The sequence below is a fragment of the Onychostruthus taczanowskii genome, unplaced genomic scaffold (assembly GCF_017590055.1).
Source record: "Onychostruthus taczanowskii isolate IOZ18803 unplaced genomic scaffold, ASM1759005v1 scaffold110, whole genome shotgun sequence".
NCBI classification, from domain to species: domain Eukaryota; kingdom Metazoa; phylum Chordata; class Aves; order Passeriformes; family Passeridae; genus Onychostruthus; species Onychostruthus taczanowskii.
Genome location: NW_024497630.1, coordinates 80,387 through 148,932, shown reverse-complemented (window position 1 = coordinate 148,932; position 68,546 = coordinate 80,387). Strand labels below are relative to the sequence as shown.

Genomic DNA, 68,546 nt, shown 5'->3' with positions numbered 1-68,546 from the left:
TAAAGAACAGCAACAGCTGCCGGAGGGAGCCGGAGCAAAATAGCGCCCAATCACCGGGGCCCGAGCACCACAAAAGGCAGCTCAGCCCCGGCCCCGAGCGCAGGGGCTGCCCCGGGCACGGGCTGCGGCTCTCGGGGCACCTGAGAGGGGTTTGTCCCTCTGTGACACTCCCAGAGAGCACAGGGAGGGGACAGACCCCCTGCCCCGGGTGTCTGAGCCAGTGGGAGGGATGGATGGATGGATGGATGGATGGATGGATGGATGTGGGTGCTAGGGGTACAGAGGTGGAGCCAGGCACAGGTAAGGAGAGAAGATAAGAAATCCCTCTGGGGGCAGCAGTGCTCAGACAATCCCAGTGAAATCCCGTTTTGCCGTGTCTGGAGAGGTCCATTGCCCCCCCCCCCCCCCCCACCCCTCTGATGTCCCCGTTCCTGTCCCCAGGAGCCCTGTCACAGCCACAGGCACCTTCTGGGCAGGTGGGAGCAGGGATGTCCCATCCCACCCAGCCACGATACAGGGAGGAGATGAAGAATCCCATCTGGGGAGCAGCAAAAGACCCTGGGGCTCTGGCCCTGCCTGTGGGGGTTATCCCAAGCCCCCAGCTCAGCACGGGCAGGAACAGCCTCAGGCAGGAGCTCCTGTGCCAGGGATGTGGTGCAGCAGTGCCTGGGACCAGCCTGGCACATCCCACTTTGAGGACGTTGCTTTTATGGAGAGATTTCAGACTCAAAAACCCCCAAGTCCCTGAAATTGTAACATTTCCCACCTGCAGTATTTTTCTTTAGCAAGACCTGCAGACGTTTTTCTTTAGCAAGATCTAAAGGAGGAATACACCAGGCACTGCCTTGCCCAGGTGAGGCTGGATCCAGGTCCTGCTTTAGGGGCTCGGGAGCAGCCTCTGCTTCCCAGGGCAGGGATTTGCCCTCTCCGGCAGGGACAGGACTGAGCACACGGAGGGAAGAACCTTGAGCCGCGGCAGCCGGATGGATGGAGGAGGGATGGGGCTGCACACAGCCCCCACAGCGGTGGGCACACCCTCCGGAGAGTTTTCCCGGTTGTATTCCCATTCCTGCAGGGTCAGAGCTGTTCACTGCCATGGCATTTGCTTTATAGGGAGGTGATGAAAGAAGAAAATCATAAACGGGCCAAATAAAATCCCTTTTCCTCCCAGTTAATCACGTTTGCCAGGCTGCCCCCAGGTTTGTTCCTGCCGCCCGTGGGTGAGCTGGTCCTTCCAGGAAAGATGCCAGGGGCTGAACCGGCACCGTCTGCTCTCGCAGAGCTCCGGCAAAACACCCTCCCACTTCATCCCTACATGGAGCCAGAGGATAGAGAGCTCTCCTCAGCCTTCCCAGGACCTTTCAACACCCCGTTCCCGCAGCGGGGAGGGGCCGGCAGCGTTTTTGCCTCCACACGTGTAGCTCGGAGCAGTTCCCCGTGGAGCTGCAAAGCCTCCACCTCCATCGCACAATTTATCCCGGGCAGATGGAGGAAAGAGATTCCCGGAGGCAAATTCTTTCCTAATCTCTTGAACCCCCCCAAATCCCGGCTTCTTCCGCGCGCTGAGCCTGATAAAAGTGTCTCTGGGACGGGGTGAGCTCAGGGAGGGGGAAACCCGATCCGGCTGGGAGAGCAGGAGAGAGCCAGGTGGGGGAGCAGGGGAGGGCACTGGAGCAGCGTCCAGGCCAAAGAGTGACTTTGGATTCCGCTGGATGGCACAGCCCCTCTTCCCTGGCTTCCCGGGCTGTCCCCTAGCCTCTGTCCTCACGAATTGTGGTCCGGGCTGTGCTGCAGCATCCCCTCACTGCCATGGCAACGCTCGCTTCTCCTCCCACCAGGACATCATCTCCCTTCTCCCCGTTTTTAATAACTCACAGTTAAAAGGCAATCAGAAAGGTATAAAATTAGTCACTGAGTATTTTTGGCACAGGTTGGTTCTGGGGATGAATTTTCTCTCAATTTTCACAATTCCCTCTCTCCCCAGAGCTCCCAGCCCCTGCCTGACTCTGTCTCCTCCTGCCACAGGTACGAGGGATGGCAGATGCTTGAGCTGGCTGCTCAGGTGGCTTTCCCATTGCTCACCAGGCTGGCTGCAGGTTTTTTCCCCTTGGATTTCACCCCTGGCTCTATCAGAACCTGCCTGACCATGTTCCCAAGGCTTGAGACTCAAAAACACTTCCCACTTTGGAGCCTTTACCCTCTAATCTGGGCAGGGCTGAGCTCTTGGCCTGATTTTAGAGATGGGAATTTGGATGTTGTCTGCCAAGCCAAGTGCCCTGGGCACAGCACAGCTCTGCAGGTGATGCCCAGCTCCAGCTGTGTCACCCCCACGCTGGCAGTGTCCCTTGGGGGGCACTGGTCTGAGGCTGCACAGGGCAGGTCCCCCTTGGATGGCACCAAAGACCTGCTGGAGATGCATGTAGAGCTCACCCAGGTGCTGCATGGGCTTGTTGGAGGAGCTTGGTGTCTCCCAGCCCTCCACCCTTCCTCAGATGTGGTTGGGGATGCATTCAGAGTGGGGCTGGTGGAAGAGAGGATCACAGAAACCCCAAAATTCTCCAGGAAATGGGGTGAAAGAGCACCTTGATTCCCTGCACGACCCAAACTCCAAGGGCACAGGTGTCCCCATAACAACCTGGGCACATCCCAGTGCTGACAGCAATACTCCACTGACCCAAAATTCCTCTTTCAGCTGGATCCATCAGCTCCAGCTGGGGGGGCTGTGCAATGGCTGTGCTGATGCACAGCTGCTGCCTCCTTCCCCTGAGGAACCAAACATCCACCCAGGAGATGATTCCTGCAGGAACCACAGAGATTTCTGAGCACTGGCGTTATTGAGGAGCACTTGGGAGGTTTCAGGAAGAGAAGGAATGTCTCCTCTCTGCCAGCTGTGCTGCTCCTGTCAGATCCCATCTGTCAGCATGGAGATTTCAGATCTGCCAAGCTGAGCCATCTCCTTGCAGAGGTGTGGATAATGGAAGGCCTGGAGCAGTTTGGATGCTGGATGTTCCTGTGGCTCCACATCCCTAGGTGTTGCAGCAGGAGATGGAGCATCCCCTGCATGAGCTGATTCCCATAACTGATACCTGGACAGGCTCCACGTGCCCAGGAGGGCTGACTGCACATCATGGGCCTGCAAAGCTTCTGATGCTGGTTCTGATCAAGAGCTCAGACCTGGGCCCTTCCTCGTGGCTTCAGGGATTTGGTTAAGCTGGAAAACACAGCCAAGGGGATCTTCTGTCTCCTCTCCTGGGTTTGAGTGGTGTGGATCTGGTGAGGGAAGATGGGAGCTCTCTGGGCTGGCACCACCTTGGTTTAATGAACCACACCTTGGAACATCAATGGGACAAGAGGAAATGGACTCAAACTGCTCCAGGAGAGGTTCAGGTTGGACATCAGCAGGAATTTCTTCATGGAAAGGGTGGTCAGGCATTGGAAGGGGCTGCACAGATTGGACTCAATGGTTTTAGAGGTCTTTTCCAACATAAATGAGTCTGGGATTCTGGGATCTTGGAGGATCATCTTCCTTTTATCCTTTTAGCCTGGAGGGAATGCAAGCCAGAAAAATGATGGCTCTTTTATTTAAAGGGAAGGGGCCCAGGAAGGGAGGACATCCCACCACAAGGTTTTGGGAGCAGACGATGAAGCTTAACACATTCCTCCAGCTGAGCATGGAAAAAGGGATCACATCTCTTAGAAAAACTCTCCCATGTCACCTCTCGCTTTTCAGCCCCGAGCTCCATCCATCCATCCATCCATCCATCCATCCTTGGAGCAGTGCTGCTGGACACACACCCACCCCTGACAGTGTCCTGGTCACCTTCAGGGTCGGGGCTGTCTCACAATCACTCCCAGTGATGGAGGAATCCTGCTGGGGACAGGTTTGGCAGAGCTGAGCAGGACAAGGAGCAGAAAAGGTCCTGCTCTCTGCCCTGGTCCCTGCAGGTCACTGTGGTCCAGTTGCAGACCTCAGTCCCAGGACTGGCTGGAGTTCAGGCCACCCAGCATGGTGACAAGATCAGGCTGGCAGGGACACAAACAACACATGGAACACCTTTGTCATGGGTCAGGAGCTGTGGATGTGCTGTGGGGTGAAATGAGCTTGGCAGGGCTCTGTGAAGAGCAGAGAGGCAGCACAGAGGGACATCCTGCTGGGACATCTGTGTCTGAGCCTGAGCACAGCACAGGGTCCTGCCCTGGGGATGGCTCCAGGATCTCCTGCACCTTGTGGATGTCACTGGGACCACGCAGGGGTGAGGGACACCCCAGGCCACCAGCCAGGGCAGAACACACAGTGACAGTGGAGGGAGAGCCTTCCATGGGTTCATCCCATCACCACCTGGAATGACCCACAGCTATCTGGAGCAGCTCCACATTAAAGCCACTCTGCCCACCCTGGAATCCACGTGTGCCCTAAAAACTCCAATTCACAAATCTCAGAGGTTTTGCTCTTTTCCCTGGCAGCAGGAGCTCATTCAGGTCAGGGGGACAGAAGATCCAGATCCTGTTAATCCTACTTTTAGTCTCATCTCCTTTCCGTAATTGTTCCATGATCCCTTTTCTCACAGCTCAGCACCACTCAGGGCTGATCACTGTTCTCCTAAAAGATTTACAGCTGTTTGTCACTCCCCGGAGAACAGGAGGATGTGACTCCACTCCAAGGAATTACCCCTGGAAGTGCCATTTGGGATTGGGAAAGTGGCCACGATATTTGTCCCACCAAGGGCTGGGGCTGTGGCACACTCATGCCATGGAACTTAGGCAAAGGGAGATTTAGGGGAAGTGAAGCTTTGGGTGGAGCAGCCTGGCAATATTTAACATCCCAACAATCACAAATCCTCCCCTTTTTTGGTTTTCCTGATGGATAGTGTTGGTGCATTTACCCAGACAGGTTCTGGCACTGGGGGCTGCAGATCCCAACCTGCTTCTCCCTTCCCAAATCATTCCCATTGAAGGAGCTGCTTCCCTGGGCAGCAGGAATGAGAGGGCTCTGCCTCCTGGGGGAATAAGGAGCTGTTCCTCAGCTCCTCCCACAGAGCCACCAGGCTCTTTGGGATGATGGCACCCACTGGAGAGCAGGTCCTGGTGGATTTAACACCTTTCCCAGGGCTCCAGCTTGGCCCCACAGGACTGAGCAGCCAGTTCTGAAGCAACAAATCCATGTCCAGAGAAACATCCCTGTGCCATCGGGATGCTCCCAGACTTGGCATCTGGGACCTGCTGGGCTGTGGGACATGGGGAAGGAAGGAGATGTTCCAGGCAGGCTTCAGGTCTTAAAAGGGTCGTAAAAGTACAAAATCCACCACAAAGTACAGCAGAAAGTCCTGCAGGGACAGCAGAAATAGCAGGAACTTCCTACCCACCTCCAGACCTCAGCTGGGGTTTCCCAGTTTCTCTGTGCCTCCTGCCCTGTTCCCCATTTCTCTCTCTGTTATCAGACCAGAAATTCCCAAATTAAAACTTAGCAGCCTCCAGAAACCAAGGGCAGAGGTTTCACCCTGCCAGGCCCCTCTGCTCTCCCCTCCCTGCTCGCACCACAGATTTCTCAGTTCCTTTGGGACAGTCTAGGAAGGCTGGAGGGGTTCGGGTTCCTTCCTTATCCCCTTGCCAAGACCAGGACTGTGCTCTGGGGTTCTTTGTCCCTCTAAGGCACTTGCTGGGGTCCTCATGGAGGGGCTTTGTCATCTCTCTGAGGTCTGGAAACTTTGATGATGACTTTACCTCTCCAAAATTGCAGCTGGCATCCAAACTCCTCTGATATATAGCGGGACAGAAAGGGCTGGGACCTGGGGACGAGGTTTTTGAGTGAAGCCCCTTCTGCTCCAGCTTTCCTTCCTCCTACTTTCACACAGCAATGCCAAATGCAATATATTATGTAATGGGAACAAGCAAGAACCAAACCAGCAAGGACTCCAAACAGCAGGAAACTCCCTTTCCAAAGCCACACTCTTAATGAGTCAGTTCTCTCATTTTTGCTCACCACCCTTGACCCACCCTTGCAGACCAGGCTTTGTCCAGTGCAACAAGGAGATATCAAAGCTCAGGATCTTTAAGGTTTTCCAGTTCTTCCCCAATATATCCTTGCTGGACATCTGTTCCTAAGACACATCCTGCTCAAACAACAAGATTTGTGTTTAAAATAAAGCTTGAGGCTCCTCAAGGCATCACGAACCTGCAGGAAAGCCAGAGTGTGACTGGAAGGGAAGGGAGAGATGGACAGAGGTTCAGCCCTCCTTGCCATAACCCTGGATCCTGGATTGCCATCAGCCTGGCCCTGGAAGCCAGACCCAGCCCCACCACACCAGAGACAGCATGGTTTGGGCTGGAGCAGCAGCCAAGCAATGAAATGCCTCCTCCAGCCTGGAGCACAAACACAAAGACCTTGGGATTACTGGGCAGGGCCCATCCATGTGGCACTGAGGGCAGGGATGTGCCTGTGTCTGTTGTCATGGTCACCCCTCACACTCACAGCTGCAAGGCTGTGCTCTGGTGCTGGATACATCCAAGGTAGATCCACTGAGTCAGGGAATCAGAGTTTGGGTTGGGATGGACCGTAAAGCTCATCCCATTCCACCCCTGCCACAGCAGGGACACCTCCCACTGTCCCAGGCTGCTCCCAGCCCTGTCCAGCCCGGCCTTGGGCACTGCCAGGGATCCAGGGGCAGCCACAGCTGCTCTGGGCACCCTGTGCCAGGGCCTGCCCACCCTCACAGGGAACAATTCCTGCCCAAGATCCCATCCATGCCTGCCCTCTGGCAGTGGCAGCCATTCCCTGTGTCCTGTCCCTCCAGGCCTTGTCCCCAGTCCCTCTGCAGCTCTCCTGGAGCCCCTTCAGGCCCTGCAAGGGGCTCTGAGCTCTCCCTGGAGCCTTCTCCTCTCCAGGTGAGCACCTCCAGCTCTCCATGGGGTTACAGGAGATTTAGAAGGAAATTCCAGAGCTCATGGGCATCAAAAAGGCCCAGCCTTAGTACTGTTCCACCTCCTCAGCTCCCTGCCAGCACCAGGAGAGAGCAAATGTCCTACAAAAGCCAGGCTGCATCCACCAACTTGTGATTAATACAAAGTGAGGTGGAATCTTTCACTGAGCAACACAGAAGAGGTTTCAGGAATTAACCTGGAGTGGCTCTGCCCACCTGGCTGGGGGAAGATGATCCAAGGGATTTGGACAAGCACCTCCACCCAGGAGGCTCCTGAGTTCAGGAATAATCCAGCCTGGAGCACTGCCATGGTTTTTAGGCTGTGTTCTCACCAACACCACATGGAGATGTGAGGACTGAGCCTTCCCTTCTCCCTCCTGCCCAAACACCCTCACTCCCACACAGCCTGTGCTGCACTTTGGGCAGGGCTGTGATCACACCTTGGATCACAGAGTTCAACACAGACTGAAGTGGTTCCCATGATCAGATACGACACCAGTCTGGTATTTGTTGGCAAAAAGGCACAAAGGAATGAAATGTGCCCCGGGATGGGGCAGGAAGGTGCAGAGACATGCAGGGGAAGGGCAGCGTGCCCAGGAGCTGAGGCAGGAGCCTGCAGGCTCTGGTGGTAACAACCTTGAAAGTGATGATGGAATTATTAAAACATGGCAACATGGGTGTAGGAGTGGGCAGAAGAGCAGGAGAGGAGCTGCTGCTGCCCAGGCTTCTCCCAGCAGAAAGGTGCTCAGTGTCCCTGCCAGCCAGGACCTGTCCCTGAGAGTACCCTCACATCCCTAGGGAGCCAGGCTGGCAGAGCTGGGGGTGCTCACCTGGACAAGAGAAGGCTCCAGGGAGAGCTCAGAGCCCCTGCAGGGCCTAAAGGGGCTCCAGGAGAGCTGCAGAGGGACTGGGGACAAGGCCTGCAGGGACAGGACACAGGGAATGGCTGCCACTGCCAGAGGGCAGGGCTGGATGGGATCTTGGGCAGGAATTGTTCCCTGGCAGGGTGGGCAGGCCCTGGCACAGGGTGCCCAGAGCAGCTGTGGCTGCCCCTGGATCCCTGGCAGTGCCAAGGCCAGGCTGGACAGGGCTGGGAGCAGCCTGGGACAGTGGGAGGTGTCCCTGCCATGGCAGGGGTGGGACTGGATGGGATTTAAGGTCCCTTCCAGCCCAAACCATTTTGGTTTCTGTGATCTCTTGTCTTTGGACTCCTCAAATGACCAATGAAGACTCCATGACTTTGTAGATGCCAATGAGAGGAGCAAGGACCTGGATCCAGCTGTAGGCTCCATCCTGGGAAGGAAATGGAGGCAGAGCAACTGGAGGGGCTTTGGCAGGGCCGTGGCAGGAGCTCTGTGTCCTCTCCCAGCCCCACTTTGGCTCAGCTGACCTAAAGTGGTGCCTCTGGGCTCCAGTGAAGCTCTTTAAGGGACATTAAGGGACATTAAGTCTCCAACACAGCTCCAAGAGCAGTGTTTATGCACCACTACCCACAGTTCCCACAGTTCCCCAATTCCCTCCTCCTCTCCCCACCTGTGCCCTGCCTGCCTCAGCTGGGGGGAACCAAACCAAAACCAGTGGAATCCTTCTGTTTTCTTTGACTTTTCCAGCTGTTTTCTTTGAACGTTTCACTGAAATATCCACCACAGCCTGAAAGAATTCCCTCCTTGAGTCCCAAGGCAGGCCCCAAATGAGACACTGAAATCCATGAGGAGATTTTTTCCATAGGAAATGCTGGAGGAGTCTCAGGCATCATCATCCCCCAAATCCAAACACCACATCTGCCAGGCTCAGGGAGGAGCCAGGTCCTGCAGGACACATTCCCTGAGCCAGCCTTGGGTCCCTGCAGTGCAGCAGGTGCTTTCCAGGTCTAGATATCCAAGGATTTCAACAGCAAAAGTGAGGAGAGGAGAAGTAATCTCCCCTCCACACCCCTCTGCCCTGCAGAGAAGTGGGACATGAGACCTCTCCATCCCCACCAGCCCCTTGTGGTGTTGGTAGATACCAAACACCACCCATTACCAACAGCCTGCTGGTTATTCCCACCCTCCACAAGGCCAGGAAGGTGCTGCAGGAATTCTGGGGGAAAGGGGCTATTTGCCCTTTTTCATACTCACAGAAGCCATCCCCAGATGGCTGGGACAAAATCCAAATCCAGCTGGGGGACTAAACTCCTCCAGATTGGATCTGGTCTGCAGATTGCTGGGATCCTCACCATCAGGACCTTCTGTCCCACAGCAACCAGGACCAGAGAGCCATGGAGTCATTAAGGTGGGAGAAGAGTCCAACCATCAAGCCACCACCACAGCCACCACTGAGCCACGTCCCCAAATGCCACATCCACACATTTTTGGAGCACTCCCAGACAGACACAGTGCTGGCCCAGCAGGTGATGGGAAGATGTCTTAGGTTGGAAGATGTGGCTGGGGGTGTGTATTCTAACCCCCATCTGTCAGAGGTGGGGCAGTTCCCTTCTGTTCATTGGGCAGCTTTTTCTTTATCTCTTCCACAGCCAACCCTCCCTCCAGGAGATCTCTGCTGTCCATGGCCACTGAGTGTCCCTGCATGGCTGATCAAATTCCAGCATCCCATGGGAGATGCTCTGCCCAGGGCAGGAGCCAAGCATTCCTACCTGGATACAATCTGAGCCTGGAACACCCCAGCAGCCTTTGCCCGCTGCATTCCCAGAGGAGCAGCTTTCTCCTGCCCTGCATTCCCAGAGGGAGAGCAGGCCCATCTCCAGCAGCCCTGGAGCTCCAGAGGAAAACTCCAGCCTTGTGCAGGATCCCTGCTCCAGCAGAACCACAGCTGGCACTGCAGGAGGGCTGAGCCCCCATGGGATGGGACTGTGCCACCACCCTGACACACAGGGGGCAGGGCCTGTTCTGACTCTGGCAGTGGTTTGTTTTCTTTTTTGTACTATTCCATGTGTATTTTCAGTTTTCCTAATAAAGAACTGTTATTCCTATTCCCATATCTTTGCCTGAGAGCCCCTTAATTTCAAAATTACAATAATTCAGAGGGAGGGGATTTGCATTTTCCATTTCAAGGCAGGCTCCTGCCTTCCTTAGCAGACACCTGTCTCTTCAAACCAAGACAGAAGAGAATGAGGAAGAAACCCGGAGAATGAGGAAGAAACCTGGAGAAAGCAGAGCCAGAATCCCCCTGGGAGTGTTTTGCTCCTGCACTGGGAGGTGAATGATCTCACCAGAGAAGCATCAAAGCCTCTCTGCAGGTGAATGAGCAGCAGAGCCAGGCTGGGAACCTGGGACATGCTGGGACAGGCTGTGGCACAAGGAAGAACTGGCATTTTGGCTGTGGGGAGCTTGACACCCTGAGCTGCCCCGTGGGAATTCCTTTTAAACTCAGGCTGGGGAGGAGCCTGGGTGAGTAATTGCTCCGTGGCAGGTCCAAGAAGTGAATAATATTCCAAGAATAAAGGTTAAAAGCCTGGAGACTCCAATGAAAGATGCTCTATAAATAGGCTGAAGTAGGCAGAGCAGTGGGAATAACAGGAGAAAAAACTCAGTGTGGAAAAGGACTGGGAAGGATCTGACACCCACAATGGGATTGGACATGGGCTGGCTCTGCACAACAGATTCTATGCACGTGTCAGCATTTTGGGGTTTTATCAAACACAGCTTCTGGGCACCCCTCAGAGGACACCTTGTGCCTGTTGGGAGCTGCCTGGAGCCATCCTGCCCCAGCAATGTGGGATTTGTCCCTGGACACTGTGGCTGGGACAAGGCAGCAGCAGGACAGGAGGTGAAATTTGGGGTTTCCATCACATGGGACAACTTCTTCTGTGCCCAAGGGAACTGAAGGAATTTCCTTTCCCATTTTTGTCCCCCTTTCCCATGTCCCTGGGTGGGACAAGGGGATGCAGGGACAGCCTCGCTGCCAATGTGGCACAGGCCCTGCATCTGCCACTCCCATGGGAAAATCACCCCCCCAGGGATGTTTATCCTTCCTTCTAGTTTACCTGTTACAGTTATCAGAAGGAGGGGTGAAGTCACAGCACAATTTATAACCAAAACCACTCTGGTTCTTTAAAAAATAATAACTTTTCTGCAGAACTGAGCTGTAAAGGAGCCAAAGCTGCTCAGAGGCCTCAGAGGATGTCACTGTGCAAATGTCAGCTCAGGGCTTAAGGCAGCAAAAAGCCTTGCCAGGGAATTGCTGTGGTGCAGGGCTGATGCTTGGAAAGATCATGCTGTGTTTGCAGGAAGCCCCTGCACCCCCAATCTCTGCCAGCAGCTCTTGCTCACCTCAGAAAGGGACAGAAAAGCAAGAAAAAGAGATGGGTGTGGGAGCAAATGGTGTAAATGGCAAAGCTTCCCCAGGAGGAAAGGCTGAAGAGAGGGAAAAGTCAGCTTGGGAGAGAAACCACAACCCCAGGGAGCTCTGAAGAAGGAGCAGTTCCCCTCTAATCCACAAAGCACAGAAATTTGGAAAAGTCACAGGTTGAAATCCAGCAAAGGTCTCTTCATGGAATCCTGGAGATCCTGAGTGGGAAGAGATCATCAGCTCAGCCCCTGTCCCTGCCCAGCCACCCCAACAAGCCCACCCTGAGCACCCCTGGCAGCGCTGTCCAAACGCTCCTGCAGCTCTGGCAGCCTTGGGGCCGGGACCATTCCCTGGGCAGCCTGGGCAGTGCCAGCAGCCTCGGGGGCAAGAACCTTTCCCTGAGCTCCATGCCAAGCCCTGGCACAGCTCCAGCCCTTCCTGGCCTCCTGTCCCTGTCGCAGGGAGTTCAGTGCCTGCAGAAGGCACTCCTGGATCTCATTGCTGTGGAACGTGGCTGGAGCCAAGTGTTCCATACTGTGGGAAAGGGTTTAAAACCCACCTGAAGGAAGGATCTGTGAAATCAGACTCTGGAGCCCAAATTCATACTTGAGAGCCCAAATTCAGACTCCAGAACAAAGCTGGGCAAGCTGGTCACTCTTCTGCCCAGCCCAGCCTTACCCCCTGACACCCAGGTCCAGGGCAGATCCAGCTAAGGCAGATGATTTACAGGAGCTCTGGAATTGTGTGCAAGGCTAGAACTGGGGCCTAGATCTGCACATCAAAACAGATTTCCCATAAATTACTCTGTTAAGGCTTTTCATAAAAGTTTCACAGGGGAAGGATTCATGAGGAACCTGTAATGTTTAATTAAAGGGGAGAAACTGATCCTGCCATAAAAATCTTCCCGATCCCATGCCAAGCTCATCACTGACTTGATTTATGGGACATAAACAGGCCAGAAAATGGCATAAGTGGGAAAGTTGAGGAACTTCTGCCAATGTGGGATACCGAGATGTGCAAAGGGAGGGGGATTTACAAACTAAGTGAGGCAAAGGTAGATATGCAGCAAGAAAACAGGGAATAAACTCCTGGGCACAGGTTGGGAGGATCCAGCCTAGATCCAACCTCCAGCTGCTCTTGTTGCTCCTACCCTGAGTTCTGCCTCTTGGCATGAAGGACACTGCCATGAAATTCCTTATTGTGTAAATGACCTGTGTCCTTCAGACTGGGATCCCACATGGAAAAGTGTCAAAGCTGTGATGTCGGTGACACAGACACCGCTCTGACTCTGGTGGAACTGACAGAATGACTCTGGACTGACACACTTCCACCCCACCCAGTGCCAGGGGAACCTTTCTGCAGTTTTGCTGAGGTTTCCCTGCCCTGCTCATCCCGCTCAGTGTAACAGTGCCCATGGTGGAAGGCAACGTGTGCCCAGAAAGGGATTCTTGGTGTTATTCACATGGAAAAAATGCTGTGGGATTGCTTCAATCCCAAAACTAACTGGTCCCATGAGCTCAGCTCACAATTCTTGATCCCTGAGTGGAAGAATTGCCAAAAGTGAGGAGGGAGAGGCTGCTGGATTTGTGCAGAAGGAAGCAGGCAGGCTGCAGTGAGAGACTGCTGGGAAAAGAGATTGGCTTGGAGAGAGCTCAGCTGAGCCTGGCTCTGCACACCATAATTCCAGAGCAAACCAAGGAATTGGAACCCCAAGAGCCACAGAAACCTGCTGCTGGGGATGCCTCTGATGAGGAATTCACCAGCCACTTAATAGAACAGCTCCCCACTACCAGGGAAAAGAGGGAAGTGAGAAATTCAAAACCAGGAGGGAGAAGAGGTCACTGCAGAGCTCCTCCAGCTCAGCAGCAGTTTCACAAATGCTTTAAAGAACTTGAAATAAAACACTTTCAACTCCACTCTCTGCTGGCCTGACCAGGCCTGGACACTGCAGTGAAAGCTCAAAGCTCAAGGTTTTAGGAAAAAAAGGCAAACAAATGCAGAGGAATGTCAGGAGCAGCTCCCTGATTGTACAAGGAGATACTTCCAGCTCCTTGGATGATCCTTGTAGGTCTCTCCCAGCTCAGGACATTCCATGATTCTACAATTCCTCCTTCCTTTGGTCACTGTCAGAGTCAGGATTTTGCAACAAAGCTGAGTTTGAGTGAAGGGAACTGCCATGGCAGTCAGGTGGCTCCTGTCACATCCCTGGAGCATCCCACAGGCAGACCCAGCTGAGGACCTGGGATGTTCCACCTCCTTGGGAAGAGGTTCTCATCAAGTTTTGGAGGTACCAGGGGCACAAGAGGGATTTCAAAGCAGAAGAAAACAAATCAGAAAGGCAAAAATACAAGGAAAAAAAGCCCAACTCAAGTCCCCCAAGTACAAAAAGTGTTGCAGGAGTCAGGAACGACTGTGCATGATCCACTTTCACATTCTCACAACCAGGAATCATCCCTGTTCCAGTGTTTGCATTCCCACAACCAGGAATAATCCCTGATCTATCCAGCCTGTAACTCCATTCCTTTCCCTTCATCCCTTTCACAACACTCCAGTGAAGTGTCTGCCTTCCTCCTTTGCAAGTGCCTGGCCATGGCAGCAACTGCTCAGTCAAAACTTCAATATCTGATTTCCCCTCGTTTTTAGGGACTAAACCAGGTCCAGCACAGAGCCAGCTCCTGTTTCTTCCCTGAGCTTTCCCATCTCCATCCCTGCAGTGCAGCTGGGGTTGGGGTGTGTCCCACAGCACCAGAGATCCAGTTGGGAATGCAGTGGTGAGGGAAAGCATGGTTTAAAATGAATTTAAGAAAAGGGAGTTAAAAAGTCATCCCAGCCAACCTCAGTTCCTAAGGGAAACTTCTCAGCTGTGTAGGCCTGAGATTTTCCTTTTCTTACATCCCAGAAGGTTGTTGGCAGGACCACCAAGAAAATACAACGAGAGTGAGTGCGGGAGGAATGGAGAAAAGCTGGGCAGCACTGGGAGCAGAGGGAGGAGGGAATGCAAAAGGAAGAAGGAAAAAAATCGGGGACGTGGGCGAGCAAACGAGCCAGAAATTCGGGTTAAAAAAGCAGGGTCTGAAAAAGGCAATGAACGGGAAACAGAGCAGCCCAGCAAAAACCCCTGGGGAAGTGGCAGCCCGGGCAGCCCTGGAGGACAGGAGTCGGGGGAAGAGGGATGGACCCACAGGCTGCAGGACGGCGACTGGGAACGGGAGTGTGTCCCTGTCCCTGTCTATTCCTGCCCTCCCCTGCCCAGGGAAGTGTCCCCGAAGCCCCAGAGGAGCTCAGGGATGGAGCACAGCTCCCGTGGGAGTGGGACCAGCACACTCCGCCACGGGCACCTCTCCCATCTGCTTTTCCTTGTGCCAGATGGGCAGGGAGGGAGGGAGGGAGGGATGGGGGATGGAGCCGCATCGCTGGGATGGCGGGGATTCATTTCTTCCCATTCTTTTCCCAGTGCCATTTAAGCGGCTGGCCCCAAAACGCTTTCTGATTGCTTTGCTTGCCCCAGTGACACCAAGGCAGGAGCCTTTCAGAATTAATCATTTAGAGGCAGAGAGAGAAAAAAGCAGCAGCTCCGACCCCAAAGGCACAGACACCTCCCTCCTCTTCCCCCCCCTCCCCTCCCCGCATGTTTTGGAGCTGCTGGAGCAAAGGGGAGAGCGAACAGGAGTAATTTTCCACGGATGCAGGGAACAATCGAGCCCCGCATGGTTTTTCTGGTTCAAATGCTTCCCTGCAGCAGTTCGTGCTCATCCCCGGCACACAAAGGCGATGCACATGCAGGGACCGGTCGTGTCTTGCTCCAGCCGCCGGTGCCGAGGTGCGGGGGACGGGAGGAGCGGGGGAGATGCTGCAGCTCCGCTCCCTGGGCAGGGGATGGCTGCAGCCGGCTCTGAGTCAGCCTCGGGCACTGCCCCTGCCCTGCCCAGGGATGGCACAGGGAGAAGCACCCGTGGGTTTAGGGTTTGGGCTTCAGGGGTATCTTCGGTTTTAATGCAGAGAGAGTCTAGGGGAGGAAAGAGGCCACTGTGACTGCACAGCGGTTTTTGCTTCAGCCTTGTTCCCGATTTTTTTCTGGGATCCAGCCCCTCCACTCACACGGAGACCCCCTGCTCCATCCAAGGGTTGCTCCCTGGAGAGAGGGTGTGCTGGTGCTGAGGATGGATCCTGGCACCACCTGAGGAGAGGTTTTAGAGGGGAGCAAGGAGCCCTGAGCACCCTCAGCACCATCCTCGACAGCCCAAGGGGGCTGGACAGTGGAGGGGTGGGGGCAGGACCTGGGAGTGGGATCAAGTCCTGCAGCACAGTGAGGTGAACTCCAAGTCAAGCAAAGCCATGCCAGGATCGTTTTTCCCTTCAGTCCCTAATTCCCTCCCATCCCAACTCCTTTCAAAGAATCTGGGGATCAAGTCCTGCAGCACAGTGAGGTGAACTCCAAGTCAAGCAAAGCCATGCCAGGATCCTTTCTCCCCTTGGTCCCTGATTCCCTTCCCATCCCGACTCCTTTCAAAGAATTCCAGAATGGTCTGTGTTGGAAGGGACCCCAAAGCCCATCCAGTGCCACCCCTGCCACGGCAGGGACACCTCCCACTGTCCCAGATCACTCCAAGCCCTGTCCAGCCTGGCCTTGGGCACTGCCAGGGATCCAGGGGCAGCCACAGCTGCTCTGGGCACCCTGTGCCAGGGCCTGCCCACCCTCACCCATCCAATATCGCATCCAGCCCTGCTTCTGGCAGTGAAAGCCATTCCCCCTTGCCCTGTCCCTCCAGCTCTTGTCAAGAGATTCAGAGGGAGAAATTCCCCTCACCCATCCAATATCGCATCCAGCCCTGCTTCTGGCAGTGAAAGCCATTCCCCCTTGCCCTGTCCCTCCAACTCTTGTCAAGAGTCTCTCTTCAGAGGGAGAAATTTTATCCCTAGCTCCAAGCATCACCCTCCACAGGGTGGAGGGTGATCCCAAGCTCCAGCCTCCACTCTTGTCAAGAGTCTCTCTTCAGAGGGAGAAATTTTATCCCTAGCTCCAAGCATCACCCTCAACCTCCTCAGGAGGAAGGGGATGAGGTCTTGGTCCTCAGAAATCACCTCCCCACGTGTCAAACCTGTGAAAAGATCAACTTTTATAGCCCAGACCTGCCCCAAGTAAGAGCTTCAGACTTCTGAATCAAAAAGAACTTTGAAATGTCCATCTCTGGGACATTTCATTTGCAGGACAGCAGGAGGCATGGTTTGGTCTGGCAGCTTTGCTGCTCTTACACATCAAGTCATGGCACCATTTCTGAGCCCCTTTTGGCTCTTCTTCCCTGGGGTGTGCCAGTTAAACCCTCTGGGAGCCCTCAGGGCTGAAGGGACAACACCTCTGGTCTTGTGGGAATCCTGTCAAGAGACCCTTAGCTCTGGCTGTGAAGAAATATGAAAATCACCCAGTTTCCACCAAAAAACCCCACAAGACTTCTTAGCTCCTTACCAAAGATCAGCACACAGGAGCTAAGCACATCCAGACTCCTGCTGGGAGATCTCTAAGCAACATTTTTGTGGTGCAGAGTGAGGTTTTCCTTCCACCAAACTCCTGCCACCTCCATCCTCCCGAGGCAGGGGCTCAGCCAGGGCTGGTTTGGATCCCTTTGCCAGAGCACTGGAGGCAGCTTCCAACAGAACATCAAAGCAGAGACCCACAGGGATCACAGGATCAGGTGTGAGGATCCAACAGCAACATTTAGATGGGATATTGGGCAGGAATTGTTCCCTGGCAGGATGGGCAGGCCCTGGCACAGGGTGCCCAGAGCAGCTGTGGCTGCCCCTGGATCCCTGGCAGTGCCCAAGGCCAGGCTGGACAGGGCTGGAAGCAGCCTGGGACAGTGGGAGGTGTCCTTGCCATGGCAGGGGTGGCACTGGATGGGATTTAAGGTCCCTCCAATCCAAAGCATTCCAGGATTCTGCGATCCTTGTCAAATCCTAACCCTGCCATGTAGATGTGCCAAACTCTTCCCTCCTTGTTCTGCTTGGGTGTTTGTGCTTTTTTAGCTCAGTTTCCAACATCCAGCAAATGAATTTAGAAACACTTGGTTTTTACCTAAGAGGTGATGGCACTTAGGTGGTCGTGGAGAGATGCTTTCTGTAAATAACTTGTGTGGGAATGATTCTGGATGTCTGAGAGGCTTCCTTGACAAGAAACAGGGAAAGCAGAAAGGAAGATTTACAGAGGAAAGTCTCAGTTTGCTTTGCCTACCAAAACAAAGGGGTTGGATTGCTACACACAAAAGCACCAAGAGAGAGCCAAAATGCCAATTTAAGCATAAAGACAATGTTGGCTTGAAACCAACTGGGGAAAAAATTGGCTAAAATAAATAAAACTGGAATTAAAAAGAAGCTCTGTAACTGAGAGCTCCCAGCTTGTGCAAGGGACACACTGGGGGCTGAAGGGGGAGCTCTGTGCCTTTATGAATCCTTGGACCACTCGTGGACAGCAAAACGGGGCTCAGAAGGTCCCTCCCTCCCCTACCCCTCCAACAGCAAACACTTTCCACATCCAGGACTCCAAACTGAGAAGCCAAACCTGGCAGGTGGAGAATGCTCAATGTCCCCACAAAGCTGCACCAAGAGCTCCTGAAACCTTCCCAGATGAAAAGTCAATCCAAGGATTGGGAACGCCTTGGGAATGGGAGGTTTTCCAAACATTCTGTCAAGCAGGGATCTGGGAGAGCTGCAACAATAGCTGACTTCCAAGGAAAATGAAGGACAGCTTGTTTTCCCAAATCCCAGTTTCCTCCCAATGCGTCAGAGCTGTTATACCTGGAGGTCAGGGGGAAAAAAAAGTCATGGAAAAAAGGCCTCATTGGAACTAATAAGTATTTTGGATGAAAGAAAAGACTTTGGATGTGTCCTGGCTGAATCCAGTGAGGACAGACTGGAGAGAAACAGTTCCTGCCTGTGGGAACTGAGGGATGAACAGCAGCCACGGATTTAAGGGGGAAAACCCCAAATACTTTGTGGTAGTAAACACAGCAAAGTGTTGGAAGGGATTGTGTAGGGAGAGGTTGGCCTCCCTCTCTCTGAAGGGTTTTCTGAACAGCTTGGTCAGGAAGGCTTCCTGAAAAGCCCTTCCTCTTTTAGGGCAGGGATCTGGGTTATTTGTCCTACAATGGCAACTAGCACCACCTGTGACCCAAAATGGGCCCCTCTGACCCCCTCTGTCCAAAGCTGGACACACAACTGCTGCTGGCTGCCAGCAGGCACCCCAAGGACCTGCACATCCCACAGGGACCTGGAAACACCATTCCTGAAGCAGCTGAACACCCTGGTCCCAGTTGGGATCACAGTTTGGGCCAGAATGATAAAGGCTTAATTATATTAATTAACTTTATTTGCATTGCTGTGCATGGAAGCCTCAGGAAAGGCTTGTTGTTAAAAATCAGTTTTCTAAGTCCCAGGGGCACTGAGAGCAATGATACAAATAACCAGAGTTTTGGTGCCATTGTGTCAGGTGGCAGGGACAGGGGTGGCTCCTGTCCATCACCACCACCCTGAGAATGATCAAATAAATCCAGTTTTCTAGAAACTGATATCCTGCAGCCACATCCATAACATGGGGAAAAGCATCCAGTTGCCCCCAGCAGCAATATTCTTGATCACAGTTAAAACCTTAAAATTGCAGAACATACACCTGACAATGCCAAACAGCATAGAAACCATAGGAAAATAAGCCAAATATGATATAAAAGAGAATTAAACATGATTATCACTGCCAGAATGATCTCCCATACTTTTAAAGGCAACAAGTTCAATAAAATTAAAAAAAAAAAGGGGAGCTGAGGTAGGATTAGGACAGATAATTTAGGTTAAAAGGAACATTTGCTTTGGAACATTATTTACAGAGGAGACTTTTCAAAGTGACCTGAACTCCCCCCAGTCCATCTTCCCCAGAGAAGGGAGGGAGCAGCAGAGCAAGATCAGCTCCCACCTCAGCTCTGGCTTCTCCCACCCTCAGCTTCCCAATCCCCAGGGACACGGGGAGGTTCCTGCTGGAATGGCAGCTCCAAAGGGACGGCACGGGGCCACAGGGGGAGCCTGAACACACAAACCTGGACTCCCTGTCTCAGGTTGGACTCAATGATCTTTAAAGTCTCTTCCAACCTCCAAAAAACCCTAAAAACCCCAAAACCACCACAACCACCAACAACAACCAAACAAAACCCCTTCCAAAACCAAAACAAACCAAAAAAACAACAACAACAACAACAAAAATCTGAACCCCCCCCCAAACAAAACAACAACCAAAAAACAAACAAAAAGAAAAAAAACCAACCCAAAAAACAAACAAACAAACAAACAAACCCCAAAACCAAACCATAACAAAAAAATACTCAGGGCCCCAGGGATGCTGTGGGATCAGGTTTAACATTAAGCCCAAGCCTGGGTTTAGCAGAGCTGCAGAGTGGTGGCTCTGTGCACATTGCTAAGGCCTGAGCTGCAGACTCCCATTGCTTCCTGTCACATCCCACTCCTTCAAGGATTCTTGGTGACATTTTCTTCCCTAAAGAGCCCAAGGAGGCTGAAGATGGGCTGAGAGTGCCCAATCCATGATCCTAGAGCTGGGATGAGGCTGTGTGCAGAGCCAAACAAACACAGGAACGCTGAGAGGAACAAGGAACTGCGAGGTGAGAAATGGAAGTGCTGTAGGACAAAAGAGCAGGGAAGCAGCAGGAAGGCAGAGCACCAGCAGAATCTGGAAGGATTTACTCACTGGACAACCCAACAGGGAAACTCTGACCCAAAACCAGAAAAACATTTATAGGGGAATCAGAAAGGGGCTAAATACCCCAGAAAAACAGATTTCACAACGAAATCTCAGCTCCTGTCCAGTTTATTTCCAGTACTCACAGCCATTCCCAGTCTTCCACACACCTCTGAGGAGGGAGATTTTCAGCTCAGCACCTGATGTAGCTGGCAAAAGTCACCGTGAGCAGGAAATAAGACTAAGTAGGTCACAGCTCCAAGCCTGAGCAGTAATTTCAAGGGTCTTTACCTTCCTTATGCCACCTCTTTATCTTCCAGCACCTTAGGAAATCTGCTGGTCTCATTAAGAGCTCGGGGCACGTGCTCAGCTCTGCTGGAAGTGGGGGGTTTTGCTCTCCCAAAGAAGAGTCAGGGTGTCTGTGTGTGTCACACACAGCAGGACACCTGGGAATAACCAGCTCCCTAAAGTCTGGTTTCTCTGGAAACACCAGGACAGGCACCACGGGAGCGTGGCTGTGAAACACTGCACTGCTCACCCCTCTCCTGGAGAATGAGCCCTTCAAACCTCAGCTTCTCCCAGAGTTAATGACCAACAGGAGGCAGGGGAAGTTAATCTGTATCCAGAACAGCTTCATAAATAAAACTGGAAATTCTGGCACTGAACTAGAGCTGCTTTCATTTTAAAGCCTCCACTCCTGAGTGTGGTGGCAGCCCGGGGCCTCCTTTGATTGCTGCCAGTCCCTTAGGGAGCACCAAGTCTTTGGACTTTGGTTTGTCACTTCCAGAGCAGGTTTGTCACTCCCTAGGAAGATGCCAAGTCCTGCCCAGGCTGGGGTCTGCTGCCCACCCCCTTCCAGAGGGGATTTTGGCTGCAGAGGCTCTGGCGTGGGCAGGTTGCTGCAGGGAGGGCTCGTGCTCACCAGAGATGTCACGCTGCCACCTCTCCCCAGCCTGGAAGTCAGGTGTATTTTTAAAAAAGGTGTAAACAAGGGAAGCTGCTCAGCTGGGCAGGCTCCAGCCCTGCTCTCACTGCAGGGATTGCTGACAATCCCAGTGAACAGAGCCCTGAGTAAATATTGGTTCAGACACGGATGCAGAGAGCACGAGGCCGCTGCAGCTCAACAGACAGCCTGGCCCAAACAGCTTTCCCCAGGCTGCACCTTCCTGCCCCTCCTGCAGCTCAAAAACCAGCCTGGCAAAAGAAACTTTTTACCAAAGTTGGACCTTCCTGTTCCTCCTGCAGCACCCCAAGGGCTGCCCTGGCCTTGAGCACAGGGATTTCTGGCCAGTGACAGAATCCATGTGGATTATCCCCAAAATAAAGCAGTGTGAAGAACACAGAGCTGGAAGAAATCCACCTTAGCCCACTGGTCTCTGGCTCTCAGGGTGAACTGGTTCACTCAGCCCCAACTCTCCAAGGGGTGAGTGTGGGATAGAACTGATTCCAGGCAAAATATCCTTCCCTGCCCTCCAGGCCTGCTCATTTTATTTATGGGAAAATATGCTCGTTAATGCTCTTATCACGGGCAGGATCTAATCGGGGGGGAAAGTCTCCTTTGAGTATCTCCACGTTAATGAGCTGCTGGGTGAGATGTTTCAGCAGGCAGAGCTCCCTCTGAGCTCCTTTCTGACAGAGCAGCCTCTGCACAGGTCTTAACGCTCATCCTGCTGGCAGCTGTTTGTTTGGATAACATTTCCAAATGAAATTAGGGGTTACAAAAGCAGAGCTGCACCGTGCACTTCCTCATCCCTGAGGCTGCCTGAGCCAAGCACAAGAGGAACTGGAGGAAAACAAGCCAGGCTGTCCCATTCCCCTTCCCAGCACGGGCTGGGCAAGGGGATTGTCCTGCAGGGAAACCTGGGGTGGTGGTGGATTCTGGGAGGGGGGGAATGGAAACAAAAAAGAAACTCCTAAATCCACCACACAAAGGCTCCAGCAAGCAAGAGAGGGGAAGAAAATGTTCATGGAGGAATTCCAGGGAGACTGAAATGCTGATTATGATGGGATTGATTGTGAGGGGTTTGCAAAGGTGCTCAGGACCCCAACACCCTCTCCATACAAACAGGAGGGACAGGGCTTCATCCCCTCCCCAAATTAGCTCCCCTCTGTGACTCCTCAGCAAGACAAAGAGCTCCAGTGTCGAAAATGGATTTGTAGAAAATTCTTAAAACAAAGAAATTTATCCATGAAGGGTAATTTTAGATTATTTGAACCTGGGGTGGTGGTGGATTCTGGGAGGGGGGGAATGGAAACAAAAAAGAAACTCCTAAATCCACCACACAAAGGCTCCAGCAAGCAAGAGAGGGGAAGAAAATGTTCATGGAGGAATTCCAGGGAGACTGAAATGCTGATTATGATGGGATTGATTGTGAGGGGTTTGCAAAGGTGCTCAGGACCCCAACACCCTCTCCATACAAACAGGAGGGACAGGGCTTCATCCCCTCCCCAAATTAACTGCCCTCTGTGACTCCTCAGCAATACAAAGAGCTCCAGTGTCAAAAAATGGATTTGTAGAAAATTCTTAAAACAAAGAAATTTATCCATGAAGGGTAATTTTAGATTATTTGCTTTGAGGCATTTACAGCATGGTGTGGCTAGATAGGCCAAGAAATGCTTATTATGCATTGTAATTAGGAAATAGTTAATTTCTGATTGTGATGGTGTGAATTATAACATCTGTATTGTCTCACCCTTCTCATGAGACTGAAAATGGAATAAAAGTTTTTAAAACGCCTCTCAGTTACCCCATCTCTGGGCAACTGAGAAAAGGGCATGAAAAATTCAGAAAAATCTGAAAAAATCTCAGAAAAGGGCATAATCCAACATCCATCACCTCTGGGTAACTCGGGAGAGGGGCTGGGGCTGAGCTGTCTCTGGCCCAGCAGAAATGAAACAGAAAATGGTCTGGGGAGGGGAGGCTGTTGCAACGTCTTTCACTCCATTGTGTTGCAACCACCTCCAAATTCCTCAGGGCCATTTGTTCATAACTGGCAGCAACAGCCAGAGAAAAATCAATACAGGAACCAGTGTTGTGGAACATTATCCCTAAATTGCAGACCCATTAACATCAAAGTGCCCCAGCACACTTCTCAGAAATCATAAAGTACCACCCTCTGAGTGTTCCTTGTGGCTCCTGCTCTTGGCCAAGCCCCTTTCCAGCTGATTTCCTGTTCCCACTTCAACCTCCCCCCCTGGCCCTCACATTATTTTTGTGTGGAAACTGCTCTGTTTGATCCTGCAAACTCAAAAAGAACAACTCAGCCTTTCCCAGGTGATGTTGGATTCCACCCTTAATTCAGATAAATGAGAATTTACAGCATATTAAACATCTATCACCTCATCTGCATTCAATCGTCTCTGTGCCAGCTGTTTTGAAGTGGAAAAACAGAGACCCAAAGGGTTTTTTTTGTGAGAGCACAGACTTTTTTTTTTGTTGGCCTGATGACTGTTTTCTTCTAGTTCAGTATCTCACAAAGATCTTGGAAAAATAAATTCTTCCCTGTGCTGGTAAACACCTAAAAATTCTGGCTTCATTTGGCAGAGTCTCCTTCCAGCACAAGTGGGTCTGCAGAAAGCCTGACCTTGAGAATGAAATCATTCTCACAGGGATGACAATGAAAATGAGAGTTTTTCCAGCTAGGAAAGGTGTTCTAATTACTTGTCCCACAAAGATCAGAATAGATTCTGACACACTAAAGAGTGATTTAGTGGGGGAGTATTTAAAATTAGATAACTGGTACTTAACTGTTACCTGTGAGGAGATGAACCAGAAGTACTAAGGAAGGAGAGAGGTAGATTTAAGAGCCATTTTTTTTTTTATTAAGACTTATAAAATATAGGCCTGATAAGTGTAGAAAAATATTACTCTCCAGTGTTTTGATAATGCCTCACAAGCTTCTGCTGTACTTTGTCTCCACAGAGAGCTGACCAACAGGAACATTTAAATTATTCCATGACTAAAATCAGCTAAATGAGAGGGTGAAGTCATCACAGACAATGATTTCTATGAAAACATGTCCTGATGGACATCTCTGCCTCAGCTGCTGTCCTGTTGTGGTGCTTGGCTGCATCTACAGACGCCTCCCAAAACTGCAAGTATAAGCAGAGTCTTCTTGCAGTGGAATGGAGAGAAAAGGCAATCAGAGCCACTCAATTTGAAAGCCTGCTTCAATAAATCAATAAATTGATGTATTTGGGGGAGGTACTAAATGGTCAATGCATGGAGTGCACATGCTTTGGAAGGGAGCTCATGTTTTTCTCTCATGTTCTTCCTTCGTCAGAAAATCAGAGCAGGATGAATTCCCCTGAGGCTGCTGAATGCCACAAACATCCATTTCCACCTTCCAGGAGAGCCCTGAGAGCGTGATGCAGCACAGCACAAAACACACGGGGCTTTCTGCTACTCTTCAAAAAGGATTTTTGTCCCATTCCCCCTCCCTGGAGCTTTGCTGCTCCTCTAGAACACGGATGCAGGAGCAGCCTCAGCCCCATCAGTGGCAGAAAACCAGGCAGAAGCAGCAGTTTTTGCAGCTGTGTGATTTAATCCTGCTTTAATCACTTGAATGACAGAAGGGTTTATCTCTCCTTCTTGGAATAAGTGATGTTACAGAGCTGTGGTTTCGACGTGCAGGATTTCAGAACCTTAGGAGATTTATGAGTGTTTCAGCTCTTGAACATCTTTCTAAGCACCTTGTGTTATCTGATCATAAACACTTGCACACCTGAAAACACAGGGAACAGGCAAGACAGTTACTTATCCCACAACCATTTCTTGCTCTAATATGTTCACAACAGTTTTTAATCTGGTTTTCTTCCTGTGCTGCCATAAACTCATCTTCCAGACTATTTCAGAAAGTAAAACCCATAAAAGCTTGACAAAGAATCACTGACTGGTGATTTTAACTACTGTTTGAGACCTCTTTTGTGAAAAGAGGGTAAAAAGCAGAAAGAAACAAACTAAGAAAGGAAAATCTGGGAAAATCAACACCTTGGCTTTTCTCAGCCTGAAACAGTTTCAACTTGGATCCTTAACAGAGATCAGTTTGTTGGTGCTTCTGTCCTTTCCTCATTAACTGCTCTGGTTACTGAGTAACTCAGGCTGTACAAGATTCTTTCCCAGGAGGTTTCAGGCAGCCCAGTTGCTGTGACCTTCTTGGGGTAAGAGCACAGAGCAACTGGGACTTACTGGGGCTCTCTGGAGAGCTCCCTGAACAGCTGAGAACCAACACCAGCTCCTGGCTGTGGGACTGGGAGAGTCCTTGGGAATGCAGTTGTTGGAGAGGGGAAGGCTATGGTAGATGGAATGAGGAGGACTTTGTGTGTTTGAGGACACCTGCACAGGATTTGGGATGAACGTGATGGATGAGATTCTCTGTTTGCAATGGTTGGGAAAATGCAATGCAATAAAGAAGGATCCAAGGCTGTTGGAGAGTGCCCAAAGGAGGGACACGGAGCTGGGGAAGGCTCTGAGGAGCGGCTGAGGGCACTTGGCTCGTTCAGCTGGAGCACAGGAGACTGAGGGGAGGCTCCTCGGGGGCTGCAGCTCCTCCCCAGGGGAGGCAGAGGGGCAGGGGCTGAGCTCTGCTCTGGGACAGGGACAGGAGGCCAGGAAGGGCTGGAGCTGTGCCAGGGCTTGGCATGGAGCTCAGGGAAAGGTTCTTGCCCCCGAGGGTGCTGGCACTGCCCAGGCTGCCCAGGGAATGGTCCCAGCCCCAAGGCTGCCAGAGCTGCAGGAGCGTTTGGACAGCGCTGCCAGGGGTGCTCAGGGTGGGCTTGTTGGGGTGGCTGCGCAGGGACAGGGGCTGGGCTGAGCATCCCTGAGGGTCCCTCCCAGCTCAGGATATTTTGGGATTCTGTGAAGCTTCCCTGTGTGTTGAAAGCTGCTGTGCCACAGCAGAGCTGGGCTGCTCAGACTGTCAGGGTTCACTGCCCCCTCAATGAGGTAATTCCAGGGACTGTGATGCCAAACTGGGAATGCAGCTGGAGCAACAACCCTGCTGCAGAGTTACTCTGCCACAGGAAGGGCAGTCATGGCAAAAACCAGCTGGGGACGGCAACATCTCCAACTGCCTCAGCCATAATCCCAAAATTGTGAGTCAGAGGCTTCTGTGTGAGGATTTCTGAATCGGTGTCCCTGCTAAAGTGGAAGTTGGGCTATCTCAGCAAAACTGCAGCTGGAACTAATCCCCTGTGGTGTTTAACACAAACCCAGCACAGGTTGCTTGGGCTTTTGCAGAGCTCCCGGAGCTCTCCAGGCACTCAGCTGTGAAATGGAGTGATGGACCATGGAGGTGACAGGGATTCAAAGGGCAAAGCTGTTCCCAGTTCTCAGGGAAGAGGAAACAGCTGCAGCACTGATTCCACTCACACAGAGCCATTATACGGACTTACAGGCGGATTACTACAGGAATAATAAATGCCATTATTGGAAATAATGAAATCTATCACAGAATGCTAACGTGGCCCTTCCACCCCCTGACACCTCCAGCCCCCAGCAGGAAAACCTGCCTAGTACAACACCAAACCAGGAATTGCTAAACCTCCTCTGATGTGCTCCGGGTGGTCCGGATATTCCGGAATTGCAGCTATCCCATTGTTTCAGGCTGGACTCTGGGCAATGCATTAAACAGAAGAGCTTCCCCTCCATAAATCAACACCCTCGAGGCCGAGGTGAGCACAAGCTCCATTCATGTCGTGTTCTGGGAGCTAAGGGCAGATGCCTGCAGCAGGAAAAGGACTTTCTTCTCATCCCTTTTACTTTCCAGGACTCCCAGATTTTTTTTCCCTGGCTGCTGGCCAGGCCAGGCTTCTCCTCTGAGCTGCAGGACAGCAGACACTGTTTTATTTTGGCACTTTTTTTATTTGACACTTTGTTCCATCCTGGGTTATCCCAGCAGCTTTGGGACACAAAAGGTGAGTGGAGATTTAGACAATGATCCCTCTGCAAAGTGGAGCTGATCAATCCATTGTGCTCAGAGCTCCTGGATGGGGATATTTTCAAGCAAATAAAAATAAGGTAGTAATAAAACCCCCTAAGAAGTGGCCAAATGCAGCTCTGGTAGCTGCAGGGAATAAAACAGGTGTGTTGTGCCCCGAGTTGATGAAGAAAAAAAAAAGAAATGCAGCCATCAACAAGTTTTTTAATGGAAAACCATCAGTTTTTAAAAACCATTAGAATGGCTCTTTAGCAGTTTTATTTGGTTTGAGTGGAGATTTAGACAATGACCCCTCTGCAAAGTGGAGCTGATCAATCCATTGTGCTCAGAGCTCCTGGATGGGGATATTTTCAAGCAAATAAAAATAAGGTAGTAATAAAACCCCCTAAGAAGTGGCCAAATGCAGCTCTGGTAGCTGCAGGGAATAAAACAGGTGTGTTGTGCCCCGAGTTGATGAAGAAAAAAAAAAGAAATGCAGCCATCAACAAGTTTTTTAATGGAAAACCATCATTTTTTAAAACCATTAGAATGTCTCTTTAGCAGTTTTATTTGGTTCTATAAACACCTTTCCCCACTTAACTTACAAGGCATCCCTGCCTGCAACCACTGTCACTTACACCACTATTCTGAGCTCTCTTTCCATACAGGATAAAATCCACTGCTCAGGATGTGCCCTGGATGGCTTCTGCCTTGGTTTTCAGGCTGAAATTATCAGAAACGGCTCAGCCAAAGATTTGATTCCCAAACCCATGGGAATGACGACCTATTTAGCTTTTTGTGTGTATTTCCTGCTTCAAGATGGATTTTGAAGGCTGACCCTCACCCCCAAGGCATGAAGCTGTTTCCATCAGTCCCATCCAGAAGAGCAGTGGGGGTGTCCTGTTTCCAAATTCCCATCCTTTCCTCCAGACTGTTCTTGTCGTGGGACTGCAGAAAGGCCCAACCACATTCCCAAGCCTCAGATTTCCAAGCCCCTGGCAGGAGATGGAAAGCAGAGGGCATGGCTTGGCTGTTAGAGGGATGAGCCCAACTTCTGCTGTGTAAATAACCAGAATTTACCCACTTCTTCGTGAAGGCACAGCAGAAAAGCCTTTTTAGCCTAAAAGATCATCACTGTCAACCACTCCCTACCCCTAGTTCCCAACTGATCCATTAACCAACTGTTCCCCATCCTTATGTCCCTATAAATCCACAAACCAACCATTCCCCATCCCCATTCCCCTATAAATCAACCATTCCTCATCCCTACTCCCTTATAAATCCATAAACCAACCCTTCCTCATCCCTATTTGACTATAAATCCATGAACCAACCATTTTCCATCCCTATTCCCCTATTAATCCATAGACCATCCATTCCTTATCCTTTTTCCACTATAAACCCATAAACTAACTGTCACCCATCCCTATTCCCTACCTATTAATCCATAGACCATCCATTCCTTATCCTTTTTCCACTACAAACCCATAAACTGTCACCCATGCCTATTCCCTTATAAATCCTTGACCTAACTACTCCCCATCCCTATTCCCTTATAAATCCATAAACCAACTATTCCCCATCCTTATTCCATTCTAAATCCACAAACCAACTACTCCCCATCCCTATTCCCCTATAAATCCATAAACCACAGCGAGGCCAAAGGAGACCAGCCCAAACACTCCCCACAAAACCAGCTCACAACCCCAGAGCCCGACTTTTCGGGGACCCACCCCACTACTTGTGGCGGGTTTATTATTAGTTTTTAATTAAAATTTTCCCTCAGCACCAGAAGCTCTGAGGGCGGGATGCCCTCGGGGTCCCACAGGTGGTCCTGCGGCCGCCCCTCCGCTGCTTCCAGCCCCAGGGCTGCACCCTACGCATCTGCCCGTGTTTTTCCATGACTCTTCACGTCTCTCCCTCCCGGTGCTCCCTCACATCCCGCTCCTCCCCCGGCCCCCCCGGTTACCTCAGCCGGGCGGGGCGCGGGCGCGGGACTCGAACCGGCGGCTCCGAGGGCAGTGAGGGGTTGAGGGGCGCCCGCCGGCCGATGCCCGCCAGGCCCCGCCCCGCCGGCGGCGCGCGCAGCCAATCACGCGCCGCTACCCCCCGCCTCCCGTGCAGAACGCCCAGCCGATGTCCCGCCCCTCACGCTCCGCTCGACCAATAGACAGCGAGATAGTCTAATAGACACCTAAACTGTCCAACAGACGCCGTTTCCCCGTGCGAGGGTGTGGCACGCGGTGAGGGGCGTGATCTTTTAGGGGGCGTGGCAGAGGAGGCTATATAAGGAGGCACTGGGGCCTCGGTGCCATTTTGTGTAGCAGCGCCTGGGGAGAGGGGGGCGGAGGCGGCGGAGGGTTTCGGGGTTCGGACCAGAGCGGCCGGATGGTGAAATCCTCCCTGCAACGGATACTCAACAGCCACTGCTTCGCTAGAGAGAAAGAGGGGAATAAAAGCACCATCATGCCCGCTGTGCTGAGCCTCAGTACCGGACAGAGCAGGTGAGGCGCCGCGGCCTCCCTCAGCCTCGCACCGCTGGGCCCTCGCTGCCTCCTTCCTCTTCCTCGTCCTCGTTGTCGCCTCCCTGGTGGCCGGAGAGGGGCGGGGGACGCTGCGTGGCCAGCGGGGGAGGGGCGGCCTGGCCCCCGCCGCGCGGGGCAAGGCGGTACGGGAGGGTGGAAAAAGCACCAAAAAAAGGGGATTTTGAGGCCCCAGCGCTGTCCCGGCCCTGGGAAGGATCCCCGAGAGCACCCCCGGGCTGGGAGAGGCTCGGGGGGGGGGGGCGAGGGGAAAACAACAATTAGGCAAAGATATTGAAGGATTGAAGGCTGTTATCCCCTTATGTAACCGTGGACACTCCGCAAAACTAATCGAGGGTAAGAGTGTTACGAGAGCTGTTGGTTAAAAACTCAACCGAAAGATTAAACACCCCCCACAGGTGCTGGGAAGAAAGAAAATACCTGAATTAAGGTGGCTGGTGTGGAGCGGTGGATGCTCAGGACATCGATCTGCCCTTTCCACCTCGTGTGTGGACTGGAAGGAGTTCTTTAACCGTTTTTATATTTAACTGCGAGCTAAAGATTGGTGGTTTTTTCTCACTAGAGCACGTAAACATCACTAAAAATGTATTTATGGTCGTAAACCTTCTGCACCGCCTTTTTGGGGCAGAAAAGTGAAATTATTGAAGATTGCCACAGCACACCTTTGGAAAAGGTTTTTAAAGGTTTATTTGTGAGGGAGATTGAAAATGTTTAGCTCACAGTCGTTCTCAGATAAAAATAAATAATGTTGGTACTAAAGAAAAACATCTCTTTCAAAGAGCTTAAAATAATGGGTTGGATACTCATTTTATTAAAATAATATGTTCAGTTAGTGCAGGCTTTGTATTTTAATAAAACTTCGCAGTTGTTACCCTTGCTTCATATTAAAATATAATTTACCTTCCAGCACATAATATTTAATCTCTCTGCCCATTCCCAGCCTTTCTAATACGGATTATTCATCACAAGTTTCAAGCTCATTAAAAAAGAAACAAACAAAATAAACCAAAAAAGAAATTAAAAAAAATAAACACCCCAAACCAATCCAAACCCCGCAGCTCGGGTGCAAAATGGTGGATTATTTTGTAGCTGTTTATTCGGATTTGCAAATGGCTGCAGTGGCTGCTGCTGGCACCCGGAGACAGGACGATTGTGAAAATTCCCCCAAGGGCCTCGATTGCTGCATCTGCTGAGATGACGCAACTCAAGAGTGGAGCCTGCGGGTGAAGGATGGTGCAGAGGGAGGGGCCAGCGCTGCTCTGCCACGGGAGGAGTGAAACAGCCTTGAAAAGGATGGGGAGAACCTTAGAAATGTTCCTCACGTCTTCAAAAATACAATGTTTTTCTCCTCGAGTGCTGAGCGTTGCGGATTCGCTCTGAGGAGTTCAGTGGGAAGAGGTGTGGAGGTGGTTTTGGAGGTTTTGCAGAGGTTCAGGTGTGGCCTCAGCTCAAACAGAAAATTCTGGAGGTGGAGATGATTCCCTGGAATTGCCTGGGAAGGTCTGGTGGTGAATATCCCAGAGAAAAGTGATCCCTGCCTTGCTGGGCTGGGGGTTTGTGCTGCTTCAGAACAAGCGGGGCAGAAAGCAGCACATTCCTGCAGAAAGGTTCTTGTCCTGAGCTCAGATCAGGCCTGCCCTGGCACAGAAACACACCTGGCTCACTCAGCCTGAGTATTTTCCATCTCCAAGTGAGTCTTCACTCAAAATACTGCAGTGGCAGCTCCCTGGGCACTGTCCCTGGTGTGGAGCTTCCTTTGTCTTCCCACTTGCAGTGGGAGGAGTCCTTCGGCCTAGGTTTGGTTTTTTTTAACACTGTTTAAATCCTGCAGGTCCCAGGGCTGTGTCCAAACCTTCTGCCTGTGTAACCATGTTCCCTTTGCAGTTCCAGGGTTCCCTTCAATTGCTGTAGTAACCTGGGTCCGGGGCCTCGGTGGTGCTCCTGATGTCCCTCACCCACCCCTGAAGATCCCAGGTGGGCGAGGGAATAGTCAGAGGGATCACAATCTTTCAGCTAATTTATTTTATTCGGTGAGTATGAGGGGCAAATGGCTCGTGGTGAGCTTGACAGCATTCCCTGCCTCAATCCCTCCTCTGGAAATGAACGGGAAAATCAGTCTGCCCTTCTCCCTGCTGCAGGATAATCGGCTGAATGTCACAGAAGAACTAACACCTAACAACAGGACAAGAATTCTCAATGTCCAGTCAAGGCTTACAGATGCCAAACACATCAGTTGGAGAGCAGTGCTGAACAACAACAACCTCTACATCGAAATTCCCAGTGGTGCTCTGCCTGAGGGGAGCAAGGACAGGTGGGTCAGGCAAAACTTGCCTGTGGGGTAGCACGAGGCCTCTCAGGGGCGTAGGAGAACACTTTGCTCTTTGTATTTTTAAAGTTTAATTTTGGTTCTTGAGGCTCTGTTGTGAGCCTGGGTTTAGGGCTGCAGGCAGAACCAACCCAAAGTCTGGGATTTCAGGCTGGTTTAGGCACTGAGATTTCCAGGCTGTTTGAGTCTGTCCCTGCAGCTCCTTTAGCTTTTTCTGTGCCCCGAGGTGCCTGAGGGGAGCAAGGACAGGTGGGTCAGGCAAAACTTGCCTGTGGGGTAGCACGAGGCCTCTCAGGGGCGTAGGAGAACACTTTGCTCTTTGTATTTTTAAAGTTTAATTTTGGTTCTTGAGGCTCTGTTGTGAGCCTGGGTTTAGGGCTGCAGGCAGAACCAACCCAAAGTCTGGGATTTCAGGCTGGTTTAGGCACTGAGATTTCCAGGCTGTTTGAGTCTGTCACTGCAGCTCCTTCAGCTTTTTCTGTGCCCCTGAGGAGTCCTGCCCTTGACTTCTGCCTGGGGTTCAGGGATCTGGTGAGGCTCCAGCCTGTGCCCCTTCCCTAGGAATTCCTGCGTGGATTGGCTCTCAGGGCCTTGTAACTCTCTCTGAAGGAGCACTTGCTGCCAGAGCTCCTGGAATTGTTCAGACAATCAGCGTGGGATTGTTGGGGTGCCTGTGTAGGGCAGGGCTTGGCCTGGATGGTCCCTGTGGGTCCCTCCCATCCCAGGACATGCCCTGTGCACTGAACCCCTGGTGTTTCTCTTGCAGTTTTGCAGTTCTTCTCGAGTTTGCTGAAGAACAGCTCCGAGTTGAGCACGTGTTCATCTGTTTCCACAAGAACAGAGATGACAGAGGTGGGTGTTCCCTGCGCCTCCAGAGACACAAAATGCTTTCTGGTGGAAATGTAAGGGTTTTTTTTTCCAGTATCCTGTGGGTGAAACCTGTCTCCTGCTTTATTTTCTAGCTGCACTGCTCCGTACTTTCAGCTTTTTGGGCTTTGAGATTGTGAGACCAGGGCATCCCCTTGTCCCCAAGAGACCAGATGCTTGCTTCATGGCCTACACGTTTGAGAGAGACTCAGCAGAAGAAGACTAGATTGCAATGTTTGCCTCTTTAGAGCTTTCTTGTTGTCTATAAAGATGATTCTGTAGAAATTTTGTCAACATCTTATTCCAGTCTATCTTAACTCTTGTACGAAACCTTGTGTGACCCAGCTGCTTTGGTGGTGAGATGTTGAAAATTTCAGACTCCACATCTTTCTCTGGATTTTGTGCGCATGTCGTGGTTGTGCAAAAATAAATGCTCCCTCCAAATTTAGCAGTATATTTCTTGAAGTTTAATATTGTGTTTGTGATACTGAAGTATTTGCTTTAATTCTAAATAAAAATTTATATTTTACTTTTTATTGCTGGTTTTAAGCTGTTTAAAGACTTGCACTCTTGAAGAGGTGGCTCTGGAACTGCCCCAACCATTAAAGTTGCAGGTGTGGAAAGGCTTTGCTTGTTCTTTGCTTGACTGGAACTCATGGGTGTGCTCTGACAGGGCTTGGAATAATCCAGCAATCCTGGAAAAGTCTACTTTTAGTGAGTAATTAGCAGGTGTGCTAATTAGGAGCAGTGCTTGCCTGCTCTGCCAGTGTTTTGAAGGATATTCAGGGTGTGATTTGGTTGGAAAGTCTCAAGTGGAATGTGATCAGCTCAACCCATGGCTGCTTTAAATACCAAATATGCAACTTAAATACCTGGAATTTTAGTGGTCCCCTAACAGCGCAGCCTTTCCAGTGTGTGCAGGCGACTCCAGGAATTCTGGCTGTGAGCTGGGGTGGTTTGTGGCACTCCTGCAGCTCAGAGGTGTCACCGAGGCTGGGCAGGCTGCTGGGGGGCAGGTTGTGGTTGAAAGGTGAGGAGGGGGCTATGCTGGGGCTCCACAGACACCCCTTGGTGTTCAGCATGGTGAGCAGAGGGGGAGAGGGGCTCCTTGTGATGCTGGAGTTAACAAACCTTGAACTGAAGTTACAAAAAATAAGTCTCTAAAGGGGTTGAGCTTTAAAATGTGTTATTTCCATATTTTTCAGTACTTGCAGGCTTGTTTGGAGCTGCTGAATCCTCTATAAAACCTTGGAGCAGGGAATCCCTGGGATGGGTTTATTTCACCAGGTTCTGCTGGGTGTGAGTAGAAGTCTCTGGGTGCTGTGAAATGTGTAAGGCCCTAAAGTTTCCCCCACAGCCCATCCCTGGGCTTAGCAGTGCTGGGATCCCATGGAATACACTGAAGTATTCCCTGAAATTCCTCAGAGATGCAGCACAGAGTAACCTGTGGGTGTGTGAGCAGTGCTGTGGTGCAAAGTGGGGGCTCTTCCCAGTTCTCTCGTGGCCCTACAATTGTGCTCGTCCTGGAGGGATTTTTGGAAGGCCAGTGCCAGGACTCTGGGAAACTGCATGAGACTGGGCTGGGAGAGGTTTGAGATGGAGCTCAGGGAAAGGTTCTTGCCCCCGAGGGTGCTGGCACTGCCCAGGCTGCCCAGGGAATGGTCCCGGCCCCAAGGCTGCCAGAGCTGCAGGAGCGTTTGGACAGCGCTGCCAGGGGTGCTCAGGGTGGGGATATTGGGGTGTTTGTTCAGGGACAGGGGCTGGGCTGAGCATCCCTGAGGGTCCCTTCCAGCTCAGGATACTCCAGGATTTCATAGTGGTGGCATGACCAAGGGAGGGTGTCCTTGTTTTGCTCAACAGGCTGGCACGGGGCTGAACTTTTCTGGTTATCTGGAAAAGTCCCCGTTTTCCTCTGCAACGTGGTACCTGTGCCATGTTCTGCTCTCCACAGGGACAGGAGTGTGGAATGTGCCTGGTCCTGATTCCATGGGACGTTTTGCTGACTTTGAATGCTCCTGGCAGAAGGGGAGGGGGTCACCCACGCTGCAAACCAGAACTGGGGGGCTGTGGAGCCTTGGAGCTGCCGGCCTGGGGCCGGGCAGGAGCCACGGCAGTGGGTTTGGCTTTGTGTCCCCGGGATGAGGGGCTGTGCCATGGCCTTTACTGCCCTCTGGTAGCCACGGCAAATAGTGCAGGAGACGCAGGGACAGCGGGGCTGGGCTCTCCCGGGACACCTGGAATGAGACCTGAGCTCCATTTCTGTGCCAGGCTTGATGGGGTCCAGCTGGGTAGGGAGGCTGCACTGGGGGATTTGGGTGCTGCTCCAGGTGGGAGCAAACCAACCAGGGAGCTGGGACTGAGCTGCTCTCTGCAGGGTCCCAGCTTTGGTTTATTTTTGTTTTTTGGAGCTCAGGGACTCCGAGGAGGAATCCTCCCCACTCCAGCCATGCCCCAGGCTCTGGTGACTGCCTGTGGAGCCACTGCCACATCCCTGGGCACAGCAGCTGTGGGGAGGCTCTGTCCCACTGTGTGCACAGCCCTGCTGCTGTCAGGTGATGGAGTCACTGAATCATGGAATTGTTTAGGCTGGAAAAGCCTCCGAAGACCATGGAGTCTGACCATTACCCCATCACCACTAACCCATGTCCCCAAGTGCCACATCCACACGTTGTTTGAACACTCCCAGGAATGGTGGCTCCAGCACTGCCCTGGGCAGCCTGTGCTGATGCCTGATCACTCCTTCAGTGAAGGAATTTTTCCTGATACCCAGTCTAGATGGCTGTGAGTGGATTAATGATTGCTGAGGAATAATTTAAATGACCATCACTGTGCTGGTCCCTGGGCACCTGCGTGGATTTGGGGACTGGGTCCTGGTCCCACGTGCTGCCAAGTGTTTCACAGCAAGGAGCAGATGCCACAGCCCTGCCTTGGTGCCCATGAACTCATCTGAGCTGTTCACTAGAGCCCATGGAGGCTGTTCTGGGTAATCACCAGCAGGCAGGGCAGTTTGGCTTTGTGTTTCCCTCTGGATCCATCCCTGGAGTGTGTAATGCTGGCAGAGAAGCACATAAAGGACCAGTGTTTGAGAGGCTCGGCTTCAGGTTTTATTGAAGCTGTATTTTTTCCTTTAAAATGTCATTTTTATTAATGACTGTGCCACAAATTGTCTCTGGGAAGCACAGGCTGAAGGAGCTGTTGTTTCTCCTCTGCTGAGACCGGTGAGCTGTGATGGGTGGCTTTGAGTGTTATTGAAAACAGCAAAAACCTGGTGGCTGCAAAAAGGCTCTGAGGGGGTTTTGTTCCAAGTCTGAACTCCATAATCTTTATTTGGGATTATCAGCCACTAAATTAGTGCTTGGAACTCCCATCCAGCTGCCTTTCCTCAGGTGTTCTGGTAAACCAGACTTAGAGTATCAAGCAAAAATTGTTTGAGTGTATAAATCCACACCCTGTGGTTTTACACACTTCATTATCCATGGGCTATGGGGGGGCGTGGGTTTAGGTATGCAGAGCTTTCCCAGTGAAGACCTGCTTGGATTTCTCAGGAACTGGTGGATTTCATAGAATCATGGAATGATTTGGGCTGAAAGGACCCTAAAAATAATTTAGTTTCAACTCTCCTGTTATGGGCAGGGACAGGTTTGGCCAGGCCCTCGTGAGCTCTTGGATTTGAGGAGACCTTTGGGTGGGCTGACTTGGAGGTTGTTTAGGGGGCATAGAGAACCTGGGTGACCTGGTAAAGGGTGTGTTCAGTGATCCCCTGGAAATACTGGCAGCACAGCCACTCCTCCAGGCCGGGGCTGACCCTGGCCCCAACCGAATTCTCTGCAAACCTCAGGAGCAGCAGAGCCCTCTTGACCTGCAGCCACCTCTGGAGCAGCTCGAGGCTCTTCCTGCTCCTGGCAAAGAGCTCCTGGCGTGGCCCCCAGAGCAGCACCTGCAGGATGGCCCTGGCCTGCTCGATGGACACCCTCTGGACAGGATCCCTGTGCAGGAGCAGCGAGGCCAAGCGCTTCAGTCCCGCCGAGTAGATGGACAGCGAGGGGATTTCGGGAAGCCTTTTGCTTCTGAAGCCCAAAATGTTCTCCAGGGAGATGTCCACGTGCAAGATCTGATAGATCAGCCTGCCCAAGTTCAGCTCAGCTGCTGCTGGCGGGGAGGGCGCAGCGAGAGCCTGGCTCCAGTCCTGCTCCTGGCTGCTGGAACGAGGTCTCTGCTTCTCTTGCACCTTGAAGAAGCTGCTGATGAGCAGCCGTGGAAGGGACAGTCCCAGCAGCTCCTTCTGCCTCTGGGGGGGACACGGGCACTGCACCAGCAGCAGGTTCTCGGGGCACAGGTCCCCCTGGGCCATGTTCTGCCCCCGGAGGTGCTCCAGCCCCATGCAGAGCTGCAGGAGCAGGAGGCAGCCCAGGCGCTCGTAGTGCCCGGGGCTGGTCCTGTGCAAAGCGTGGGAGCCCTTCACAAAATCTGCCAGGGTCTGCTGGGGAACCTCAGCACAGAGGAACACCTGCAGGACAGGCTGGGGGGCAGGACAGGCTGACTCCTCTCTGGAAGGGCCCTGGCTCTGTGTTCCAGGGATTCCTGGGAGCACCAGCTCCCGAGGGAGGCGGTCGGTGAAGTGGCCGAGCAGGCGCTGGATGCTGCAGTGTGTCCCCAGGAAGCTCTGCATCCCCAGGCTGGAGCAGCACGGCTTGGGGACCTGCAGGGACACAGAGGACAGGGCCAGCTGTGCAAGGACAGAGCCTTGTCCTGGGCTGGGTCATCCTGCCAGCTCAGGGCCACCAGCCCTGCAGTGACCCACACGTGTTGCTGGGGTCTCTCTGAACCCAGGAATGGAGCCGGAGCAGGGACATGAGGGTGGTGCAGCCCCCAGATAGGCTGGGCTCTCATCCTGCTCTCCTGGGCAGCCAGCTCTGCTCCAGCCTCTCCTCTGTATGTGCTGGCCTCTCTGGCTGAGTTACCAGGACATGTCCCCCAGAAGGGCTGCTTTTGACATGTCCCTTGTCCCCAGGGGAAGTGTCACCCTCATCAGCCAGCCTCTGCCAGCAGCACTGTGTCATCCAGCAATGCAGAAGTGGCCCCACAAAGGGGAAGTGGCCCCAGTGTCCTGTTCCGTGGAAAAGCCAACGCTCCCGGATCTCCTGGCTCCCTCTGCACCACCCAGACCTCTCACCCCGATTCCCCCTTACCTTGGCTGCAAACTGCAGCTGGCTGTGCTCGAAGGTGAAGCCCACCCTGAAGTACCAGGCGTCCCCGCTCTGGCAGCAGGGCTGGGGGTCCAGGACTCCAAACGCTGCCCAGCGCTTCCCCACCAGCTCTGCCTCCAGCAGCTGCTGCCTCTCCTCGGGCCCCACCAGCTCCTCCTGCATGAGAGCCGAGAGCCGGGCCAGGGAGGCCTCGTGGCACCCCAAAACCACCCCACAGACCCCAGCCGGGCTCTCCAGGAGCTGCCCCAGCTCCCCGTCCGCTGTCCCAAATGTCAGCTCCTTCAGGCTGGCCGAGGGGGCTTTCTGGGGGCTGCTTCGGGCCAGCGGCTCCCCCAGGCTTTGGGACTTGGTCAGGGGCTTCTTGGGTGCCCAGGAGGGTCTGTCCCGCGGGGGAGCCCCCTCCCCGGGCTGCAGCTGCCCTGCGGGGATGCTGTACAGGATGCTGCCAGCCCGTGGCTCGGGGTCGTCACGGCAGCGCTGGGATGGTCCCGGCTCCGGGAGGGACTCGGCTCGCTGGAGCTGCTTTTTGGGCAGTGGGGGAGGCAGGGGGTCCAGCTCGGGCTGGGGGAGGGGTCTCCCAGCGCCTTCCCCTCGGCTGGCCTTGCGCGGAACCAGGTGGGCCCGCAGCTCTCCTGGGGAGGGAGGGACAGACGTGACAGGACAGACAGGACAGAGGAGAAGAGAGGATGGGATGGGGGTGGGATGGGGTGGGATGGAAGTACAGCATGTTGTTCTTTGCTCCCTGCATACTTCCAGCCCCAAAGCCACACCCAACACCAGCCAGAGGGGTGGCACGGGGGGAAGGACAGGGACAGCAGTGCCACTGCCCGAGGTGACAGCTCGGCAGGCTGGGGCACAGCGGGCTCAGGAGGTCACTCACCCACGTTGCTGTAGATGAGGGCTGAGCTGGGGGGCCGAGGGGAGCAGCCCCCCGGCGTGTCCGGCATGGGGGCGGCCAGGCCGGGGCCGGGCGGGTCCAGGCTGGCGCTGAGCAGCGCGGAGCGAGCCCTGCACGGAGCCGGGACCGGCGTCACCCCCGCGGCTCCAGGGGCCGGCTCGGGGGAGGAACGCGCACAAAAGGGGAAGCAGCGGCCTGGGGAGCCTTGGCGGGGCGGTTTTTGGGAGAAACACCGGGAGTTTGGTGGCCCAGTGACTCCAGGTGCCGCGCTGGGAAATCCTGGGGGTGGGAGCCGCCCCGGGGGCTCCACACGCGCTGGTTCCCACCTGCATGGGACACACCCGTGGGTGCCCGGGGCCTGATGTGCCACCTGTGGTCCCCGCTGGGTGACCCCAAGGAGCACACAACGCTGGCAGAGGTGTGGGACAAAAGCAGGAAAGGCCTCGGACACCCCCAGCCAAGCCTGGGGGGCAGGACAGGGGTCTGGGCACGGGGAGGGAGCCCGAAGAAGGAGGGCGCTGGGATGGAGCCACTGCTTTCACTTCCCTGTCCTGGCCCGGGCTCTGACCCTGCTGCCACCAGCGACACGGAAACCACGGTGGCTTTGTCTAAAGCTCCCCGCTCTGCTGGAACATTCAAAGCTCAGCTGTGGCCGAGCAACCCCAGATGGTGCCCCCAACTCCGCGGTGCCCCCTGGGACCCCACAAAGCGCTGGGTCGGGGCAGCAGCCGTGCCGAGCAGCTCCTTCCCCTTTGCAGAGCCCCTCGGTACCTGTGAGGTGTCCCTGGCAGCGAGGGGGTCCCGCGGGGCTCCAGCTGCACATCCCGGAGCCGCAGCAGCTCCCGCTGCCCATCCCAGCCCCTCCTGGCGCTGCCCATGGCGCGCTCAGGGCGCACCTTGTGCAAGGCCGGGCAGGATGTGGTTTCAAAACCTGCTCCGTGCTCGGCTGAAGGAAGCCGGGGCTTGGCTCAGCCGGGGTTTGGCCTCGCTCCCCGGCAGCCCCCGGAGCCCCCTGGCATCCCTCCATCCCTGGCCGTGGTCACTGTGTCACCGTCAGTGCCACCTGTGGGTTCGTGTCCCTCCAGCTGCTCCTCCTTCCTGGATGGCTCCAGGGATGGCTTTAAGGGTAGCAGCTGCTCTGACGAGGGAATTGCCCCCCCAAACCCCCCTCAAGTCACAGAATTAATTCACCTTCCTCTGGGTTGTTGCTCTGGGTGGGATGCCAAGGAGGAGGAATATTTTCATTTTCTTCCATGGACCAAGGTTGTGGCTTCAGTTCCTGTCAGAGCTGGAGTTGATGATCCCTGTGCTTCTCTTTCAACTCAGAATATTTTTTGATCTGTGATTTGTCTTTTTTTGCTGAGATTTCCACCAGCCCATTGCACGAGAGGAGCCCAGCCCTTGGAAAAAACCTTTTTTTTTGTCTCCCACAGCTTTACAGATGCTCAAAGTGCACCAAGTGACCCAAAACTCAGCTGGAAAAAATCCTCCCATTGGTGTCCATCCCCTCTAGGATGAACTCACTTTTTAAACATCCTAAACCCCAAATATTTCAATATTTCCTGCCTTCTATTCACTCTTTGAGTCACCAGTGGTGCCACTATGGGTGCTGTGGGAAGGCAGCTGCAGGGATTTCTCCTGGGGGCAGCAAGGTTGGGATGAGCAGCCTTTGGGAAATGTGGGTTTCCATGAGGAAAACAGAAAATTTCACTGCGTGAGCCCAAGAACAGCAGGACCCCAGGTCCAGGCACCTCTGCAGGGTTTTGGGGGCCAGGGTGGGACTGGGGGGTGCTGGGAGCCTGCAGCCACCCCCGTGAGGAGCCCACAGCTCCCTCCCCGTGCACTTATTTCTGTTTTTCCCAGGCCAGCCGGGGGTTGTGGCTGTTGGCTGTGGCTGTTTCTGGGCGCTGCGGCCGTGTGTGAGAGCTGATAAAAAATCCTGTGGGGCTGAGTCATGCTTGGATCCAGCTCAGGGAGGAGGTGCAGGGCTCTGGGAGGGGACAATCTGCACCATCCACCCCACGTTGCACCAGCAACCCAGACTGGCTTGGGTTGGAAAGGTCCTCAAAGCCCACGCAGTGCCACCCCTGCCATGGCAGGGACACCATCCACTGTCCCAGGCTGCTCCCAGCCCTGTCCAGCCTGGCCTTGGGCACTGCCAGGGATCCAGGGGCACCCACAGCTGCTCTGGGCCCCCTGTGCCAGGGCCTGCCCCCCCTCACACATGAAAAACTTTTTAGAAGCCTCCCTGTTTTTCCCTAATGAATAAAATTACCTTTAAGAAGTACCAGCTCCCAGCCCTGTCCAGCCTGGCCTTGGGCACTGCCAGGGATCCAGGGGCACCCACAGCTGCTCTGGGCACCCTGTGCCAGGGCCTGCCCACCCTCACACATGAAAAACTTGTTAGAAGCCTCACTGTTTTTCCCTAATAATAAAATTACCTTCAAGAAGTACCAAAAAATGGTAGGAATAAAATTACAGAATTCCTGCCATCCCTGTGACCCTGCCAAGCTAGAGAGAAGTGGCCAGGGAAAGAGGGGCAGCCAGGAACTGCCTTTTAGCTGTAAAATTCCTCATTTGTCTTATTCCAACCAAAGAGAAAATGCCAAGTTTAAAAGCCACCCAAGCCCTTAACAAGGACAGTCATTTCCTGTTGCAAAATTCTCATTTAATGGAGCATCCCTGAATCCTTTGGTGGGTTCTGCTGCCTGTTCCAGGTGGATAAATCAGCTGCAGGACACAGCCCTGATGGCACTGACAGCCTTTGCAGACTCTGGTCCAGGAGCTGCTGAGCCCTTTTTCCCCTGGATTTGGGGGACTGATGCAGGGAAGCTTTTCTTAGCTCCAGCCTTTTTTCTTTGTAAGGAAATTGGTTTCTCTTCCCAGTGAGAGATAGGATCTTTAAACGCAGCTGCTGGAAAATGGCAGTTTTCTAATTTTCTTTATTTTTTTGCTGCTTTTTTTCCCCCCCACCATGACAATGTTCAGCAGCCCGAGGGTGCTGTGGGAATGCTCCGTGCTCAGCCCAGGGCTGATCCCTGGGGCAGTGAATCCCCCTGGCTGCTCTCTCAGCATCTCCATCATCTCCATCCTGCAGCCACCCCCAAAAGGAGCAGGGGGTTCAGTCCTGGCTCCCACGGTGCCCCCACACCCGCGGGCACAGGCAGGAGCTGGAACCTCGACCCTTCACCTCCCTGTGCCACAAAACGCGTCTTGAAGCAGGAAATGAGAGAAAAACCCCAATTTCCTCCTTCCTCCCACGGCAGCTCTCGCCCAGCCCCTGGGGGCTGCAGCCTCGCGGTTATTTGGCGACCAGGGTCACCCCCCCTCGGGTGGTGGGGAGGGAGCCGGGAGCCCCCCCGGCCCCCAGGGAGTGGTGGGCGATGGAATTCCGGGCTGGATGGCCCAGGGCTCGTTTCTCCAGCAGATGGAGGCATTGCTTTGCTCCCAGTGCCAGCCCAGTCCGTGCTGGGAGAGCCGGGAGCGGGGCTGGCAGGGGACAGGGCGGGCGAAAGGGACACGGGGGAGGGGTTTGGGGAGGGGCAGCGACCCCTTCGAGGGGGACACAAGGACAGGTGGCCCCCTCAAACATAAAACTGGTGCAAACATAACACTGCCCCATGGCAGGTGCAGCTCACAGGATGTGGCCTCGCCAAAGGGTAAAAGGTTAAAATAATGATGTTTTTACCATGAAAATCAGTGGATGGAACGGTTTAAAATATCTGTGTTCAGTGTGGATGTGCTCCTGTTCGGAGTTTCCAAGAAAATTGTGTTAATATATAGAGAGACCAAAAAAAATCTGCTTTTTAATTTTTTTTTGGTAGTTCCTGCAGTTGGAATGGACGACCTGGTTCACAGGAACACTCAGTTTGAGTCTGATCTTTCCAGGCAGCACTTGGGACTTTCTGTAATCTCTTGGAACACTCCAAGGCACCATTTCCATAACTTTTTTCCCCAGCTTTTCTTTCTCTTTGGACAAGGGGACCCTGGGCTGGCTGAGCCCGTGGTGGGGACAGCGGTGGCAGCTGTGCCAAGGGCAGGGGTGGCCTTGGGGGGGCCAGGCTGTGCCCTGGGGCTGGGGGGATGGGGAGGGCACTGGGAGGGTCACTCTGTGGTCACTCTGTCACTCCCTCCTTCTCCCCACTGGCTCCTGCCCCATGGCCCCACTGCAGTGCCCCCCCGTGCCTCAGTTTCCCCTGGCACGTGCCCAATTTTCCAGCCCCATCCAAGGAATTTGGTTCCCTGTGTGCACTCTGAGGTGGATGTGACTCCTTTTAAAACCCCCACAAACCCCAATTTTACTGCCATCAGGACTTGAGGTGCTGCCTTTGCACCCTCCACTTTCGGCACATCCTTCTAAATACTGCATTAATAATTAATAATTGATTAATAGCAGCAGTTCATTAGCACATATGCATTAATCATTTATTAGTTATTAATATGGACTTTGGTACCCTCTGGGAGGTGGTTTCACATTGTTTATGTGGGGTTTGTGGGACTGATGGTGGGGACAGACTCAGGGGCTGCAAATCCCAGCAGAGCCCCGGGAAGCGGGGAAGGTTTGCTGGAATTCCAGGGCCTTCCAGCTTGCAGCAGGTCTGGAGAGCTTCAAGGTGTGAATTCTGGTGCTCCTGCCCTTTCCAGCTCCTGCTCAGGCTTTGCCCACTGATTTTGCCTTTTCTTATCAAGGCACATGGGGAAGAAAAGGGGGAGAAAAACCCAAATGAGCCACAAAAGTCCCTTTTTTCTTTTTTTTTTTTTTTGTTTGTTTTTGTTTTGCTCACAAATACATCTCACATGCTCGTAACATAGAAAACTGTGCCAGGTCTGCACTGCCCTTTGCTCCCACTGTGAGGGTCCATGCCCGACCCCCTCCCCGCCCTCCCACTTCCCTCCCACCCCCTTCCCAAGGATAAAAAACCCCAGACATCAAACAGGACCCTGGCAGGACACGGCATGCACGGCTGGGGGCGAGGAGCACTGGGCATGTGGGGCCATGGGGACAGCTGGACCCATGGCAGGGAGGGAGGGATGGATGGATGATGGATGGATGGATGGATGGATGGATGGATGGATGGATGGATGATGGAGGGATGGATGATGGATGGATGGATGGATGGATGGATGGATGACAGATGGATGGAGGGATGGATGGATGGATGATGGATGGATGATGGATGGATGGATGGATGGATGGATGGATGGATGATGGATGGATGGATAGATGATAGATGGATGGATGATGGATGGATGGATGGATGGATGGATGGATGGATGGATGATGGATGGATGGGGGCACCTTGTGGCAGCAGAACAGGGTTGGGGGGATGTTCTGAGCAGCCACTTGTGCCCCACAAAGCTCCCAACCCCTCGGATGCTCCGGTGCCACTCTGGGATGCCCGTCAGGGGATGGGCAGCTGCCCCCTCCAGCTCCCAGCCTGACCATCACTGGCTGGAGAAGGGACATCCAGGTGGGGAATATCCCTGCAGGAATGGGGACAGAGGTGGGACCTGCAGCAACCCCCAGGGTGCACATGGGAGGAGGAAGCGGAGGAGGAAGCAATCAGCTCCCTGGATCCTCCATCCAAGCTCTTCCATTCCAGCTTCATTCCTTCTCCTATGCACAAAAATCCACACCCTGAGGCAGAGCCACGGCAAAGCCTGGGAAAGGGTGGGATGGGAAGGCAGGAACCACCCCTGTGGCAGTAGGAGCAGCCCCAGGGACATTGGCCCGTGGTCCTCAGCGTCGGAGGGTGCAGGATCTGGGATGAAGGTGTCAGCCAGGATGCTCTCCTGGACTGCTTCTTCCCAGCTTTTCTCTCCTCTTCTTTCCTGGGCCATGGGGCCTCCCTGCACAGGATGAGCCAGGTCGTGCCGTCCTGCAGGCTTTGCAACTCCAAGAAAATGAACCCAAAAGTGCCTTTTGAACCTGCAGGAATCCCAACCCCCCACTGGGTGGATGCAGAGACGGGGAGGTTTGCAGCACCCTGGGGTTGCTCTTCCTGATTTTAACGATCTTGGCCTCATTTTGCCTTTTTTTCCCTTTTTTTTCTTGCTGACACCTCCTCAGAGCCAGGCCCTGGAGGGTTATTATTGCTTGTGCAGAAGCGTCCCTGCGCACCCACATTGGCAGATGCTGGATCTTAAATCCACAGATGAAAAGCTCTCAAGGCACATCTGTGCCTGGGAGCGGGGGGTCTGTCTTTGCCAAGGGGCTGGGGGACCCCTGAGCTTGGCACAACCTCCCCAGTCCTGCATTGCCCCGGAAGACATTTCTCTTGGAAAATCATTAAAAAAAAAGAAAATCAGACCAAACCCCCCACCAACAACAAGAAAAGAACGACAAACAACTACCAGGAGAGTTTTCTGAAGAGTCCCTTACAAAAAAAGGGAAAGGGTGGGGGGAAAACAGGAAGCATTTTTCTTCCAGGCCCAAACACTGCTGATCTTTTGGCTCAAGAAATGCATAGTTGGTAGCAAAAACCTCGCTACATCAGGAGCCCCTGGGACAGCTCCTGAGCCCTGAGGGCTCTCCACAGGGCTGAGACATCGGGGTCATCTCTCCCTGACCCTGAAGTCCCCATGGTTCTGACCCTGCTGGCCTGTGGCACCTGTATCCAGCCATGTCCCAGCACAGCGAGGTCACTCTGCCAGCTCCGGGACACGGCCGGTGCTCCCACAGCCCTCCCGGCCCTGTCCTGCCATGGCCGTGCCCGGGGCTGGGCTGCAGAAAATGGTTCTCCTCTGGAAGAGGCTCAGATCATCTTCATGTTGAACTTCCTGGCCCCTCCTTGGCCGGTGGTGGTGGTGGGACCGTCCACCTTGCGGAAGGAATATTCCACGGAGAAGTTGTTCTTGTGCTGCCCCCGGCCGCGGCTCCAGACGAAGAGCAGGAGGAAGCAGAAGAGCACCACACCCAGGAAGGTGATGCAGCCCATGGCCGTGGAGACCAGGATGGTCTTGAGGTCCAAGGTGAACTTCAAGAAGACCTGGGTGTTGTTGTGGAAGGTGTCGTTGAAGTCGCTGAGGTACAAAGTCCGGTTGGCGTGGTGGGCGCCGTCGGCCGGGCGTCCCTTGACCGTCAGCGTGGCGAAGTAGGTGTCATTGCCACCGGCGTTGCTGGCGATGCAGATGTAGGTGCCACTGTCCTGCACCTGGGCGAAGCGGATCTCCAGGGTGCCCCCAGGCAGCACCGTGGCCCGCCCCGTGCTGCGGGTGGTGATCATGCGGTGCTGGGGGGACACCCAGGCGATGGAGGGGTCGGGCTCCCCATCGGCCCGGCACAGGAAGGACACGGACTGCCCCTCCCGCGCCGTCACGTGCTGCAGCTTCCGATCCCGGATCTTGGGCTTCTGGCAGGTGAAGTACTCGAAGAGCACCGAGTCCGGGAAGTCGCGCAGGGCGTTGCCCTGGATCTCGGGTGGTGAGGAGCACATGGGCTGCTGCCCGTCGAAGTTGAGCGTCTTCCGCCGCTGCAGGATCCAGAGGAGCCGGCAGTCGCAGGCCAGGGGGTTCCTGTCCACCCGCAGCGTCTCCAGCGTGTTGACCGAGTGGAAGGTGCTCTCCTCCAGCGTGGACAGGAAGTTGCTGGAGAGGTTGAGCAGCCGGATCTGTCTCAGGCCGGAGAAAGCCTGCGGCTCCACGGACACCAGGAGAGCGCCCACGATGTGGAGCTCCTGGAGCCGGATGAGGTCTTTAAAGGAGCCCTTCAGCACAGTGCTAATGGGGTTGTAGGACAGGTTGAGGTACCGCAGGTACACCAAGTTCCTCAAGGCAGCGGCGGGCACAGCTGTGATGTTGGTGTAGGTGATGGAGAGCGAGGTGAGGTTCAGGCCCTGGAAGCTGGTGGGGGACACCTCTTCCAGCAGTGGCCAGTTGTCAATCTCCAGCTGCAGGAGATTGTAGAGCTTCTTGAAGTTCTGGTCCTCCAGCGCAGAGATGCTGAGGTGCCGGAGCCGCAGCACCTCCAGGTTCTGGAGGTAGGACAGCGACTCGGCCGAGATGGAGGTCAGGTTGCACTTCTCAATGGTCAGCTGCTCCAGGCCCAGCAGCCCCGAGAAGGCGCGCTGGGAGATGTACACCAGGTCGTTGTCACCCACCTCCAGGCTCTTCAGGTTGCGCAGGTCCTGGAACATGTAGTCCAGCAGGATGACCAGCTTGTTCTCGCTGATGTCCAGCAGGGTCAGGTTGGTCAGCTTGGTGAAGACCCCCGGGGGGATGAGCTTGAGCTGGTTCCCCCGCAGCCGCAAGGTCTGCAGGTTGAACAGGTTGCTGAAGGCGCCGGGCTCCACATTGGAGATGATGTTCTCGCTGAAATCCAGCTCCTCCAGCAGCGGGTACGGGGCCAGGTCCCCGGGGTTCAGGCAGCGGATGCGGTTCTTGTTGAGCTCCAGGACGCGGGTCTCGGTGGGGATGCCCTCGGGGATGGCGGTGAGGCGCTTGCGGTGGCACAGCACCGAGCGCAGCTGCGGGGCGCACTCGCAGCGCGCGGGGCAGGCGCCCGCCCGCGGGGACAGCAGGACCACGTGCAGGGCCAGCACCGGGAGCCACCATGTCATGGTGTGGGGCATGGTCTAGGGGCTCACTGCCGTTCTGCCGTGCGCCTGCGACAGAAAGAGAGTCGAGTCAGCGGGGACAAGGTCCTACCCGGCCCCACAGATCACCCGTCCGCGAGCTGTCCCTGGACACTGCTCCCCAGGCCCGTGGGGTTGATGAGGCCCTGGTACCTCCAGGAAACTCTCTGGATCCCTTTCACCAACTGTGCAACCGGGGGATCCTGCCCTGTGCAAAGCTGGGATAAACGAGCCTCACTCTCCATTGGAACAGGGAAACTGAGGCAGGGGGAGAGGTCTGTGAGAGGAGCCAGGGCTGCAGACCCACACCTGAGCCTCTGCTCCCACTGGCTCAGCCCTCCCTGTGCCCCTGATGGTGCAGGCACGGGCAGAGGGGGTGGTGAGCACCCTGGGATAATGCACAGACACCCCAAGGGCAGGGCAGGAGCGAAGAGATGCTGGTAGAGATCCTGCCAACTCGTGACACAGCTGGGATGCCCCATGCCCTCTGGTGACACAGCTGGGATGCCCCATGCCCTCTGCTCCTGGTGTGAGGTGTCATCCAGTGGCACAAATCATCCCCAGGCCCCTGGAGGCTTGTAGGGGTCCTGTAGCACGGGGGACGCTCGATGCCACACGTAGGGCCTGTCCTTGTCCCTGTCCCCGTCCCTCTGGAGCGCAGATTAAGGCCGCCCCGGGCACAATCTTTGCCGAGGAGGGATTAACACCGACGCCGCGGCGCCGTGCCCCGGCTGCCCTCTTTTCCAGGGATTAGCACTTCGCTGCCGCTTTCCCTTTTCTCTGCTTCCCCTTTCTCCGCTCCCTGTCCCCATCCGTGCCCCAAATCTGCCAGGCTGCCTGGAAACGCCACCGAAAACTCCTCAGCCGCCTTTCCTTAATGAAGCACCGTCATTAACCTAATTAAGTGGCAGAGTTGCTCGGTTGGGGAGCTGTGGGGTGTTTTTGAGCCTGGCAAGAGAATATTGGGGGTACCAAGAGCAGAGCCACCCCTGAGGAGGTGCAGGGAGTGGGGCACGGACACCTCCAGCATGGGGGGCTTTGTCCCATCGCTCCCACGGCACTGGGACAAACTGGGGTGCAGTCTCTGGGGGTTGGTTCCAGCCCTTCTGACCTCCAGAGAGCCCAAGCTGTGGCTCCAGGGAGCCCCTCTCACACTCCCTTCTGTCCTGGGCTGACCCCAAACCTGTCTGTGGGAGCCCAGCAGGATGTGGGGCAAGGGAAGAGGACAATGTGACACCTGTGGCTGCTCAAGGCCATTGAGGCGTGGCTGCAGTGCTGCACCTCGGTGCCACTGCAGGTCCTCAGGGCCTAAAAGGTCCCCAAAAGGCCCTTTTTGAGGTGGCTGCTGCTTGGCTTAGGGGGTGACAGAAGGAGAGTGATGGGGACCCAGATCCCCCAGAGAGGTGACACTGATGGAGCAGGGACAGCAGGAGCTGGCCCAGCCCAGCATCTCCTGCTCCTCACACCCCCTGTGTGATAAAGGACACCAAAGGCTGGTGTCACCCTCCTTCCTGTCCCCAGGGCTGGTGGCACATGGGACAGCCTCAGGGGGCTGTTATTGCCTCTTTGTGCTCAGGTCTCAGGGAAGGATGCCATCTCCATGGGTAATTTCCTGTCCTGACCCTATTATCCCAGAGGAGCATTCTCTGGGGTTAAACCCATTGCTCAGTTCAATTTTGGAAGGACAGAGATCTTCAAGGAGCATTTGGACAGTGCTCTGAGGGATGCTCAGGGTGGGCTTGTTGGGGTGGCTGTGCAGGGACAGGGGCTGGATTCAATGATCCCTGTGTGTCCCTTCCCCTCAGGACACCCCAGGGTTCTGTGACCTTTTACAGATGTGGGGATGTGGCACTGAGAGACAACGATGTCCTTGGCAGTGCTGGGCTTGGACTCTACGGTCTTTGAGGGATTTCCAACCTCGCCAATTCTATTCTGATTCTGTGACACCTTTTTCTTTTATTTTGTGTATCTTAATTTTGCCACATTTCCATTTTCTTCCAATGAATCAAAACAAGAGGGAAGTGTCACCATTTCACACAACCACAGGATTGTGGATGCAGCTGGGGGACAGGGCGGGGGACCACTGCTGCCCCTGCCCCTTTCTCCCCTCTCTCCAGCACTGCTCAGCTTCACTCCTTGCACCAAACCCCCTTTGGGGACTGGAGGTCCCCAAATGCCACCTGGACACTGGAGCTGCCTGGCAGCCTCTGCCTTCCAGGACAGACACTTGGTGAAGGCTCTGCCTGGCTGGTGGCCCCAGGAACCTGAGCTGGCTCTGGGGTGAGTGGGGGGCAGCTCCCCTTGGTCCCCCTGGTTCTGGAGGTCCCACTCTTGCTCTGCCCTGGGGCTGCATAGGAAGGAATGCTACCAAACACGACCTGCAAACCCACAGGACAAAACTCTCCCCATTTATTGTGACACTTTTTCATCTGATTCAGAGTCTCTACACTAAATAAAGATGCCCTGGAGCCCCTTTAATGGTGTCCTGTGCCCACCATCCCTCCCTGCCAGCCCTGGGGGATCCAGCCCTTCCCCTGCCTGCCTGAGGCTCTGCCCCGTGTTCATTATGGATGAGCCTGGAGTAACCCAACTCCACTTCTGGTTCCTACTCTGGCCACCTGATCCTCTAAGCAAAGCTCCAGCCCCACTGGAGTTGTTTTTCCTGGCAGATGGAGAGCGGGAGCCACAGCCTTGGGCTCACCTTCCCCCTCCAGAGCCAGAGCATCAGCCAGCCCTGCTGCTCCACAGCCCTGGGCTCACCTTCCCTCTCCACAGCCAGTCCTGCTGCCCCCCCAAGCCCTGGGCTCACCTTCCCTGTCCAGAGCAAGCCCTGGGCATACTTTCCCTGTGCACAGCCAGCCCTGGGCACATTTTCCCTGCCCACAGCCAGCCCTGCTGCCCCCCAGCCCCAGCCACGGATGCTCCACTGACCCCACAGCAAACCCCACAGCTGGATGAGCCATTCCCTGCAAATCCAGGCAGACCCGAGCTCAGGAGCCAGGCTGGCCCTGCCTGGGTCTCTGCCGGCCCCAGGACATCCCGCAGAGGAGCTGCACAGCCGCTGTGTCCCCTGCAGGGACACCGGGACCCGCGGTCCCTCTCGGCGCCGGGCAGCGCCAGGCGGAGCCGGGCTGTTTATTAATAGCTCATTACGGCGATTGTGCAGCGCTTTCCGGGCTCGCCCGGCCCCTGGGGAGCCAGGGCAATTAAGATCCAGAGCAAGGCCTAGATATAGGCTCTTCTCCTCATTTAATTTGTTTTTAAAAATAACAAGCTTGCTGCATGCAGCGCTGGGGACAGAGCCAGCAAAGCCCGGGGCTGAGGGGCTGCAATGGGGGAAGCAGAGCAGAGCAATTTTGGACAATTTGACAATTTTGTGAGCCCCTGGAGCCTTCCCTGCCTCATTCCCTACTTCCCCACCATGATTTGTGACCACTGAGCTTGTTTTGTCCCAGGCACCAGCAGCACAGAGCAGTGCTGCTCTCCAGCCACCCTGGCTTGGGGCTCCCCAGGGAAGCTGTGGCTGCCCCTGGATCCCTGAAGTGTCCAAGGCCAGGCTGGACAGGGCTTGGAGCAGCCTGGGACAGTGGAAGGTGTCCCTACGCATGTCAGAGGGTGGAATGAGATGATCTCTAAGGTCCCTTCCATCCCAGACCATTCTGGGACTCCATGATTCCTGCAGGTGGGATTTGGCTCCCCCTCCACTCTTCAAACAGCTCCTGCTCCTCTGGCACCAGCTTGGCCCTGCCAGCTCCTCCAAGATCAACTGCTCCTCAGCTGCCATTATTTATCCCTTTTTGCGAATAAAGACAAAAAAATCAGCCCAGGTTGTCATTTCCCGCTCAGACGTCACATAAGCACAGACACCTCAGTGAGAGCAAGGTCTTGTTTCATCCTTCCTTTGGCATGCAGGATGTAAAATACTCCTGCTGAGTTCTTCTTGTTCCAGCACCCATTGCTGCTGCTCCAGGCCCATGGTAGGGGCCAGGGGCAGCCAGGGGATGCTGCTGCATCTTTCCAGGGATGCAGGGAACCCCAGGAGAGGATGGAGACCTAAAGTAGGGAGGGAGCAAATGGAGCAGAAAGTGACTGTGGATGCCCACCCTGAAAACATGGACAGGGGGGATAACCCTAGTGCTCTGTCACACGGGTTATCAGGGAGCTGCCAGCTCCTTTTGCCAGGGCCAGTGTGTCCCAAACTTGGCATGAGACAGGAGAGGGCTCCTACAAACACCAGCAGCAGCCAAGTGCTGTTGGGAACACCCCGAGCGCTGCTCGCTCACCGGCAGCCAGCCCTGCCTGGCAGCTGAGTGTCCCCACGCCATCCCTGCTCCCTGGCTGCTGTCCCCAGCCCAGCTCCGTGCCAGGGAAGGCAATGCCAACCATGCTGGGCCGTGCCAGCATCCTCACAGACTCTGTCACCCTGCTCATGGGGCTGGGGTTGGATGGAGTGTCCAAGCACCCCTGCAGTGCTCCCCAGCTCCCTGACAGCTTGCCAGGATTGCTGCTGGACTCTCCATCAGGACAAGCTCCGTGTGCTCCCCTGTCCTGGGCTGTGAGCAGGATGAGATCTCGACTGCCAGGAACAGGACTTTGCTGGACCAAGCAGGCTCCATGGGCTCGAGCCTCCCCGAGCTGCTGGCAGAGGCTTGGAGCAGAGGATGGGACACTTGGGATGCTGATGCCAACAATTCCCTGGCTCCAAGCTCTGCCCATGGGGAAGAGAAAACTGCAGCCAGAGCTGCACAGGACACAGCTCCTCCAGATCTAAAGAGGAGCCCAGGCCCCAGTCCTGTGCCAAAGCCCATCCAGGCGTCTGCTTCTTCTTCCCTGCTGGAAAACCCGAGCCCTCAGTCACAGCTTCCAAAAACACCCTTTCCCCTCTATGGTTTTAGGCTGAAATGGAAAAAAATGAGAGTTCCTGGGGTCTTCTTCACTGGTGACACCACCCACACTGATGGTGGCCCCAGGGGCTGCTGGGGATCCCCAGGGGGGTGTCCTGGCATCGTTCAGAACTGGCAGAGCCTAGCTGGATGCCCAAATGTGAGGTCAGGGAATCCAACTGTGTTTTTCCAGCTGTTGCTGCAGCTCAGAGCAGAGCACAGTTCCCAGGGGCACTGAAATGAGGACCAAAGGTGACCTGTGCCATCCTCCAAAAACAAACCAAAAACTCCTGCAGCTTTATTTTAGCCCTTGCCTCAAGTCTGCAATGTCAGTGGGTTTGGAGCCACACTGAGCTTGGAAAAACCCCAGAAAAGAGAGGGGGGCATGGGGAGGATAGAGATGATGGGGAAGAACTTCAGGAGCATCCCTCAGACCTTCCCTGGCTCCTGGGGTGACACCAGCAGGTTTTTCCCTCTGCACAGAATAGCAGAAAGATCCTGGTTTATGCTGGGGCGTGGAGGGATTAAATCAGAGCTGAGACAGAAACAAAGAGGCAGAAACTGAAGGGTCAAAGGAGGCCAGGGATGTGCCCAAGCCTCAGCTCTGGTGATCAAGCAATTAGCAAGCCAAGCATGAGAATAAATAATCCAGCTGAAACAGGGAGAGCAGGACAGAGCTGGGGGTAAAAAGGAAGGAAATCAATCACCAGACCTAATGGAGAATTATCCAGGAGAGAGTTATTCCTAATCCCATCAGGGCCTGGCTGGGAAACAAATTCTCCTGGCTCTGTGGCTCTCAGCACGCTTTTCTGGGTCAGGGCTGGGCTGGGCAGGCAGGAGGGCAGGGCTGGAGGAGCAGAAGGAGCACCAATGGCTGGGTGGGCACTGAGGGCACCCTCAGGGTCCCTACAGAGCATCTTCCCACCCCACAGGACCTGCTGAACACCTTGAGTCTCCTCAGGCCACCAAATGGCCAAGTGGCCATCCCCAACAGCCCTGTGGAGGCCGTGCTCCTGATGTCACCCTCATGTCCCCCTCAAGGCTGCTCAGGCAGAGCAGATGTTGCTGGCAAGGCACAGGAACGGGGAGGGGAGCGTCGCAGGAGCTGTCTGTGCAGGAGCCAGGCGGCGGCTGGGTCACCACAGAACATCCCCGGGCGTGACTTCAGGGACGGCTGGAGAACATGAAAAGCTTCCACAGAAGGGAGTTATTTTGGTGAGTGGCAGCTGCTGCCTCTCACGAGGCTCCTCCTGCTCAGCAGCCCCAGGTCTCGGGGCGGCCGGAGCAGCTCCCAAAGAGGCAGGATCTGCCCTTCCTTCCCAGCAAACCTGGTGTCTCCACGGTGTCTTCCCACCCCAGGATCCTATCCTGAGTCCTCAGCAGCCGTGGCCACAGGACTCTCCACTCCTCTCCCACGTGGGAACTCCCAGCCCCCGCAAACCCCAGCACCAAGGATTCCCTGATGAGCCACGGCACCAAGGAGACGACCCGAAAGAAGCCACCGCTTATTTTTAGAGACAACCTTATGATTCCCGAGCACGTGGCCCAGGCAACACTGCACAGGCAGCCCCAGATTGGCCACAATCTGCTTTTCTTCTTGACAGACATCATGTCTGAATCTCTATCTCCACAAGATGCTCCCAGGAGAGGAGACATTTAGAGACGGCCACAACGTACAACATTTCTGAAAGGTCACTGCCTGCACCAGGCAATGAGGAACAGAAGCCACTCATCAGCAACAGGGGCTTTAGGGAGGTGTTTAATATTCCATGAGCATCTCTATTTCTCTACCAAAGTGGATAACTCTTCTAAAAGTAGGGGAGGGGGCAGGGCAGGTGGGTGCTGGGCTTGTTTCCACCCAAGGTGGGTTGACTGAACCACCAGTCAGAGCTGAATCTTGACTGCTGCTGGGAAATGGTGGCTGAGAGTGAACATGACCTGGATCTCAACAGCCTCAGAACCTGCTGGACCAGAGCAGAGGCTAAGCTTGACTCCCTCTCTTCAGCTTCATCCCAGACCACCCAGCTGCCACTGAGCTGTTCCACTAATGCCACCAGGAACCCTGGAGCTGAACTTCACACAGTGCCTCTGGTCCCTTCATGGACAGCAGGGACTCCTTTTTTGAGGGTTCAAGTGAGAGCTTTTAATTTGCAGAAGCCCATTAACATCAGGGGCAGGATGAGGAGGGGCTGGGAGGGTGACAGCCCATGGCCCACAGTGCCAGGACTTCCCGGTGTTGTCCCATCCCAGTCTGTCACGACTGGGTGCTGGCCACAGCCCCCATGGTGTCCTTGTCCCTGAGCACAGACCCAGCCAGGAGAGGCCCCAGCAGCAGGGTGACAGCCCAGGTCTAGGAGACTCCCACTGCAAACCCAGCTTTGTCTTCTGCCACCAAAGCTGGGCTTTGCCAAGATCCCCATCCAAGCCCAAAGGTGCCCATCCAAACCACTTGGCCAAGGCTGGCCTGGTCTCAGGTTTCTCCCCAGCCTGGGAGCAGGGACAATGAACCCAAACCCCTGGCAACTGTCCTGGCACCTCAGTTGTAGAGTGCACATGACATTTGTTGCTGCTGGATGTACAAAACACAAGCCCACAAGAGCCCCAGCAGCACAGATGTGACAGCCAGGCACAGCCACAGGCAGAGAAAAGCAGGGCCACACTCCTGGCAAGGGCTCCTGCCCCCACAGAGACACAAATACAGAGCATTAAATGAGAGAGGGGAATTTGCTCCTTCCTCTGCAGCTGCCTCCCCCCTGAGCTCATCCCTCACCTTCTGCACTGAAACCCAGCCTGGGAGCAAACTGAGAGCACAGAGGGTAGAGTGGCTGAAGCCACATGGGAGGGGACACAGGGAATGACCAGGCAGGACAGCCCCAGGCACAGCACCAGGGGTGGTGGGGACACCTCTGGGGGTGTCCCCTCCTGCTGGGGGGGACAAATCACCCACAGGGGCTCTGAGCAGCAGGGAGGACGTGAGACCTTGTCACAGGGAGGGACCCTGTGCCTTCACTGCTCCAACCCAGGCAGCTTCAGCCCAGCAGCTCAGTAACAAAGGAGGTGCTGGGGCAGGAGGATGAATAAGTGAACAGGAAAGCAGAGGCTGTAATTAGGCACCTTTCAGAGCGCTGATGGATGACGATGATGACGCTGCTCGGGGGCGTGCAGAGCGCTGGGATGCTGACGTGCAGCCACCCCCCAGTGCCAACACTGGTCCCAGTCTGCCCAGCCGTGCCCAGCAGAGCCCTGCCCTGCTGCTGGACAGTGATTTCAGTGCCCAGCAGAGCCCTGCCCTGCTGCTGGACAGTGATTTCCCAGAGATTTCAGTGCCAGCAGAGCCCTGCCCTGCTGCTGGACAGTGATTTCAGTGCCAGCAGAGCCCTGCCCTGCTGCTGGACAGTGATTTCAGTGCCAGCAGAGCCCTGCCCTGCTGCTGGACAGTGATTTCCCAGTGATTTCAGTGCCAGCTGCCTCCCATGGGCTTTGCCCCAGCACACGACCCCGTTTGTCCAGCTGGCCCAGCCATGCCAGTCCTCGTTAGATCAGCTCGTTCATTAAGCTCAGCACTCAGTAAGGCCTGCCTGAGCCCCTCGTGGGGCTGGCACATAAATCACACCCTGATCGCTGTCACTGGCTGCCAGTGCTGGACCTTTGATGGCAAAATCTCCTCCTAATCCCTCACCTGAGCTGTGGTGACACCGGTCAGGGCAGTCCCAGCCACCCCTCCGAGCTCCTGGACAAAACAATGGCTCTTTGCAGCCTTGACGCACAGGGAGGACCCTGCTCCTGAGGGCTGAGCCCCGTGGCAGCCTTCATCCATGGCAGGGGTGCCCAGCAGGGCCAGCTGCCCTCTGGAGAGGGGACCCGGAGCCCTGGCTGCTCCCAGCCAATCTCTGCACCTCGGCAGGGTGATCCATCATTCCAGAGGCTTTAATCCCACTGGACTGCTGGACGTGTGGGCAGAGGAGCAGACTGACAGGCCAGACTGATGGACAGCTGCCTGCTCTGAGGCCAGCAGGGACAGGCAGCTGTGGCTGGAGAACAGCCTGGTCCCAGCAGGACTGCTCAGCTCTGCAGAACGCAGCTCGGAGCTCTGCAGGGGCAGGGGGGAAAGGGGGCAGAGGTGGAGCCCCCGATTTGCTGGAAACCCTGCTGGGAGTGGGAATTGCAGCCAGGAGCAGCACGGAGTGACAGCTTTCCCTCCCCCTCCCAGCTCTGCTCAGCATCAGTCCCGGCCTGAGCGCATTTTTTAAGATCTGTCTACAGCTGCTGCTTCATTGGAGATTTTATTGCCATCCCAATTATGATCATGGGAGAGCAAAGTGCCATTACAGGGGTGAAACGGCTCCTGACATACCAATCCCTGCCTGTGGCGCCAGGCAGGAGCGGGACCAACCCCCTGAGATCATCCCGGAGAGGGGAGGGGACAGGGGGATTGACCCCAGGGAGAGGAGGGGACAGGGGGATTCACCCCAGCAGAGGGGAGAGGACAGGGGGATTGACCCCAGGGAGAGGAGGGGACAGGGGGATTCACCCCAGCAGAGGGGAGGGGACAGGGGGATTCACCCCGGGAGAGGAGAGGGGACAGGGGGATTGACTCCTGGGAGAGGGGAAGGGACAGGGGGATTCACCCCAGGGAGAGGAGAGGGGACAGGGGGATTCACCCCGGCCGTGCCCAGCACAGATCCCTCCGGGCATCCCTGCCCAGATTCCAGAGGGGCCCAGCAGAGCCCGGGGGGGGGTCCAGCTGTGCCACCCCCAAACCCCCCCGGGTGGAGGATGACATTGATGTGGCAGCGGTGACATTTGGAGTGAGACACGCTGGCGTCAGTCCCAGATCTGTGGCTGCGGGGCATCAGCTGGGGCCGGGGCACCAGGAGAGCAGCTCCTTTCCCATGTGCAGCCCCAAGAGGATCCCAAAAGCCAGGAATCTCCATGGGAGGAGGGAAAGGGGACGGCAGGGCCCTGTGGCTTCACTCCCTGTCTGGCATCTGGACAGCAGAGCAGGGGCAAACCTCCAGAGCTCCTCTCCGAGCTGATGAACTCCCAAATCCCAGGAAATCCATTCAAACCCAAACCACTGCTGCACATGGATCCTGGCATAGCCAAGGCTGAGGGTGCAGCAGTGACCAAGGCTGGGGTCTCTGCTGGCTGCCACCAACCAACAGCTCAGCAGCCCACAGTTTCACACCACAGCTCTGCCTGAGTTACTCCTGGCTCGTTCTGGGGTGGTGACAACAGCTGGAGACCTCCCAGCTGCTCCAGGGGACCAAGGTCCGGCTGAGTGCTCCTGCTGCACGAGGAGGTGGGGACAAGGAGGGGGCTAATGCCACCACGCAGGGGTGGCCACGAGGTAAAAATGAGCTGGATTTTGAGTGTCCCAGCACACAACCCCCAGTCTCACCGTTCTGCAGGTCCAAGGCTGCTCCGACATCGGGATCTGCTGAGGCATTGGAGCCTGGGCATGTTCAAATGGTGGAGTGTCCAGCACAGCCAGCCTCGGCTCCTCTGCACAGAAAGCACAAGGAGAGCACTGTCAGTCACCTTCCCCCGGTGTCTGCCACAGAAATCCCAAATAAACTCCTCCAAAGGCCAGGGATGTGGCACCCAGGCACTTCCCAGAGAGAGGGAGCATCCTTAGTGCTGCTCCAGCCAGATGTGTGACCTGACCACTGCAGCTCGCCTGGTTTTATCTGTAAATATATAAATGCTATATATTTATATGAAATAACATACATTTATACGAAATATAATATATATTTATAATATTTTATAATATTTTACAATATATTCACAATATATATAATATAAAATAAGCTATATATTATATTATGCTGTTATATATTACATATATATAATAATATAGTTAATATATTAAATATACATTATGATACAAAATATATTCATATATAATATAAAGTATAATAACAGTAAATATTATTAAATAGACTAATATTATGATTTTATAATATGTATATTTTATAATATATAAATATATTTCTACTTTATATGAATATAAGATTACATCACACTTTGTGCCCTGAAGGATCCTCTCCCCACCTGTCCGAGCCCAGCCCTGCCTGGGTAGCTCTGGGTGGAGCAGGGAAGACACGGCAGTGCCCTCGGGGAGTCACATTCGGGGACTGCAGGAGGGCACTGAACCCACCCAGGGGGTGCCCACTGCCCAGGAGGCCACGGATCTGGGGAGATTTCACCCAAACGTGGCAGCAGAAGTGCCCCTGGCCGGACCCCCAGCCTCGTGTCCCCTCCCCGGGCATTTTGGGGGACCTGGGGGGGTCGGAGATGCTCCCAGCACTGATGCAGCCGATGCTGAACAAATGATTTGCTGTGGTTCTACCGAATTGCTTGGAGCTCTCTGGATCAAGTTTAATTTGCCTGTTGCAAAGAAAGAGGGAATTTAAATAGCTCCTTTTGTGTGGAAATCCTGCTTAACAGCCTCAAACGTCCCCGGCTCGGTCCTGCTCAGCACACCCACGCAGGGACACTGCTGCTGCAGCTCAGCAGCTGCTCTGTGCCTGCTGCAGCCCTCACTCAGGTCTGCAAGGTTGGGTTTGGGTGGGCAGCAGCACCAACCGGGGGTTAATTCTGCTGGGAGAGGCTTGGGGAGCCTCAGCAAAGGAGATTTCCACGGCAGGGATTCGCTGGGGATGAGGACCCGGCTCTGCAGGGGCAGCCGGCCCTGGGGGCACAGGGATCACACCCTGGCACATCCCGGAGCCAGGAATGATTTTTTTTATCTTGATTTTTTTTGTCTTGGTTTTTTGTTAATAAAAAAGTATAATGTCGGTCTGCTAATACAGGTCATGGTATGTCTGATAATTTCTGTGTAGCTGGGCCTGATCTATAGATGCAGTCTACACCTCTGAGTTTGCATTTGGGGATGAAACTCATGTATAACAGCACTGTTTTGTTTCAAAAGATAGTAATCAAAAGAGTTTTATTCTTGTAAATATCATGCAGCATAATTCTCAGACCCTTTTTTTTTTGGCAACACTGCCTTCCGTTAGGTCTTTTCTTTCCCCCTCCCCTGTCCCCTGGGGGCACAGGGATCACACCCCTGGCACATCCCAGAGCCAGGAATGCCGTGGGGATGGAGCTCTCCATCCCCGTGTGCTCCTGAGAAACCCAGTGGTGTCCACATGCTGCTTGTGGATGGGCAAACCCTCCCTTTTGGGGTTCCCGGAGAACTGTCAGTGCTCAGCTTCTGGAAAAGCTAAAATTCCTCCAGGAAAGCAGCACCACCCCAAAGTCAGAGGGATTCCCTCCAAACCTGCAGGTTTGGGCTCATGTGCAGGGACAGGGCTGAGGGTTCCACACTCCTGCTCACCTCCAGGCCCCTGGGGGCTGTAAGGCTGCAGGACTTGCACCAGTGCCTGGCAATCCCAGCTCATTCCCTGCTCCACACCGCCCTCCCTCCCTGCTCTGCCTGACGGACCCAGCATTCTCCCTGGAATGGCAGGAACCCACATTCCCAGCTCCCAGAAGGTCCCAGTGTCAGTGGGATACACTGAGCCCTTCAGCCCAGCCAGTCCCTGGGTGGCAGGGGTGCAAATCCCATGTGGGATGCACGGAATCAGTCAGGGACACTCCCCAATAAAGGAACAGCCCTAAACCCCCCACAGCAACAGAAATTCCCTGCTCTGGGCACACCAGAGCTCCCTGCTGGAGCCAGGGGATGCACCAGCCCCTCCAGGAGGTAGGGCTTGGACAACAGGGACAGCTCAGGGCTGGCAGCAGGACGGACAAGCCCAGGATCCCAGCAGGTTGTGAAAACCCAGGATCTCAGCAGGATGGAAAAGCCCAGCATCCCAGCACGATGTAAAAACCAGGATCCCAGCAGGTTGTGAAAACCCAGGATCCCGGCAGGCTGGAAAAGAACAGGATCCCAGCAGGATGGACAAGCCCAGGATCACAGCAGGATGTGAAAACCCAGGATCCCAGCAAGCTGGAAAAAAACAGGATCCCAGCAGGATGGATAAGCCCAGGATCCCAGCAGGATGGAGAAGCCCAGGATCCCAGCAGGCTGGAAAAGCCCAGGATCCCAGCAGGATGGAGAAGCCCAGGATCCCAGCAGGCTGGAAAAGCCCAGGATCCCAGCAGGATCCCATCTCCTCAGGAACGTGCCCTGCAGCACAGGGAGCTGGAGCACACTCTGACCCAGCACCTGAAATAACAGCAAGAATCACCCAAACCAAGCCCTGGGATGCAGAAACGATCCAGAAACATCTGAACCTGCCCTCAGCATCTGCAGGGGGGAGCTTGTGGCACCTCCAGCAACTACAGCTGGTGCAATTCCAGAAGGAATTTGCCTCCAGGGGAAGCAGTGTGCATGCTTTGAGGGCCTGGGGCTCCAGGGGCTGATGCCCACAGATCTGCTGTGGATCCCTGGGGCTGCTCCAGTCCTGGGAGATGGGATAACTGGGAGGGAAGTGGGTTTGGTTCTCTTGTAGCACCATGTGTGGTACTCACACACTCAAATATTCCATCAGGGATGGAGGAGAGCACCACCTGAGGGTAAATCCCAACCACACCAGCCCAGCTGCTGCTCCCCATGGCCAGGCTCCAGCTCTGGGGATGGAGAAGGTAAAATTTCAATCCAATTCCAGCAGGCTGGACACAGCTATGTGTTCACTGTAGACCTGCAGAGAGCAAACTGCAGTCAGCCGAAATGTGCTCAGCTCCTGCCCTGAGCAGCATCTCCTGCCATCCCTGAAAGGTTTCACTCCCATCCTGCCTGAGCATGGGGAACATGGAATAGAAGCTCACTTAGAGACCACCTGAGCTTGGCTTGTCAGGTGAGTCCATCATTCCCAGCCCTGGGAATGAGCTGATGGTCTTGGCATTTGTTTTGGCAGCTCCCAGGTCACTTAGCAACCTCTGTCTCAGGTTACCTCCGGGGGTTTTGTCTGCAAATACATTTTAATCCTTGTGAAAGGGGACCCACCAGCACGTGGGTGAAGTGCCTAAAGCCTCCTTTGGTCTCACGTGGTGACACCAGCACAGCTCCCTGGCCCTCTGTATGTTTGTGCCACCAGGGTTGTTGTCACCTTCTGCTCCTGTGCTTTGTGGTTTTTTACTCAAAACTTGGATTTAAACTCTTTCCTGGGCAACTCAGTGGAGGAGCCAGGAGAGGATTCCCCTCTCCCTGGGTACCACACAGGACCTGCTTCTCCATCAAGGAGCTTCCAGTTCTGCACAGGGGATCCCTTTGAAAAAAGAAATTTAGCAGCAAATCCCAAAGCCAAACAGGACCCCGATCAGCAGACATCCAGAGAACCAGACCAAGGTGCCCAAGTTGAGCTCTTCTAAGGCAGGAGCATCCCTTGGGATGTGCACAGCAGCTGTTCCATGCACCACAGCAGATCTGGCTCATCTCAGACCACTGCAGAAAGGGCCTTGGGGGTCTTGGTCAGTGGCAAGTTGGATCTGAGTCACCGCTGTGTCCTGGCAGCCCAAAGGGCCACCCTGTCCTGGGGGGCAGCAGGCCAGGGAGGGACTGTCCCACTCTGCTCTGCACTGGGGCAGCCTCACCTCCAGGGCTGGGGGCACTTTGGGCACCACGAGATCAGAAGGATCCAAAGCTGTTGGAGAGTGCCCAAAGGAGGGGGAAGCTGGGGAAGCTCAGAGCCTTCCCTCGGAGCTGGGGAAGGCTCTGAGGAGCGGCTGAGGGCACTTGGCTCGTTCAGCTGGAGCACAGGAGACTGAGGGGAGGCTCCTCGGGGGCTGCAGCTCCTCCCCAGGGGAGGCAGAGGGGCAGGGGCTGAGCTCTGCTCTGGGACAGGGACAGGAGGCCAGCAAGGGCTGGAGCTGTGCCAGGGCTTGGCATGGAGCTCAGGGAAAGGTTCTTGCCCCCGAGGGTGCTGGCACTGCCCAGGCTGCCCAGGGAATGGTCCCGGCCCCAAGGCTGCCAGAGCTGCAGGAGCGTTTGGACAGCGCTGCCAGGGGTGCTCAGGGTGGGCTTGTTGGGGTGGCTGTGCAGGGACAGGGGCTGGGCTGAGCATCCCTGGCGGATCCAGCTCAGGATCTTCTGGGATTTGATAATTCTGTGGATCCCAGGACACCTGACAGTGCCCAGATCCAGCCAGTGTCACACAGCCCTGGTATCCAGGAGCATTAAGCCAGAGACTTTTGCTCATTAGTGTAATTAATGTCAGATTTCCCAGCCAGCTGAGCTTACAGCTGACCTTTAGTTATTGAAATATCAACAACAAAAATGACACATTACCATGGGGAGGTGTCACAGGCTGCTCATTTGAAATCCTCTCTCAGTGACAGGCCCCCAAAGAGTTTCTTTCTGCAAAAGTAAATGGGAAAATTTGGAAAATGCTCAAGGAAGGAGAAAGAATTCAGCTCCACTGCAGGGAGACAGCATCTCCCAGCTTTGGGGGCACAGCCAGAAACGACCCCAGGGAGAAAAATGGAGGGAGAAATGAGGCAGAGCTGTTAAAAATGAAACAGAGGGGGAAAAAGATCTGTTTCTTAAGAGTCTTGGGAAAGTCACTGAGGTGGAGAGGGCTGAGCCAGGACTGAGGCATCAGGGAGAGGTCCTCAGGCCATGGAGTGATCCCTGTACAGGGACAGGGACAGCTCTGCCCAGCATGAACTCAGGGGCAGCGACAGCCTGAGCCAGAGAGACCCTCAGGGCATGGAAAGAAACCCAAAAACCCATCAGCATTGTCCGATGCTGGATGAGCCTGACCCAACAGAACACAGCCCCATTTGTCACTGCTACAGCAACAGACCTGGATTTCCAGAGGTTTCCAGATGTTGGTGCGGGCTGAGAAAGGCAGGGGAAGGCAGTGGTGCCAAACTGCTTTGCCACAAGGCTGGTGCTTGATGTAAAAGTGACCCTGAAGGTAAGAGGTAAAACCCTGGAATTTGTTTTCCCTCAGGAAATGATGCCTCAGGTTTGAGCTTTTCTATTTTTCAGATTCTGTGCTGCTTTAGTGTGTGGGTCTGGGTTCATATCAGGGCATGGTGAGCTCTGTGCACAGAGCAGGGAGACAAAACAATTCCTGCTGTAGCTGGGGACCAAGGACAAAGGATCCAAATCTCAGCCCAAGAGCACAATCAGCAAGGGCTGAAGACAGAAAACCAAGCAGGATGGGACTTCATAACCTAAAACTGTAATTGGACAATGAACTCCAAACTGCAAATGGAGCAGAACTTCTCAAAGTGAGAGACCCCATAACCAATTGTCCATTTTTGTGACCATTTTGGTTCATCTTTGCCGTAGCCCTGGCTGGGCTGGAGGGTCCAACCTTCACGATAACTCCTGGAATGACTCCCAGAGCACTGGGCACAGCTGGGAGGGATGTTGGCATCACCCACTGCACTTCCCTGGGAGCAGCCCAAGGCTCCTACTCCTCACCAGGCACTGGAATAAGGACTAATGAAGGCAGGATTATTTCTCCTCACTCCATTAGTCACACTTGGTTAATATTCCTGCTTATGGAAAAAGGTCACAGTTTCTCTCTTATTTATGTCACTGCACCTTCCATTTGCAGTTGCAGGGTTCTGCTCCTTTTCCATCCCTAATTAGTGTTCAATTACAGGGGCCCTGCCCCAGCCCCTCAGCAAGCACAAGTCCTGAGGCACCCTGCCTCTCCTGGGTCTCCCTGTGGAAAACTAACCCAAGAACAGCCCTTTTTTCCTCTGGCAGCACAGAGGAAACCAGATGGACTTTCCTTCAAATGAGATTTAAATGGAAAAACACAAAATAGCTCCTTGTGCCAATATTGAAGGGTTGGTGTCCAGCTGTCCTGAGCACGGGGAAGGTCAGCCCAGGTGACCCTCTGGAAAAAGAGGCCAAAAGCACCAAACACCCTCATGGTTTGCTCCTCTAGCTGCAGCACTGAGAAGGGGCTGGAAATGATTCCTTCAACTCTTCTGATGCCTTGTGAAGGCTGACCTAGAACAGAGGTTAGAAAGAGTTAAAGAATAAAACAGGGATTTATTAAAAGGCCTCAATGGATCCACTTTGGGTACTACAAGAGCCCAGCCAGGGCTGCACCCCAGGTGAACCCAAAATGGTCACAAAACGCACGAGCGCTCACGGGGTCTCTCACTTTGAGAAGTTCTGCTCCATTTGCATATTGGAGTTCATTGTCCAATTCCAGCTCCAGCCCATGCAGTCCCATCCTTCTTGTTTTTCTCTCTTCATTCCATGCTGTTTGTGCTCTTGGGCTGAGATTTGGATCCTTTGTCCTTGGTCCCCAGCTAGAGCAGGAATTGTTTTGTCTCCCTGCTCTGTGCAGAGAGCTCACCATGCCCTGATATGAACCCAGACCCACACACTAAAGCAGCACAGAATCTGAAAAATAGAAAAGCTCAAACCTGAGGCATCATTTCCTGAGGGAAAACAAATCCTCTCACCTAAGGTGAGGTGTTCCACCATGGAGTGTGGCTGAGGAAGTTGGGATGCTTAGGGAGAGCCCCCTTAGCTCCCCTGCCCTGCAAACCTCTGCTGGTGCTGCCCTGCAGGAGCACTGTGAGGACTGTGCTCAGGAGGCTTCAGAAGATGGAAAAGAGCCTTCCCAAGGCTGCCTGAATCCCCTTAGTTCATGCTTCCTCCCTGCTGGTGGCACCTGGCCCAGCAGCTCCGTGTCACAGCTCCGGGTGCTCAGGGGAGCTGATCCCACAGAGCAGCCACCAACACCCTCCTGGCTACTCCAGCCTACAGACAAACCTCCTCATCCTCCTGCACTGAAACAGCAGCCAAATTGAGAGGAGAAGCAGTCAAGGCGTGGGGGAGCTTTCTGGAGATGCTGAGGATGGGAACTGAGTCGGAGATCGGGCACAGCCCGCACTGCAGGTCGCTGCTCCTGCTCCTTCTTCCCTCCCGTGCCTGCTGGGATTTGCTGGGTGCAACAGCCACAACATCCCACACTCCCAGCTCTGAAACCAGCAGGGGCTTCACTGTAGGGACACAGTTTGGGGTAACTGGGAGTGGGGCTGGCCCAGCCTCATCCCCAGAGGGTCCAGCTGTGAAAAGCAGGTGAGCAGCACTGACAGCAAGGAGCCATGCAGTGCCCAGGTGTGCTGAGCAATCACACAAGGGACACACAGGTGCAATGCATGGACATGAGGTTGGGCTAAAGAACAAGAAGGGCAGATGCTTGCAGCCCTCTGAAGTGATGTGATTTTACTCTTTATGGGTTGAACCTTTCTGAAGTTGTCTGATGATACTCTGTGTATCGTCATGTGGCTGTCTCAACTGTGACATGTGCTGTGACACTTCACCACCTCCCTGGCAGGGGCAGGACTGTCCCCAGCACCCAAAGTCCCCCCAGTTCCCACTCCACTCTCTGAGAACATCAGGATCCTGTGATGTGACAGGGACAGCACTCAGGCTCAAACACACCCAGGGAGGGACAATATTTGGTTTAAATTTTTCCTCAATTCCCTTCCCACTGAATATTTTCTCTTCTCCATTCCAAGAACTTCCTTTATTTCTCCCTGTCTCCCTCTAGCAACAGTATCTGGGAGAAACAATGAATTTTTAATAGGAGGGGGTGGTGGGAAGAGGCAGACCCTGAGGCAAGAAGAGAAAACATTGATCTGTTAAATCACCCCAATCAGCAGGAAACCACATTTAAGGGAGAGGGAGCCACGTGAGGACCACACAGCAGGGCCGTGGTCCCCTTTTTCCCTGTACAGTGGATGTTGTACAAGTCCCAGCCAGGGTGAATCCTGCTCAGAGGAGCTCTTCCAGCCACTCCACACCCCCCTGGCCATGGCTGATGTGGGGCTGGGGGTGCAGGACCCCCAAGCAGCCCCTTGTACAGGGTTGTTCCTCTGCAGCACTTTCCCTGGCAGGGTGGGCAGGCCCTGGCACAGGGTGCCCAGAGCAGCTGGGGCTGCCCCTGGATCCCTGGCAGTGCCCAAGGCCAGGCTGGATGGGGCTTGGAGCAGCCTGGGATGGTGGAAGGTGTCCCTGGCCATGGCTGGATGGGCTTTAAGGTCCCTCCCAACCCAAACCTTGGGCATTCCATGATCCCAAAGCTGAGGTGTGCCCACCTCCTGCTCCCCACTCTGCTCTGCAGGGCCAGGGCTCATCCCCATGGAGCTGAGGATGCCCAGCTCCCCTCCCTCGGTGCCTGGCCCTGGCTCCCCACCACAGCCTGAGCCTAAATATAGTCCCTGGTTCTCTTTTCTTGTAGACACAACCGGTGCTCTGAGTCAAAGTCCTTTCCCATGAACTCACTGTTGCTTAATAAAGCACAAACCCTCGGAGACCTTGATGCTGAGATCTGTCATTTTAATTCCCAGTAACACTTGTTCCTCTCCACTCCAGTATGTGGCCGCTGCTATTTTGGTTGGCACATCGGGAGCTGAACAAGGAGCCCCGGCGCTCCAGATCTGAGCTGGGCAGAGCTGGGACAGCTTTGAAAACCAAACCCTCCTGATGGATGGGGCTGCGAGCTGCAGCCAAGCTCGTGGTGGCATGAAAAATTCAGGGGGAGGAAGGCAGGGAAGCAAGGGAAGAGCAGGGCTGAGGCAGAGGAAGGAGGAGGGCACGCTCAGAGAGATGGATCCTGCCTTTGCTCCTGGGCTGCCCCAGCCTTGGGGTGCCCACGTGGATGCCAAGGCACGACAGCAGCCTGGGGATCACAGCCCAGACCCTCTGTGCTTTGTTTTCAACCCATGCCTGGTAAAGCTGTTTCTTTTTGCCCAAATTCTCCAGCCCAATCTGTGCTGTTTGGTTGTTCTGGGGTGAATTTGGTGCTGTCCTCAGCTTGCCCATTGTACATGGAAAAGAGAATGGCAGGTCCTGCCTGGGCCTGGGGAGGGCTCTGCTCTCCCACCACCAGAGCCATTTCCTCACTTTACCCCCCCCCATCCTGCCCAGCCTCAGCCTCCACCTCTGACACCCCACAGACCTGTGGTACCCGTGGGGTTCCAGCTCCAGCCCCAAACACCACGGCTCAAATGGGATCCAAAGGAGAATCCAGCACATTCCATTGCCAATGGCTGGGCACGGCTCTGGCCCATGCTGTCACACTCCTGCATCCCTGCTCCCACAACCCCTGAGCCAAACCTCGTGGAAGCAGCTGCTTTGTCCTTCAAGGTAAACCCTATAAAAACTTCACAAACAGAAAAGTCAGCCGAGGGCGCCCAAAGCCCACTCTGTTTCCTTCCACAGCCACTGTGGCTCTCAGCAGCATTTCCAAGCATCCTCATAAGATTTATTCCTTTTCATCTCCTCTCACTGATCATTTCTGCCCTCGCCTGTTTGTTCTGGGGCTTTTCCAGGACTCCCAGAGCAGCCCTTTGGGCTCAGGCAGCACCTCCCACCCTCCCTGCAGCCCCATGGACCGGAGACACCCTGCAGGATGCTCCCTGATCCTCCCTCTGCCTGCTCAGACAATCCCACCACAGCCCCACGCAGGCAGCAGGCGTTTGGCTGCCTGAGGGTTTGTGCCACCCTCCAAAGCCAGGCTCCACACCACAACCCCTACAGCCAGGGAAACTGAGGCACGGCACGCACGTGGAGGCATTTTGGAGCCTTGTGGCAAATCAGCGCCACCGGGGACAAGCCCAGGGATGGCCTCACTTGGCTCCCACTTCCCCTCCCTGGGAGCTGTGCCTTTGGGGACGTGGGGAGTTGTTGCTGGTGACAGGAGTCCCACCCGGGCTGCCCACACGCACCGGCGGCACGGGAATTGCTGCTGCCCCCGCACAGCGCGCCCGGACACGTGCTTCACATTCCAGCGTTATTCCCAGGGCTTCCAACACCCCTCTCCCTCTTCCACATCCCCATCCCGGGGATGGGAAGGCAGCAGCAACGCGGCTCCGAGCTACCGGAGCAGCCCAGCTCCTCCTGCCTTATGGCAGCTCCGGCTCCTCAAGGAGAGAAGAGGAGCCACCTGCTCCCTGGTGGGATGCTGGGGTGGGGGGGAACAGGAGTGATCTGACAGCCAGGAGTTGGGAAAAATCCATCCCAAACACACGGATTGGAAACCTTTTAATGCTGAGTGCAGCCGGTGCCGAGTCCGTCTGTGCCGCTGGGCTGCGAGTCCAGTGTTTAATTCGGGCCCAGGAGGGAAGAGCAGGGATTAGGTTTGGGCCTTGGAGCCAGGGATGAGTTCTCTGGCGAGGCAGGATTAGCACAGCTAATAAAAGCAGACATTCCTGAGCTCTAAACACTACAAAATAGGAAAAAAGCCCCTGGCCCTGCTATCTTCAGCCAGGGATCAGCAAAAGCGCATCCCTCAGAAAGGCTGAGCCTGGCAGGAAAGGCTGAGCCTAGGATGTGTCCCAGCTCTGCCCAGCACAGCCACATCCCACCCTCAGCATCGATGCCCTGGACAGGTGAAACACAATCCAGCCCCTGCTCCTCCTGCTTCCTCCTCCAACAGGGCAGGATAAAAGCAAAA

General features: G+C 54.5%; 5 protein-coding genes across 5 annotated transcripts in view; 1 reads left to right on the top strand and 4 right to left on the bottom strand.

Annotated features, from left to right (window-relative positions):
• Nucleotides 1-36, bottom strand: part of LOC121345938 (cilia- and flagella-associated protein 251-like) — a 6,062-nt gene extending 6,026 nt beyond the window's left edge. The window contains exon 1 of the mRNA XM_041423274.1: nucleotides 1-36. This exon is cut by the window's left edge and continues 61 nt beyond it. The gene's annotated coding sequence lies outside the window, so the exon portion shown is untranslated.
• Nucleotides 37-29,160: 29,124 nt separating this feature from the next.
• On the top strand, nucleotides 29,161-33,211 carry OAZ1 (ornithine decarboxylase antizyme 1). The gene is given in 6 exon segments (XM_041423673.1): nucleotides 29,161-29,356; nucleotides 31,280-31,337; nucleotides 31,339-31,425; nucleotides 31,534-31,706; nucleotides 32,488-32,573; nucleotides 32,684-33,211. Coding segments are annotated over 6 exon segments (651 nt in total). The 5' UTR covers nucleotides 29,161-29,240; the 3' UTR covers nucleotides 32,815-33,211.
• Nucleotides 33,212-35,701: 2,490 nt separating this feature from the next.
• LOC121345922 (inactive tyrosine-protein kinase PRAG1-like) lies at nucleotides 35,702-38,029 on the bottom strand. The gene is made up of 2 exons (XM_041423239.1): nucleotides 37,778-38,029; nucleotides 35,702-37,287 (listed from the first exon to the last, which is right to left on the bottom strand). The coding sequence occupies exons 1-2, from the start codon at nucleotides 37,955-37,957 to the stop codon at nucleotides 36,295-36,297; spliced, it is 1,173 nt and encodes a 390-aa protein (XP_041279173.1). The 5' UTR covers nucleotides 37,958-38,029; the 3' UTR covers nucleotides 35,702-36,294.
• A 47-nt stretch (nucleotides 38,030-38,076) lies between these two features.
• LOC121345482 (programmed cell death protein 7-like) lies at nucleotides 38,077-39,690 on the bottom strand. The gene is made up of 4 exons (XM_041422477.1): nucleotides 39,465-39,690; nucleotides 38,676-38,803; nucleotides 38,134-38,427; nucleotides 38,077-38,081 (listed from the first exon to the last, which is right to left on the bottom strand). Exons 1-4 carry the CDS (start codon nucleotides 39,569-39,571, stop codon nucleotides 38,077-38,079), a joined length of 534 nt encoding a protein of 177 aa, XP_041278411.1. The 5' UTR covers nucleotides 39,572-39,690.
• Nucleotides 39,691-45,448: 5,758 nt separating this feature from the next.
• Nucleotides 45,449-47,351, bottom strand: LINGO3 (leucine rich repeat and Ig domain containing 3). The gene has a single exon (XM_041423215.1). It carries the CDS (start codon nucleotides 47,261-47,263, stop codon nucleotides 45,449-45,451), a length of 1,815 nt encoding a protein of 604 aa, XP_041279149.1. The 5' UTR covers nucleotides 47,264-47,351.
• Between the last annotated feature and the right edge of the window lie 21,195 nt (nucleotides 47,352-68,546).

Excerpts from the sequence above, each read along its gene's own strand:
- LOC121345482 (XM_041422477.1), bottom strand. The coding sequence starts at position 39,571 with ATGGGCAGCGCCAGGAGGGGCTGGGATGGGCAGCGGGAGCTGCTGCGG. Across the intron at positions 38,804-39,464 it reads CTGCCAGGGACACCTCACAG|GGCTCGCTCCGCGCTGCTCA; the intron begins GTACCGAGGGGC and ends GGCTCCGTGCAG. Across the intron at positions 38,428-38,675 it reads CCTCATCTACAGCAACGTGG|GAGAGCTGCGGGCCCACCTG; the intron begins GTGAGTGACCTC and ends CTCCCTCCCCAG.
- LOC121345922 (XM_041423239.1), bottom strand. The coding sequence starts at position 37,957 with ATGCAGGAGGAGCTGGTGGGGCCCGAGGAGAGGCAGCAGCTGCTGGAG. Across the intron at positions 37,288-37,777 it reads AGCTGCAGTTTGCAGCCAAG|GTCCCCAAGCCGTGCTGCTC; the intron begins GTAAGGGGGAAT and ends GTGTCCCTGCAG.
- LINGO3 (XM_041423215.1), bottom strand. The coding sequence starts at position 47,263 with ATGCCCCACACCATGACATGGTGGCTCCCGGTGCTGGCCCTGCACGTG.